General features: G+C 45.3%; 1 pseudogene; it reads left to right on the forward strand.

Annotated features, from left to right (window-relative positions):
• The first annotated feature begins 1,629 nt into the window (after nucleotides 1–1,629).
• On the forward strand, nucleotides 1,630–54,421 carry LOC147416943 (protein ENHANCED DOWNY MILDEW 2-like; annotated as a pseudogene).
• The last annotated feature ends 6,828 nt before the right edge of the window (nucleotides 54,422–61,249 follow it).

The raw sequence follows: 61,249 nt of genomic DNA on the forward strand, positions 1-61,249 counted from the left end.
GGAGGGGGAACATGTCAGAAGGCTATCACTTATGCTGCTTAATAGCCATTGGCTGAGCTTGGCATTGTCCAATAGGGAGCCTGCAAGAGCAAATAGCAAGGGGACTCACCCAAGAGAGAGAGGGGGCTGGTTTTTGCAAGGCATTATCACACACACTCACAGAATCTCATGTGTGAAGAAAGAGAAGACTATCTCTTCCCAAGCTTTAATGGAGAGCTCATCATCTACTCCAAGCTTGTGAGATAGAAGCCTACATCAACACACTCTTGGCATGTGGATGCAAATCCAACCAAGAGCCAAGCTTCAATGCATGCTCATCTCCTCTACCAAGCTAATTACTAAGCTAAAGCTATGCTAATATGAGTGATTATGTGAGGAGATGTACATCTTTCTCGTAAGATACTCCTTCTTCCTCTCAATCTACTTTCATACCGTGTTAGCTCTCACCATCTTCGAAGGTGTGTGAGGTCTTGGGTCTGAGAACGGGGATAATTAAAGTTGTGTTTACTAAGTGTTTTGCTTAGTGCATGAAGCTTTCATCTTCATTGCACTAGCTAGTCTTGAAGGAACACAAAGAATTGTATTGTACAATGTCTCTCTTGATGGGAGAAACCATAATACAAAGCCTTTTGGAGGGGGGACCGGCTCCATGCAAATCCGGTCCTCAACTGTTGTCGATAGCTTAATTTCTCTCTGTTTTGAAAGTATTGTTCATGCTATCTAACTAGGTGTTATGCTTTTTGTTGCTTCTCTCCACCCAAGCACTCTTGTAATTCTCATTAGGAATCTATTCTAATGAAATGCCCACTATGTTCATGCTAATTTCCGCTACACATAAGTTTTTAGACCATTAAATGTTACAACTGTCCAGATTTCTGATGTGTCTCTAAGTGAAAGACAATGTCTCTATCTCTGAAGCTATCCTCAGAGGCACCCACATCCAGCTTATATGATCCATTACAATTCCATGCCGCCATCCGGAGTGTGGTCCCATATGTCCATCCATGTGAGGCCGAAGTCGGCCTATGAGACAAACCAAGTATACATGTGTGTATGTCCTCCATCTATTGGAAAAGACAAAACAATCCAAACTGGTATAAAATAAAGAGAAAACCTTGGTGAGAGCTTTGTTATGGCATCCAATTTGTTATTACGGAGCACTTCTCTGGGGTGCCTTAGCCTCACTACAGTCTGCTCAATGAGAGGAATGGAGCCTGTGTCCCAGCCTTGAGATTGCATCAACAGAAGAGCTGAATAAAGGAGGCGAGTAGGCAGGAGAGTTGTCAAGTTTGGCTGCTATAAAAATTCTCAAGAAGGTAAGTACGAATAGGATGCATTGGATGGAGGGGCAGGTGTGGGACAGCAAGGAATGAATGCAAGGGAAAATGAGATGTGTGGGGTAATGAAGAACCCAAGTGGGGTGGCATGGTGCAGACGATGCGGAATATTTTTGGTGTGTGTGTGTGTGTGGGGGGGGGGGAAGGGGGGGGGGGGCATGCAAAAGTTGCACCATGGGAGCTGCCCCATGCATGCAAAGATACATTGATGTTGGTTTGTTGCATTTACATGTGGCCAGTAAGGCGATTAATTTGATGCAGCATGCTTTTTTTCCCCACAAAAAATTACCAGGTCAACAGGCTGGACAAAGGACCTTATGAGGATCACTATGATGCCAGCAAATCTTGTTTAATGGCAGTTTCTCATCACCTTGAGAGAAACCAGCACAAAGAGAAGAATTTTGACTTCAGAGAGGAGCTTGATCCATACGAGGATGAAGAAGATTATGTTGAGGTTGATGACCCTTCTGAGACAGTTTGCTGCATTTGTGATAATGGTTGAGATGTCATTTGGTAATTTCAACTCTCTTTCAATTTTCAGTTGTTAATACTTTCAATGAAGTAGTTTCTCCAACTTTTTGCAACCTAGGAGCCATTGCTGTAATCTAAATTCATGAATTGATCTGATTAAATTATGCTAAACCCTGTGAGGTCATGGAGCTTTTGGTTATTAGTACAAATTTCGAACACTTTTAGAGTTTGAAATGGATGTTTTATCTCCCGTTGTTTTGTTTTTGGTAACGTCTGTATGTGCTTATCTGATGGTCCTATTGGCCCTTAGAATGTGACGTATATGCTTGATATTGCCACTGTGTGCTTGGTGATGCCACTATTGATGGCTATATGACCTTGTAATAGCACTTTGTTCTGTTGGTAGTTTTTAAAAACTAATTAGGAATTGCTTCTTGAGAACATGTTACTGATAGCAAGTACCTGCTCTAACTCCTGAAGAACAAACAAGCCATGCCAAATCTGGTGTTTAGGGCCCCATATTTTTGTTGTAACAGCTTCAATTATTTGCTTTGGGCAACCTTTCCCTTTGATCTATGTACATTTTGTGAATCACGAGATGAAAGCATGGAGGAATGTTTGCCTGTGTAGGGTACTTCCTTAACAATCAGAGCCGGCAGATGTTTTATGTATTTGGAATGGCAACAAGGCCGAGTGGAATGTAGAAAGGCCCACAGTGAGAAACAGGGGGCTTAATAACAAATGCGGTGCAGACATGGATCCACATTTGAAACCTTGAGAAACGCCACAGAAAACGGTCCACAACAGGAATGGGCAGCGTTTTGAGCGGAGATAGGAGAAGCCTAACAGGATTTGTTAACAAAACCTTGAATTGAGCATTTTAAGAGTCAAAGGGTTTTTTTTGTATTGCCTAAAGTCTTAATACATCTCGTGATTGAAGTACACACGATCAAAGATAATGATGAAGCATTTTTTTGCCACTAGTAGGTTTTTGTCTTAAGAGTCTAATCTAACTTTTGTGTTGATCAAATAGCTGTGATGGCCCTTGCATGCGTTCCTTTCATGCCAATAAGGATGCGAGTGGTGCTAGTGATTGCAATTGCTCTACATTAACCTCAACAAAGGGGAAGCCGAGGTGAATTAGTGCTGCAACGTGTGAAACTAATGTATCTCCTCCTTTTACTGAGCTAATGTACTTATGAAGCCTGTTGTTTTTAGGGGCTAGACTTGTTTTTTTGCCCTAATTGCAAGTATAAAAAACACCAATGCTATATATGCAAGAAGCTTGGATGCTCTGATGAGGCTGCTGGAGCTGAACAGGAGGTACACCTTTGTTAGTTTATCCTAAACCTTTTGTACGGCATTTCTTGCAACCTGATCCTAGAGTAGATTTGAAGCTCGTGAAGACTACTTGCATAGTTCCTAAACTTTTGTGTTGATGTATATCTGTAATCTTACAATTTCTCTCCTTTTTCTTTACACCCCGAGGCAAAAGGAGGCGAGGTTTATGTGAAGAGGCTATAAACACAAATCTTGATGTTTGATTTTGAGTTTGCAGGTTTTCTTGTGTGATTCAGCCATGTGCGGGCATTTTTACCACCGGATTGTGTTGCACAAATGCTTTTAAAGGATGCTGAGGAGGGTAAAGTAAATAGCCTAGCAGACTCAATCAAGAGAGGAAATGGTTTTGTTTGTCCGATGCATAAATGCTGGCTTTGCAAGAAAGGAGAGAATAAAAGTAGCGTGGAGTCCCAATTTGGTGTATGTCGACGTTGTCCAAGAGTCTGGCATCGCAAATGCTTTCCAAAGTGGGTTTGTCTGCATCTTTTTACATTCACTTTGAGATTGTTTTACTATTCAGGCATGAGTCAAAGATTTTATGCTTCGATTGTCAGGTCTCTTCGGTTTGAAAAGGACGATGATAAGCCACAAAGAGCTTGGGAAGGCCTTTTATCAGATAGAATCCTCATCTACTGCATGTAAGGAATTGCATTTTCAAGTATATCATATGTATCATTTGATGCGTCGATGCTCTCAGTAGAATTGGTACCATTACCAGAGAGCATAAGATTGTTCGGAAATTGTCTACTCCTGCAAGAACACAAGTAGAGTTTCCAGAGATACCGAGACTGGTTGAGAAGAGCAAGTTGGATGATGGAAAGAAACGAAGGCGGTTAGTCAAGCTAGCATCAAAAGAATTATCTTTTGTAGGTTTGGTAACCACTAAGAAGACAGTTGCTGGAGTAAAATCTATCAAAGAACATCCGGAGTCTGCCTTCAGAAAACGCAAGCAAGCTGTTGCTTGTGAGTCTTCAAGGAAACGTCTTGGTACTGGGTTTGCTACAAACAATCAAAAGAAAAACCAAGGTGATGCGAGGCTAGCAGGCATATCCAAAGAATCCATATCACATAAGAGCTTAAATAGTTCTCAAGGCAAACAAATTTCTGTAAGTTCGTTAGGAGAAAATAACATGGAGAGACATATCAAGTCCATTGTCAGTGAATGTAATCAGTCTGTTCTTCGCAAGTCTTCAAAGGTAGACCTTTCCAGGGTTGGATCAGATTTACAAACTCAAAATTTCAAACAAGCTGCCATTGATAAAAGCAAGCAGGTTGGAGGACTTGATTTGATGTATGGGCAATTTCTGTCGCATGCTGAAACAGTGAGGCCCCAAGATACTGCAAGTGTAAGCAAAAGCGTGGAAAACATCTGTTGGGGAAAACAAGAGTCGAGCAGCACAGTTGATCCCTATTCAGGGAGGATTCCAGCTTTACCACCACCATATGAAGGAAATAAGCCATTTTTTATTAAGCCTGTAGTCCTGGATGCCATGACAAGGAGCATGTAAGCTATTGCAATTTCTTGTTTGGTTTGCCTGTGTTGCTCTCTTGAAGTTTCTGTCACATAAGAATTGTTCTTTGAGTATTCAACAGAATTCAAGAACTCGTCTCAAAGACAAAGTGCTCTGTGACGCTCCAAAGCATACGTGAAAAACACGATACACCCCTTTGCTATCAACACAACTTAAAGAATCTTGATAAAAAATATTCGAGGGCAAAAATCGAATCAATTATGAAGGTAGCACTCTCTATGCATCTTCACTTAGTGTGTAGAATGAAAATCAATGAAAGGATAATTGTGCAGCCAGCTCATTTATGCCAGTGGTTCGTAACCCAGTGGTTAAGGTGGATGTGTGCGTGCGTAAAGACCCAGGTTCAATACCCAACCGCATCTTTAAAATCTTCAATGGACCTCAAAAAGACCAGCTCATTTATCATTTTCTCACAAAAGGACTGATTTGTTTACAAGTTATTTCTAGCATTGTAGCTCTGAAGATATGGAAGGTGAGAAACTATGAGTCAATGCGTCAGATTCATGCTGCATTGCATGACAGAGAAGAGGAGATGATGAGTACTTCCTGCAAAGAGTTAAATTATGGCTTAGCTTGTGTAAAGTAGATGCTTTGACCTTTCACCAGCTACGAGTTGCACGCTTGGGCATGTCAGGGTTTCTATGGGTGTATGAAAAGACGAAGTTGATTAAATGAAAAGGTCTGCGATAAAAGTGGCTTGCAGTCAACTTACTGTCAACATAGCCAGCCTTTTCCGTTTTAAAACATGCCTTTAGAGGGCTCTTTTACAGCAGGCGTATTGACAAACATTGGTAGCTTTTCTTGCAAAATGTAGTACTGTATTTATTTGTCTACAATTGAAGTGTACCCATCCTCAAGTTATTTATGTCTGTATAAACTGGATCAGGAATCCTACTGCAAATTTTCATATGTTTTATATCAATCTCTAGACAACGACAGGGAATTCAAAAAGCAGTTACAACTTTGGAGAGTGGTGGAAATATTGAAGATGCAGAAGCTCAGTGCGCACCCAGTTGTTTGAAATTCTTAGAAGGATGCAAGGTTCTGAACAACTGTATTCTCTGGTAACATTTCCTATTTCAGTTTTGATCTCAATTTCACTGTTCACTGTTTAAACCTGTTTTACACAGGTTGAACTTAGGGTTTTCCTTGCCCCCTTTTTACATGGCGAAAGATACACTCCTTTTGGGCGGCACTTTACTAAGCCAGAAAAGCTTCAACAGGTATTCTTGTGTTCAACACTGTCATGGCCATGCTCAGTTTTCTGAGATTTGGATTGAATTAGCTTTCAAGAAACTACTTGTAGACTCAAAGCTTGAAAAGATTTTCTAGATATATATTCACTATTTCAACTTATTTCTCGCCAATATCTCAGGGTCTACCATTCTCGTGGATATTAGCAGCTTTCTACCAATTGTTTTAAAGCAGGTCTTAAAACAAGGTGTGCTAGTGAAGAGAGATAATATTACATAGCAGCCTAAGATATTTGATGACTCAAGTGTCTTTGAAATACTTTTTCCTTTGTCCTCCTGCCGTTAGAGATTGTGGCTTAACAATCTGTGGACTATTTGTTCACCGAATTGCACGTAATGTCTAGTTTCTGTTCTGGTCTAAAGTCACCAGGAACTTCCATCTTTTGGGCTTTGGAAACTCTTTTCCCCTTTCAGGCTTCCTTATGTTTTCATGGCCTTTTCTTGTTTTCTAGCTAAATTTGTGACAAGCCTCAAAATCATCTCTCCATTACAAAAACGTCACTATTTTCAATGTTAAAGTTATAACATCTCAAGTGAATAGCACAATTTGAATCCAATATTTATTTCGTCTTTAGGTATTTATTTCCTTATTTGTCAAAGTGTCGGTATGGCAATTTGCTAACATGAGTATATAAGCACCACCTTGGCCCCATTTGTAAATTATCAATTCATTGCCAAGGTTGGTTGGTTCAACAGTTTCTCTCTCTCTCTCTCTCTCTCTCTCTCTCTCACAGGCCCGGGAGAATCTTCAAAAGGGAGAGCTCTCATACTACTCTTCCCCTCCTTGGAAGAGAAGGAATTCTTGAGAAAGAGGCCTACTCTCAAGAAGACATGTATTTTCCTCGGTGATGATCTCACTCTCTCACAGCTTGTGCATATGAGAGAGGTAATGCCAGAGATTACGGCGGCAAGGGAGAAGGGAAAGATGGCCTTTTACAGAGATGGTCGGGTGGTGATTGTAGAGTGGCGCTCTACATGACTATGTGAGACCTATGGAACCACACTAAAGATGGCTACTTGGAATTGTAATAGATCTATGAGGTTGAATGTTGGTGCCTTTGAGGACAGTTTGAGAGACAGGGACATTGTTTTCTTCTCAGAGACTCATCAGGCCCGTGGACAGCTTATGCCACATGTGGTGAGATACAGATGGGAGGCAGCCCACAGGACAGTCGCGAGATCTGAGCATGGGAGTAGAGGTTGAGGAGGTGTAGCAGTGCTATTTAGGGAGGAGTTACAGCCACTACTCGCCTTTCTCTATACTAGATGATGATATATGGGAGTTTTCTAGGGATGGTGATATCATCCTCCTAGGGGACTTCAATGCCCGAACGGACAACTCTCAGACAGTCTTCTACGGCACTCCAGATGAGATGCTTAGAGAGCTGGATGTAGGTGACTTGGGGCTTGACATATGCTCATATGATAGAGAGCAAACGGAGTATGGGAGATACCTCACGGAGATGATGACTGTACATGGGTTAGCCATACTTAATGGCTTAGAGCGATTTCTTGAAGTAGCCGGTTTCACATGCTTTCCACACAGACATGGGGCCAGTACAGTGGACTACGTTATGGTACAACCGAGCTTTATTCCTTGTATTCAGGATTTCATAGTGGAAGCCATACGAGTGGGCGTAGCAGTGGATCATGCACTTTTGACATTGTTTGTTTCATTTCAGTATAGTACAACCTAGACATCAGGAGGCAAGTCACATACCCGTTATACATTTACACTAGAGATTGACTCGGTTTATACAGAGGAGATCTATAGCCGTCTATGCTTAGCTGGTCCTGGCCTCTTAGTGGAGGAGTGCACCACTTTACTGATTGAGACATTGCATGGTGCACCATCAGAGGCATACCCACACACTCAACCGGGTCGGAGGCGATATTCTGGGAGCATGCCCCAGAATAGTTGGTATGATGAGGAGTGCAGAGAGATGAGAGCCCAACTTCAGAGGGATTTTCTTTTAGGAGTCATCACTTACAGACAATCTCGGATTGCGCTTCCTGGCGCCTTGTGCGATGGAAGAAACGAGCTTACTTGGTCCAGATGGAGCGAGATTTTTTCATGAGCATCCCCTCCCCCACTAGTGATTACTTCTCTTGATGTGTGGGGCTAGTATGCCTGATCGTTATATACATTTCCTGGACAGGACCCCCTTCCAGATCCTACAGAGCCATGTCCACCTACCAACACCTTCTTTACCACTGAGATGGTAAAGAGAGCCATTTACAGGATGAGGACCAGCAAGGCATATGATCATGATGGTCTAGTAGCAGAGCACTTTACACATGCTAGAGATATGCTGGTAGAGGTTCTTGCAGTGTTGTTCAATTGTGCCATGTGTGAGGGGTTACCGGAGACTTGGAGGTTGTCTACTATTGTGCCTATCTTCAAAGCAGGTGATCTGTCACCAGAGGTGTATTTTTCATGTTGCCTTCTCTAAATATGTACTACATATTTTTATTTATTTTTATTTATACTTGTTTTCCTCGGAACCCTTGAAAAGCTGCAATGGCTAGTGTGAAACGGCGGCTGCCAAACAGGTTTCTCACATCGGTATTCTAGGTCGGTCGGTCTAGGACTGGTCGGGCCAGTTAGCACTGAATTCTGATGAATATGCAAGCCTGTGTGTGCCAAATGAAGTCTGGACCACTCAGAAAGTCACTTACAACTTTACAAGTGAGTGGGAACTAGGGAATTAACTCAATGGGGCAAACTGGACACTTGGCAGAAGGAGAGCCATCTGCAGGACACCTCAGCAAGAGGGGGCGCCCATTTTGAGGCTGGGGCTGATTTTTGGTTCATTAAGTGACCTATAGTGTGTGTGTGAGTAGTGGGTGCAGGTTGGCAGCTTTAATGGAAAGCTTGCCTTCTCCTCTGTCTCATGTAGCACGATGATTTGCTCTCGTGCATCTCTCTCTCCCCTTTGGCACATATGGTAATGCCCCACTAGTCGGGCTACTCAGATGAAATTGTACAGTTCTGGGGTTTATGCACGTTTTCCAAGGCAAGAGCCTTCTGAACAGGAACCGGATTAGCTAACTGCTAATCCCCCACAGGTACGCACAGTTCCTCTTCCGCAAGTTTGGAGAGTTTTCGCGCGTGAACTCGTCCAATTCACAGGGGAACTGTCCCATTGTGTGCGGGAGCCCTTGGGACATGCGTAGGTATGTTTGCTCCGCTAAAAGAGATCCGAAACAGAGAATTACAGCCTGTTGTGTTTTTCTGCATGTTTAGGGTTTTGCACCTAAACTGCAAGGGAACACCAGGGGAGCTCCGTGAGAGCCTTGGGATGCGTGTATAGGGTTTTGGGCACCCGACAGCAGATAAACAGAGAATTACAGCACGCTGAAATTCTGTTACAGCTCACCAAAAAGGTCCCAAATTGCGAGGGAATTTGTCCTAGACAGGTGTTTTTGACCTACAGGGGTTTTTGCGCCGTTGTTCTACCGAAATCAGGTCAGAAACCTGTGTTTCAGCCCTTGCCAGGTTTGGACAGCTTTGTGAGAGTTTGGTCTAAGTGTACGGATTGTCAACGGTTAATTGATTAAAGAAATACCGAAAGGGGCGCCAACTTTTGGGGCCTATAGGGTGTTGGTCTCGTGTGCACAATGACGTTCTAGTCGCTGGACGCATCTGTGTTCTCTTTCCTTCTCAGTGCTTTGTGTAAAGTTAACAGGTAATTGAAATAGTACCGCCCTCTACTTTGTACAGGACGGTTATATGGTTCCATCGACGGGATAGTCACTTTTTCTTCAAAAAGTGCAGCGTGGATTGTTGTGGGTGAAAGCAACACAAAGCTTGTCGTTATGGCAGAGAAGAGAGACCAAGTACCTAAAGAGGGGTCTTCCTCACATGGAACAGAGAAAGTACCTTCAACAGAGGTTGTTTAGAGCTCAACTGCGTTGCTACATGGACTTGTTTCAGTAGTTGGCTAGCAACCCAAGGATGTAGGAGTTCTTACTGGCTCCAACACAAGGTTTTCAGCCTCCTATAGAGGGCATGACTAAGCCGTTGCAGGAAAAGGAGATTTCCAATGCGTAGAGGACTCATGATGCTCGAGGGAAAGCCCATGTGGTTGACCAACCAGCGGTGTCCAATGATCCAAAGCAACTTGCTTTAGCTGGACCAGAACCGTTTGTGAATGGTCAAGGGAGTAATGAACAGGCTATGCGTCATACCCTTCCATTACCTATTACTTATCCTGGTTATTTTGGAGGTGGTTCAGTGTTTTAAGCTATGGCTGCACCTTCCACAGGTTATATACCAGGGAGTGTGTTCGGGACAATGCAAATAGGCATGGGTAACCCTATGTACGTGAACATGGGTGTCCAACTAGGATTTCAGAGTCCCTATGGTCAATTTAGAGTGCCTGGAACACAATTTGGTATGGCTGGTTTTTCGCAGCCATACCCCCAAAATGTAGATATGACAGGTAAAATAGGTGATGCGAGTGCTGGAATGGACAATCATGGAGCATCACTTTTGTAGGCACCTGTTTATGATAATGTGGCTCCTTTGAGTCAGCCAAAGGATTACAAGGAAGGTGGGATTGTTTAATCGTCCAACGCTACATTTCCGGAAGCATGTATATCTTGGATTCCCATCATAGAATATATGTGGTATCAAGAGATATCCGCATGTATTTTGGCATGCAAGCGAGGTCGCTTGCAGTATTCAAGGGTGGGGTGTATCACGAGGAGGTGTATTTTTCCTGTTGCCTTCTCTAAATATGTACTACATATTTTTATTTATTTTTACTTTTACTTGTTTTTCCCGGAACCATTGAAAAGGTGCAAGTGGACATCGCATGGCTAGTGTGAAACGGCTGCGGCCGAACAGGTTTCTCACATCGGGAGTCTAGGTCAATCGGTTTGGGACTGGTCGGGCGCCAAATGAAGTCTAGGCCACTCGGAAAGTCACAACTTTATAAGTGAGTGGGAACTAGGGAATTAACTCAAAGGGGCAAACTGGACACTTGGCAAAAGGAGAGCCATCTGCAGGACACCTCAGTAAGAGGGGGCGCCCATTTTGAGGCTAGGGCTGATTTTTGGTTCATTAAGTGACCTACAGTGTGTGTGTGAGTGTTCACCATGGACAGGCTGCCCCCTTTCTAATACTCTCTTCAGGCACCCTCGATGTCTCTTACATGGGTGGAGATTACTAGACTCATTCGTCAGGACCTGACCCAGTTGGATACCAAGAGGACATGGATAGAGCCGCCACAGGAGTTGGGCGCGAAGATGGCTTTCTATAAAGAACATCTTCTCCACCTCAGAGGAGATGGGTTTGTGATTCGACCCAGCTACATGGCAGATACGCACATCCTCACATCAGCTGGAGATTGAGACTGGTAGATTCAGGTGGATACCAGCAGACAGCAAGATATGCAGCTTATGCCAGCTAGAGCCAGAGACAGAGCTACATTACATATGTCATTGCATAGTGTACTATAAGATATGGGCCCGTTTCCACTTCTTATTTAGAGAGGGTTTCGGTCCTTTCTCTAGGGTCATGAGTTATGAGGATTAGAGATGTCTTGGGCTATATCTACTTGAGTTACACAAATATAGAGACACTTTACTGGGGAGAGATAGAGAGAGACAGTCCCAGAGATAGATACAGATTACAGATTTCTTTTCACTAGATATGGGACAGCCAGAGGAGCAGCCATCACTGCAGAGCTCGGCCCACTCATTCGACCCCACTCTCGACACTCTTATCGACCGAGCACTGGAGCTACAGAGATCCAGACGGCCACAATTGAGGAGAGGGGCTAAACAACATCGACGGAGACTACAGCAAAGGATTTGAGCCATACTCTCTCAACGTTCAAAGTGCAGATGAGGATGCATTCTAGTAGTAGTATCTTTGTTCTAGTTCTTTTGTACCCCGACATGGTATTAGATTCACCATTTTGTAACATATTGGTCTCATAGGTCATTTTGGCCTTTTGAAGACGTTAATATAACATTTCATTTCATTTCATTTCTCTCTCTCTCTCTCTCTCTCTCTCTCTCTCTCTCTCTCTCTCGCGCGCGCGCGCGTATTCTCCCCATTGCTCTACACTTCCGCCTTGTCGACTTTTACATGGTATCAAGGCCCTTGGCTCAATGATCGTGAGGGAGGAGATTGCTGCACAGAAAAGAGCTAGGTGAAGAGGAAATCGGCGTTTTAAAACGCAAGCAATACCGGTGTCGTACTTGGCTGCGTTTATGAAGCTACCTTGGCAGGCTAAGGCTCTGGCAGTGAGCCTGTCGAAACGCTCACTACATACTTGGCCACGGTCCCCCTCTACCTGCAAGGGTGTTTTGATACGCTCCTGGGAGTGAAGTTTGGTGGCGACGTGGACCTTTTGCTGCGTTTTGATATGCTTCTGTTTGCGGCCAAGTCTGGGAGCTACCCTACCCAACGGAGGAGCTAATCGGCACCTCCTTGGCAGAGCATTTTGAAACGCTAGGGCAAAGAAGGCCAGTGGCCACGAGACCTTGGAAATGTTATGCCTTGCGTTTTGATATGCTTGGTGATAGCAACGGGCAGAGGGAGAGGCCTCTTGCGACTACAACACCCATGAAGACCCAACATTTGGCTATGGATAGTTCTTTGGCTAGCACCCAGTTAACAGCCTATGCTCGACCAAAGTTCTCAAGGAAGCCGTCATTTCGTTTGGCTCGTGATTGTGAAGCCAGAGGCAAATGCACGAGTTCGCGACAGTGGCAAGGGCAAGCTTGACGAGGACGGCAGTACTAGTGCTCAATTAGCTGCCTCACTACCCTCGATGTCCGCAATCCGTTGTTATAAATGCGAGAAGGTACTTTGTTTGACTCAGGAATGCGAAGCCAAAGGCAAAAGCAGGGACTCACAAGAGGGCAAAGACAAAGGCAAGCTAGACAGAGATAATGATGATAAAGATTTGAGAGATCGACATGGCACACGTGGTGGTGGCCACAATGCCGGATTTCGAGCCATGTGGTAGTTGCCGCAACTAGCTTTAGCCAGAAAGAGGCTTGTGAGCGGCAGAGAGGGGCTAAAGAAGCTCTCTACAAATAATTTGGACCCCCATGTGTTGGATTTATCGGTGTTTGAACCCGTGGGTCAGACTTCAAGGCACATGCATCTGGCAAGGAACCAAGACGTATCTAAAACACTATGGATGAGTGCACTAATTTATTGTTGTTGGTAGGATTATGGACAAGATGTGTTTCAAAGTTCATTTTCTAGGAACGTTTGGACGTGATTACTCTCATGCTTCACACATGCGACAAGATATATGATTGGGTGTCAAAGTCGACGATGCGGAAGCGTAGAGCAATGGGGAGAATACGAGAGAGAGAGAGAGAGAGAGAGAGAGAGAGAGAGAGAGAGAGAGAGAGAGAGAGAGAGAGAGAGAGAGAGAGAGAGAGAGAGAGAGAGAGAGAGAGAGCGCTGAACCAACCAACCTTAGCAATGAATTGATGATTTACAATGGGGCAAGGTGGTGCTTATATACTCACCTTAGCAAATGCCCTGCCCAGACTTAGACAAATAAGTAAAATAAATACCTAAAGCCAAAATTAATATTGGGTTCAAATTGGTCTATTCACTTGAGATGCCATAATTGTAACACCCTCTTTGCAGCTCATAGTGAACATATGTAGGAAGACCAAGTCGGTGAAGAAGCTACCATGGACACCCCAATAGAGGTACCTTCCCAATGGTTACACCACATTTATGCAACCTCCAACTTTTTACCTTAGAAGAATGCCATCTTGAGCACCGTTTGAGAATGCAGCCACTACTTGAGCATCATGCATGCAGCCACTGTGAGTTTGAGAATGCAGCCACTACTTGAGCGTCATGCATGAGACTCAGATGGGCTTTGCTAAGGAGCGCGGTATCCTTGACAACATCTTCACTTTCTAGGAGGCGACTGTCCTTGCTTGCCTGCGAGGAGAGGATGTTGTGGTGCTCCTTCTCGACTTTGTGAAGGCCTATGGCAGAGCTGAATGGGACTTCTTAGGGCACTATGCGTAGGATGGTTTTTTCAAATGTATGGATCGTAGGGGTGTCTTCTCTCTATAGATGTGCTCACAGTCAGGTGTTGCTAGCAGGAGGTCAAGGGGAGCGATTCATGCCTAGGCGCTTAGTACGGCAGGGTGTCCTCTTGCCCCCTTCCTGTTTCTTTTCTACGCAGAGGTGATGAGCAAATTTCTGGCCTCAAAAGAGGTTGGTTTGCATGGCCTATAGTTACCCATTGTGGGAGAGGAGCTTTTGGATGCTTAGTTTGCTGAAGGCTCGAGCATATTTTTGGAGGGCTATGAGGCCAATTTGCATAGGTATGAGCAGTCACTAAAGGTGTTTGGCTTTGTGTCAAGAGCATTGATAAACTTGCAAAAGATAGTGGTTTTGTCACGTGCACATCCAACCCTATGTGTAAGTGGACAAGCTACTTCATGACAGGGTTCAATTCAGTTAGCTTAGAAAGTGTTTTGGCACTTTTGTGAGTCTGTTCGCAGATCGTGCATGTCCAGGCACTTAGAGTAGATGCATATCCTCTGGTTGCACACAGCATGATCAACATTACCATCAGAATCCATCAGGAGCATTTTACAGTGCACAGAACCTATTTTCCCTATTTTAGCCATTTTCACTAATTATTATTAAGTGACTTTGTTGGGAAACTGGGTAGGGCAAAGTTGCTAAGCTAATATAAAAGAAAACTGGCAGTCACTCAATAGAGCAGAAGAAGCAAAGAGAGCACAGGCAGTCCTCTTGCAGCAGGCCCTCTAGCTACCCTTCTCAAGCAAGAACCCCTCAACAAACTCTAGCGTTTTCAGCCTGATCTACCAGCATTTTTCAGCCTGATCTGCTATCGTTTTCAGCCGGATCTGACAGCGTTTTCAGCCCTGATTTGCTGGCGTTTTCAGCCCTGCTGTCCACAGATAGAAGCAGCATTTTCCAGCCAAGACCCCTTGCAGCCCTAGCGTTTGTGGAATCAGCCCAAATGCCAGTGTTTGCAGATTTTCAGCATTGCGAGCTTGTGTTGTTACAGCGAAAACCCGCCGCATCGACACCACCGCGACAAGAACCCAGAATCAGCCCTAGCGTTTTTGTATTTGAGCAGATTTGCTAGCGTTTTCAGAATTCAGCCATTATGACAGCCATTCATTTTCAGATTTAGACCTCAGATCAGCTAGCGTTTTTGCATGCAAGAGTCACCTTGGCGACGGCAGCAGATCGGCCCCGTCTTGATGCAATAGTTACCGATTCGCAGCATTCAGTTTTCAGCCTTAGTATCGTCATCGTCGTCCTCTCCGTCGACATCGACATAGCATCATCTAGGAGTCACAGCATTCGCACCTTGTATCAGATTTGTGCAATCAATAGTAGACTGCTCTCGCCATAGAGAGTGGGGCCTTCGAAGGAGGGTTTGACAACTTTTCTGGTGGCGTATTCTTCTCTATCTCTCAGTCTCAGCACTTTCATTCACAGTGTTTACCACTTTGTTTGTGATCATTTGCACTCTCTCACTAAAGGAATGGAAGGCTCTCCCTTCCGTAAGTAAAAGGAACCCTTGAGCACAGTTCGGAGCACTCATCTTGAGCAAAGTTCAACATTCACTTCCGCTCCACCTTACATTGGTATCAGAGCTTTGGTAGTGTTCTGTATCACTCAAGGAAAGAACCACATAATTTCTTTTTTGCTTGTTGTGGTCGCACGTAACCCAAGTCCATTGGGCGTGTCGATTCCTAATCGTGTTTTTGAAGAGTGATAGGAAACCCAAGAAAGAAGGGCTTGTCCAGCCTCCCCTTGTTTCTCTTTTTACTCATTGAGAGCGGACCGTGCACTTAGCGGCTAGCTAATCGACGTGAGGTGGGAAAAAGCAACCTTGGTGTGAGCGCAAGGCCGCCAAGGGGTGCGCCCGCGGGAAAGAGAAGAGCTTCTCTAACACAGATTGCAAGCGAAAGAAGAACCTCAAGAACGTCAAGACTCAAGATCCTTAAGAACTTCAAGAACCAAGAACCACAAGAACTCAAGTTCCTCGTGAACTTAAGAACCCAAGACTTCAGTGCATGGTCATCACCCGAAGCGGAATGGATACTTTGCATGGAGGTGATGAGCATGAAGACGGTGAAGAAGAATTTTCCCCACCAGGAGGTTTTTTCGACCCTCCCCCTTCCCCATCTACGCCACGGTTTGCACCAAATTTGATGGAGGCTTTGGTCAAGTCAATGATGGATATGATGTTACAACAACACCAAGCGCGCTTGGCGGCCGACGAAAGAAGGGTAGCCATGGAGCATGAGCGTGAGCAAGCGTGCATGGCGGCCGAAGAAAGACGTGAGGTGCAGAGAGACCAACGCATGCAAGAGTTTGTCTTACAGGTTCTCACCTCGAAGTCCGAGCCACTCAAGGATGTGGGCGAATCATCAGGTAGTCCTGAAGCGGATCCTAACAACCCAGTCATGGAGAAGTTGACATTCAGTAAGTTAGACGGTAAGATGGATGCTAATGTTATTTATTCTTGGTTGCATCAATTTAATGCTTATTTTGCGACAACTAAGAAGACAGGGAATAGCAAAGTTTTGACGGCAGCCATGTATCTTGCCGGTGATGCCATTAATTGGTATCAAGCGTGGCAAAAGGAGCAATTGGCCGCGCACCTAGAGGAAGCCAAGGTTGGCGTGCCCCTTTCTTTCAATTGGGCCGACTTCCAAGACAAGCTCAAGACGCGGTTCTTGCCCCCTCAGTACCTAGAGCGGATAAAGAAAGATTGATGCAATCTCAAGGAAAATGGTACTCCAGTCATGTCTTTTTTTAATCGTGTTTTGCAGCTTGGCACTCAATTGCGCAAATCTGATGCGAAGTGCAAAGAGGCTTTCATTTTCGGATTAGACGACTATATCAGATTTGATGTGGAAGTCTTCGATCCCGTGGGTCTCAACAAGGCGGTAGTGATTGCTCTCGCACAGGAGATGAAGCACAACAAGGGAAAGCAGAAGGAGAACAAGACTTCTCAAAGTACCTCTCAGATTTCTGAGAACCCTCAAAACAGTAAGAATGGTAACTCTTCTAACCAATCTTCCTCTAGTCTCTCAGAAAAGAACTCTCCAAATGAATTTAAGGGTAAAGCTAACACACTTGCTAAACCTGAGCTCACTCCAGATGGAAAGACAAAAAAAAGAATTTTAGGAGGATACATCACGTCGGAAGAACAAAGCATTTATTCTAAGGAAGGTCGATGTTATCATTGTCACATCAAGGTTCACATAAAAAGAACATGTCCTAAGCTTGACTCTAATGAATTTGAAGAACCCACAGAATCCACTTCCTCTGTCAATGCAATAATGAGAACACGAGTGTGACCCAAGTTTCTCATGATCCTCCCATTGATGAGTCTCTTATTAAGTGTTATGGTCATGTGAAGGGTCAGGGTTTTGTCATATTGTTTGACTCAGGCAGTATGCATGATGTGATTAGTGACTCTCTTGTCGAAAGAGCCCGCTTGGAGGTTAGCAAGACATCTCCTTTCGAGGTGTCAGGCTTCGCTCTCTGAATGGACTCTCTCATCACGCAAGAGTGCCTTGATGTTTTGTTCACTGTTCAACAAGCGGTCTTCTGCTGAAAATTTGTAGTCTCTCCTCTCTCAGAATGTGATATGCTTTTAGGCATTCGATGGTTTCGTGAGCATAACCCTCTCATTGATTGGGCGGAAAATACTTTCACTTTCAATGCCCAAAGTGACTCTCCCATTGTCATTGTGGGGTGCAAGTTGTTCATTTTTTATCTCTCATTTCTAATATGCAAGCGAAGATTGAAAAGTATCAGGAGAAGGAGACTCTCTCAATCTTGTCTTCTCCACACATTATTTGCATGATAAAGATGTGATTATTTACAATGATGATGATTTGCAAGATAAAGACATGATTGTTCACAAGGATGATGGTTTAGTTGATGCTTTTTCTAGTGAACCGAATCTCATTGCAGATTCGATCTATCACGAAGAACTGATCTTGGCTCTCGAGTCGAGGTCCCAAGAACCCCCACATGAAGTATTAAGTGTGCGCATGATTAGTCAGCACGCTGTCGAGAAATTTGCGGTCTTGCCAGGAAAGCACCGGGCTTATGGCTGTGAGAGTTTGTGAGAGAACTCGACAAAAACTATATGAAGGAGTTAAACCATAGATGCCATGAAGACTAGAGTTTGGAAAGAAGTACAATCAAAGAAGCCCACCCATTCTCTCTTGCACTCACACGCACAAAGAAAGAACACAAAAGAAAATGTCAAAATAACACAAAGATGAAAACATCAAGGCTATGGTCATATCGTATCATGGGTAATATGAAAGGGTTAACAGATGAGTTAATGGCATTCAATCTTGGCTGGCCAAATAGGCTACGAATTGTTCTTTGGAATTGTAGTTTTGTGCTTACCATAATATATATATTTTGTCTAGTGATTGTGATTAATTATGTGTACAAATCCTCTTGGTTCATAGCAAGATAACTACGCTTACGTCAAAAGAAAAGTTATAGTCTATGAGAGGTAGTATGATGGGATGCGGTGATAGAAGTATTTCATTGAGCCTTTCTGGGCCAAAGAGAAACACTATACGTTGTTGAAAGTGTATTTTACGGCTAATCCATACGTTAATTCTAATAGATTGTACAGAGTGAAAGCGATAGAAATGATCATCATGTGGGTTATTCATCTAGGATATTATGCGAGAAATGTAGATATGAGAGAAGTGAAGAGATGAGAATTTTCCCTCCCAAGCCCTATTCTTGCCCGTAGACAATAAGGTTACTGCGGGGAGAGATGTACCTGTAGCAAAGAGAACCTAAAATTTGTAGAGAGGATGAATTACTAAGAGTGAGAGAGATAGATTTGGTTAAGGAGATGAGATTAGATACATATATATATATATATGTCGGATTAGAGATGAAAAAAAAAAACAATAAGAAATCAAGAAAACATCAATGTAGAACACATCTTACTTGACAAACCCTTCGGCACCATTATTGATGGAGAGAGAAGAAGAGGGGAGCACTCCACTTTGATTGATACGCCAAGTACAACACCTTCTTTGATTAGAGTTCATCTTCCAAGGATAGCGTACAAGAATGGCTAGTGTTCCTCTAGGAGAAAGTGTAGGCTTGGGCTTATGTTAATGGGGCTAAGTACAATTAGGCATTACTACTCACTCCCTCAAGAATTCCTCTCATCAATGGCTTGAATGCTTGAGTTCCTTTCAAGGAAGAAGAGGTCCCCTTTTATAGGTGAAGGGAACCCCCAAGGGTTTACACAAGAAGAGAGGAGCCAGTGTGAACAGGAATTGGAAAAGTTGGAAATGAGCTGCCCCTGCATGATGTGGGCAGACTGGGGGTCCAGTATTTTGATCATATCTCCTCAACCGTGGTTCCAAAAAAAAAAGTAAAAATATGGGCAAAAACTTCAGCTCATTAGCTACGATTTTCATTTTAAAATCGTTTTCCAATTCGGATTGGAACCTTGTGTAAAAAATTCATCAAAATAGGGTCCATTTATGGCAGCAAAAGTCTTCATGTGGTCTCCTTAGCCTAGACTTTCATTTAATTCCAAAGGACATCTCATGCCATATAAAAGCATGACATTGCTCCTTGACAAAGTTTTGTAATCATGCTTGCAATAATGCATTAAAATAAGTGTATCTTTGAAATCATGCCACCTAGTGTCCCACTAGGATTTGATTCTCTCCTAGTAGCTATTTAAAAAGAAATAAGAAAAGTATAAAAAATACATAGAATATATATATATTGGAGTTTACCCTAGATATAGGATCTAGCTAGGGTGTGAGATGATAATGAAATAGTAGAAATAAAGAATCAATGCTTTTTGCCCCAAGTTAAAGAGGCGGAGCTATTGATGCTTTTCCTATAATATTTTCTGATGGTAAAGTAAGGATATGTTACCCTTGAGAAAAATAATAGGATGAGATAGAAGGCTTATTATTATACTTAAATATGCATATGTACACTATAGGAAATATAATTATGTATCTAAAAAAAATACAAGATAGATCTTGTAGCATGCGTTCCCACTATGTACGTGTCACAGCACGACAACGCATTGTTCGAGTGTTTCATTCGTGATGGTTTCCTGTATTTTAGTCGCCGTCCTTATGTGATCCCTTTTCATAGGCATGCCATATGGTACAATGAACACGATTCACTCATGAATAAGCACGGATGTATGCGGATTACTCATGAAAAGAAGAAATGTTTACATTCAAGGAATTCACATTCCATGTCTCTTCCACAGTTTCCGAAAGAGCACAAGAAGGATTGAGCATCAAGCATCGGCATTTCCATTGTGAATTGCCACAGTTGATAGATTTAGATTAGAAAGATGAGTTTCGATTCCATTGTTTGCGTGTGTTTGATGAACGGTTTAGCACGCCGTCTATATGTTCATCTACATTGCATGCACAGTCTTTAAAGAAGACTAGAATTTTTCCAGTCACTTTACATGGAATGGGTATGTTCATGTTTTTGTGTTGGAAGTGGTTTCATGAATTTTCTTCCTCGGAGATTCTTGAAGAAGGTGGCCTTACGTCCATAGAAGAAGTTGAAGCATTGAAGGAGCCACAGATGACTCTGTCGCTTTCGGCGCGGCCCAAAGAAGCAAGCGTTGCATACCTTTATGAAGTTCAAGTATCGCATGACCCACGCATCAGAGTGGGCCGGCTAACAGTCCTTTCCAGGATTCCAGATGCTATTGGCCATCTCCCTCGATGCCATACCGTTCGGTACCAGTACCTCACTTTGAAAAGGAGGGGATGTCACATGCACATCTAACCCTATGTGTACGTGGACACGCTACTTCATGACAGGGGTTCACTTCAGTTAGCTTAGGAAGTGTTCGGCACTTTTGTGAGTCTGTTCGTAGACCGTGCATGTCCAGGCACTTAGAGTAGATGCATATCCTCTGGTTGCACACAACATGATCATCAGCATTACCGTTAGAATCCATCAGGAGCATTTTACAGTGCACAGAACCTATTTTCCCTATTTTAGCCATTTTTCACTTATTATTATTAAGTGACTTTGTTGGGAAACTGGGTAGGGCAAAGTTGCTAAGTTAATATAAAAGAAAACTGGCAGTCACTCAGTAGAGCAGAAGAAGCAAAGAGAGCACATACAATCCTCTTGCTGTAGGGCCTCTAGCTACCTTTCTCAAGCAAGAACCCCTCAACAAACTCTAGCGTTTTCAGCCTGATCTACCAGCGTTTTTCAGCCTGATCTGCTAGCGTTTTTGAGCATTGCGAGCTTGTGTTGTTGCAGCAGAAACCCACCGCATCGACACCACCGCGACAAGAACCCAGAATCAGCCCTAGCTTTTTTGCATCTGAGCAGATCTGCTAACGTTTTCAGAATTCAGCCATTATGACAGCCATTCATTTTCAGATTTAGACCTCAGATCAGCTAGGGTTTTTGCATGCAAGAGTCACCTTGGCGACGGCAGAAGATCAGCCCCGTCTCGATGCAACAGTTAGCGATTCGCAGCGTTCAGTTTTCAGCCTTAGCATTGTCATCGTCCTCCTCTCCGTCGACATCGACATAGCATCATCTAGGACTCACAGCATCCGCACCTTGTATCAGATTTGTGCAATCAATAGTAGAGCTCTCTCGCCATAGAGAGTGGGGCCTTCAGAGGAGGGTTTGACAACTTTTCTAGTTTTCGTATTCTTCTCTCTATCTCTCAGTCTCAACACCTTCGTTCACAGTGTTTAGGATCATTTGCACTCTCTCACTAAAGGAAAGGAAGGCTCTCCCTTCTGCAAGTAAAAGGAACCCTTGAGCACAGTTCGGAGCACTCATCTTGAGCAAAGCTCAACATTCACTTCCGCTGCACCTTACAGGTTTTTGGGTTGGTGATGCTCCCATGCTTGTTGACTGGCGGCCTGGTGAGTGTTTTCGTTGGATTCCTCTAAGGATGCCAGTTCGCTACTTGGGTTGCTAGGTTGGCTTGGACTTGCCACCAGAGTATGAGACCGCTCCCCTTCTCCTAGCCATTAGGAGGAAGCTATTGCATTAGAGCTTGGCACGGTTATCTCTTGCTAGCATGCTGTTATGGCCAACCAAGTGTTCTTGGCCCCCATGTGGTACTTCACTTCCTGTTGGATTTTCTCGAGTTCTGGCATCAGGGAGCTAGAGACAGATTAGGAACTTTCTATATATAGGGAGACACGTTGTTGGCTTGGGCCAAAGTCTCCTGGTAGGCCATCACTCTACCTTGCTCTTAGGGAGGGCTGTGTATCATCGATCCAGCACGGCAGAGTAGAACCTTCAGGAAGCTTATTGGCAGAGGTCTTCTTCTAGGTGAGGAGGAGCCCTAGAAGGAGCTTTTGCTGCACCAGATTAGAGGCCGAGTTCCAAGGATGGGTGGCCCTTGGCGCCCATCTGCTTGTTGGATTTTCACGGAGATGCGCAGAGTGGGCCTGAGCAGGAGATGGGAGGACCGTTTTGCGTTGAGCTTGCTTCGATCTTGGGAGCAGTTGAGGGGGGGACTTGAGTAGCACATGTCACAAAGTGATGACATGGTTGCCCGCTATGCGGAAAACCCTAACCCTAAAATCAAAAAACTTAAACTTTTAAATCTTAACCCTAAAATTAGAAAACTTAAACTTTGAAACCCTAACCCTAAAATCAAAAACCCTAATTTTGTTGAAACCCTAACCTTGAAATGCTGATTGGTTGGCTGCAGCGTAAAACGCGGAAGGGCTGCCACGTGGAAGGTTGTACGGACCTCCGTGATTTGCGGCAGCAGCTAGACTTGCTTTTTCTACGCAAGTTGGGAGAGAGAGAGAGAGCTTTTTTTGCTTTATTTTTAAAAGCTAAATATGGACATCTTTTTGGCACTTGCTTTATTTTTATAAGCAAGAGAGAGAAAGAGCCTTTGCTCTATGGGAAAGCTTTTGATTTTCAGCTTTTGGGGCTTTGCTTTTGGCATCCCTTGTAACTTTAAATATGTGAGCAGGCCTCTCACAACTCAAAGCATTTGGACGCAAAGTCTGAGTGTGAGCGCCTGCCTGCACTCTTGTACTTTGAACTCAGATGAATACAAAAAGAAATACCGAAAGGGGCGCTAGTCTCTGGGGCCAATATCTCTAGGCTCGGAACTCCGTCGGGCCAGTGTCGAATAATTTGTGAACTGTGAACTGTTTTGAAGTGGTTATTTGGTGCTGTCGCGGTGGATTCTTGACTTAGAGTGTCCAAGTCTGTTACAGTGGGGTCAGAGCACGACCGATTTCTCTTCTATAGGAAATCCGATCCCTAAATTTTTTTTCCGCGGCACCCATGGCTGCAGGCAAAGATCAGTCGACGCCCTCTTCATCCGGAGATGCGGGAAGGGATCACAACGAAGATCCTGGCAGGGAGTATGGCCCGCCTCGGCTTACTCAGGCGGAGCGTCGAGAGATGGAGCATTGTCAATTGATCGGTGATACAACAAAGATGATGCTCAATTTTGCGAAGGACCCAAGATTTGGAAAATATATGAGCCAGACTTCTTTCCAGGAAGTGCACGCACAGTGGCAGAAAACCACTACACCACCCCAAAACCCGCTCTCAAGAAACCTTCTGCTCACAAGAAGTATTCAAAGAAGGAATTAGAAGAGGTGGTTGATGCACGGATTGCTCAGCTTTTTGACGCGCAAAACAAAGCTAAAAAGCACGGCAAAAAGCAGAAGAAAGGCACTGACTTCCCGGGTTATTTGGGTCGTCAGTCGACATTTCAAAAGGCAAAGAAACAGAAGAAGCGTGTTCGATTTGAAGGAGTACCCAATTCTTCCTCTTCTTCTTCTTCTGATAGTTCTTCTAGCTCATCTAATTCGAGCGAAGAAGACCGGAAAGGCAAAAAGCGAAGCAAGAAACGACGCTTCGGAAAGGGCAAGAAAAAGGCAAAGAAGTCTAAATCTCGCCCAATGAGTGACGGTTTTACAGAGCACTCGTCTACAGACAGTTCAGACTCTGATGACAACAAGTTTTATGCAAAGAAGAATAATTTTTACAAAGTCAACCAGTATGACTTTCTGGAAGACAAAAGCAAGAAAGTCTGAGAGTTTAAAGAAGGTGGATAGTCAATTAAATTTGACACGTTTTCAGGATATAGAGATGCTTCGAAGGCTTTGTCTTTTGTACAACAGTTTGACATCACTTTCGCAAGAGGACGTTACTCAGAGCACTCTAAGATTCGGAGAGCTGCCTCTTACTTTAAGGGGAATGCTCGAACTTGGTGGTCCATGCTTCTATAGCAAGACTGCGCCAGTTAAATGGTTGAAATTCAAGAGGCTTTTTATTTCTTCTTGGTTGACTCGCGAGTATGAGTGTGATAAACGAACTGTTGGGAACCGTCTTCGGATGACCAAGAAAGATATAGTGGACGCTTATTGCGATAGATTCTGGAGCTCTTTTCTTCTCGCCTCTTCATTTAAGAAGATCGCATTCAAGGAACAGATTGAGCGGTTTACCTTGGGTCTACCTACAGAGATCCGAGATCACTGCTTGGAACAGAAGTCAGCTTCTATTCAGGAGTTGATGAGTCATGCTAAACAGGGTTTTGCCATTCACTTTGGCAGTTTGACCTACCCCACCGATGAGATCATGACACAAAGAGCCGAACAGTCTTCGACAAATGAAAGTATAAAGAGGAAGAGTAACCCAGAAAAGAAAGATGCACGACCCAAACTCACTCCACAGGAGAGAGCTCGCTACATCAGGGAAGGGAAGTGCGGGGAAACTGGACATATCTCCGCGAAGTGCCCTAAAAAGGCACATAAAGAATAGAACGACAAGGACGACGAAAGGCCTGAGTTTGAGAGCAGCTGAGGAACGTGGCAGAAAGGCAGATAAAAAGCAGTACTGGTACCACATTGCGTGGGGCCTGAACCGAATCAAATGGATGAAAGTACAAACTTTGCGGCTTTTGGGGCAAAGTGAATGATCAGGAAGCTCTTTTGAAGGAGCCAAGGCCAACTTCTTTTCACTTGGAATTGGCGGCTCGAATTGGAATTACGTCCGATAGGTTGAGGCCACAGGCGGATGTAGCTCGAGTGACACCTGGACGGGATGTTGCCATTACACCGAGCATTGGAAAACTTTGTTTGCAATGACAGGGGTGTTTAGGGCACGAGGAGTTTTATGTATTTGCCTTGGAAGGTTGTGACGTTCTACTCGAAATCCCTTGGTACCACAACAACAACGCCGTGGTTGACTATCGGGCCGAGAAAGCGATTTTGACAAATGAAGGGCTCAGAGATTGTACTTGATGAACTTCAGTTTCTTTACTCACTTTTTTTTTGGGAGAGCTTTGAACAATGGATGAAGGTCGAATATGTTTTGAACTAACAAAAGAACGCCAAGATTTTCTCCACACTCATGTCGATTGCTTTTCAGAGGGCCTGTCAGGCGAGTTACCACCCGCTCATCCTGAAGATTATACTGTTGATCTGATACCTGGAAGCACACCACCGAACCGGCCACCTTACCGTGTGAGCCGAGCACAGAACGAAGAGATTATGAACCAAGTGAAAGACCTCTTGGAAAAAGGGTCTTGTCCAGCCTAGTACTTCACCGTATTGCTCTCCAGTGTTGTTGGTTTTGAGGAAAGACGGATCTTGTAGAATGTGCATCGATTATAGAGCTCTCAACAAAACCACTATCAAGAACAGGTTTCCGATTCCTAGAATCGATGATATACTTGACCGACTTCAGGGATCCTCGTGCTTTAGCAGGATCGACCTGAAAAGTGGATATCATCAGATCCGAATCGCGCCGGGAGATGTCTACAAGACAGCCTTTCGGATGACTTTTGGGTTATTTGAGTTTTTAGTGATGCCTTTTATCTTAACCAATGCTCCTGCGACATTTAACCAGATGATGGACAGGATTTTTCGAGAGTACAGGCTATTTGTTGGCACTTTCTTTGACGATATCATTGTTTTCTCCGAGAATGAGGCAGAACATAGAGATCATCTGCTTCAGGTCTTTCAGGCATTACGAGATTACAAGTTAGTGATTAATGCGAAGAAAAGTGATTTTTTTCTACTAGAGATACACTTTTTGGGACAGCAGAAGGAGTGCAAATGGATCCGGCCAAGATAGAGACTATCGTGATTGGCCCGATTTGAAGAATGTCCATGAAGTTAGAAGCTTCTTGGGATTGTGTTTGTACTACATCCGGTTCATTAGAAAGTTTGTAGAGGTTGCTTCCCCTTTGCATATCTTGACACAGAAAGGAGTCCCTTTCTCGTGGGGATCCACATAGGTGATTGCCTTTCAGACTTTGAAAGAGAAATTGACTACAGGACCAGTTTTGACTTTGCCGGACTTGCAGAAGTCGTTTGAAGTATATTGTGATACTTGTGGTCGTAGTCTGGATACGGTCTTAATGCAAGAAGGCCAATGTCTTTGCCTACGAGAGTCGATTGTTCTCAAGGCCAAAATTGATAGGATAGATTTGTGAGAAAGAGCTTTTGACGGTTATCCATGCTCTTATTTAATGGCGACATTACCTACTCGGAGCCGATTTTACGGTTTTCTCAGATGATGGGAGTTTACGCTACTTCTTGTCACAGAAGCAGCTATCGGAAAAAGCAGATGCGGTGGGAAAACTTCTTGTCACGGTTTACTTCCGGATTGTCCATGTGCAGGGACAAAAGAAATTGGTTACAAATACTTGTCCCGAAAGCCATTGGTTCTAGCTATTTCCGCGATACATCATAGGAACTTCGAGGATATGGTCAGTCAGTACGCCCCAGAACAGATTTTGCAGATGTATTCAGTCGAATACAGAAAGGAGAGATATTAGCGGATTATTCCATTCGGGATGGCTACTTGATGAAGAAAACCATGTTGTGCGTTACATAGCCGTTGAGGGAAAAGGTTTTAACCGAATTCCACTGTTCACCTTCTACGGGTCACCGCGGCATTGCTACCACCTTGAAAGGGATAGAGAGATACTTCTTTTGGCCGAGACTCAAGAAGGATTGGACGAGTTTGTGCGCAGTTGCTTGGTATGCCAGAAGGTCAAGTTTGACAGGCATAAAGCACAGGGATTGTTACAGCCTTTGCCCGTACCCACCCACCCCTGGGAAAGTATTGCAATGGATTTCATTTTTTAACTCCCGTGAACACAGCGTGGGCACGATTGTTTATTGCCCAGATCTTTAGATTACATGGCATGCCTGAGACGATTGTCTCCGACAGGACCCCAAGTTCATGAGTTTGTTTTGGATGGCTATTTGGGGAACATAGGCACACGATTGCAGTTCTCGTTCCACCCGCAGACTGACAGGGCAATCAGAGATTGCTAATTCAGTGAAACACGTTTGACTCTTTAATGGGGAAGATGCCATTTGAGATTTTGAATTTGCTACGAAAGTTCTACCCTTCCTTAGCGCGAAAGATAAGATTTTTCTTTGAAGGCGACCACTTCACGAGGGACTTGGTCCGGAAGGCTTTGCAGAAATTTCAGGAAAGATAGAAAAAGGCAACAGATCGCCGTTGTCGTGATTTGAAATTGAAGGAGAAGAATTGGGTGCTCTTACATTATGGGAAGGCACGACCGAGAAAGAAAACAAAAGGGAAAGGAGCGGCTTCTTTGTAAGCTTAGCATGACAGTGTGGACCTTTCCAGGTTTTCGAGAAAGATAAATGATATCTCCTTTGGACTGAAGCTGCCAGAATACTTGGGAGGATTCACAATGTTTTTCATGTGATTCTCTTGAAGCCTTTTGAAGGCGATGTGTCTAATGATGAACAACTCGAATTGGACGAAAACGAGCAGATACTCGTTCCAGAACAGAAATTGGCACAGAAAGAAAGAAAGAAGGTAAAGCGAATTGACGGTTCTTAGTTAAATTCAAGACCTACTTCGCATTGGATGCGAAGCGAATGGAGGAGGAAGACCTAGCAGACATTCCTTGGAATGTGAATCTTTACCTTGAAATTTTGGTTTAGCATAGTCTACTCCAAATGGAACCCAGAATTCAGCTTGGTTGAAGATTTGGTGCAGTGGGTTTGCACAAGAGGGGAGTTACTCCGCTCCTTTGTCAACAGGTGCCTCGATTTTTGAATACTAGAGTCACTGATGTCTCTTTGAGCTTCAGGGATACTGAAAGCTAACAGTATTCTGCTGGATGACTTTATGAAATGGAATTCCTAAATATGAAATTGATTTGTTCTTGACTTGTTTTTAAGTGCAGGAACTGATAGACGAAATGACTGCAACATTTTGGTCTAATTGATCTCGAATAGACATGGTTGCAATAGGGGTTAGTCAATCGGACATTGATGAGGTCCCAACTAGATCTATATGCGATTGCTAGCTACATTGCCGATAAATCATGGTCTAAGATCCGAATGAATGTTGAATCTTGAATGTCATGTGATGTCCTGTGATGTCGTGTGATGTGACTGTCGATGGTACATGTGCTAGATGTGTGTTCCTAGTATGTAGGTACTAACAGTCAGTGTCTGCTAAGACGGTTTATGGCCTCTGTCTGTTTTGTAGGCGTAAGCGAGGGCGATTACAATGTTTGCAAGAGGGAGGTATGTCACAAAGTGATGACGTGGCTGTCCGCTCTGCGGGAAACCCTAACCCTAAAATCAAAAACCCTAATTTTGCTGAAACCCAACATAAAAATCAGAAAACCTAATTCTGTTGAAACCCTAACCCTAAAATCAGAAACCCTAATTTTGCAAAAACCCTAATCCTAAAATCAAAAACCCTAATTTTGTTGAAACCCTAACCCTAAAATCAAAAACCCTAATTCTGTTGAAACCCTAATCCTAAAATGATGACTGGCTGGCTGCAGCGTAAAACGCGGAAGGGCTGCCACGTGGAAGGCTGTACGGACGTCCATGATTTGCGGCAGCAGCCGGACTTCCTTTTCCACGCAAGTTGGGAGAAAGAGAGAGAGAGAGAGCTTTTTCTGCTTTATTTTTAAAAGCTAAATATGGATAGCTTTTTGGCACTTGCTTTATTTTTATAGGCAAGAGAGAGAAAGAGCCTTTGCTTTATGGGAAAGCTTTTGATTTTCAGCTTTTGGGGCTCTGCTTTTGGCATCCTTGTGTCATAATAATCAATATCTAATTCTCCTAAATGATTTTCTCATATTAAATTGATCATTTAATGTGGGGAAGTGCCAGGGGAGAAAAAGCTAGAATATTGGTTAAGCTAGCAGACCGGCCACAGTAGGGATCCAAAGGAGGGAAAATAGGGATCCAAAGGGGGGGCCATCTGCAAAAGAGCCATGTGCAACAATGGGCTAAAAAGACCCTAAGGTTCAGCCCATTAAGACTTCCAAAATGCTAAGGTTCCACAATTCAAAGGTTGTGTCCAAAGGTCAACCCTAGGGGAAATTGGATGCTTTGTGTGTAACTAAAGTCTTTGCATATCCCTACATGGGAGGGGGCGAGCCCTTCTTCTAAGGGATGAGAGAGAAAGTTACACACACACACACAGGCTCCCTTTACACAAAGGGAATTAGGGACACATGTCAGCTCCCTAGCCCAGATGCCCACAAGGTGTGCCCAATTCCTATTGGATGGCCTTGGAGGTGGACCAATGAGAATTAGGTTAGAGTAAATCTAGTTTAATTAATTTAAAAACACTTAATAAAAGAACCAATGAGAATTAAGTCTCCTAGAGGACTATTGGACAGCAGTCTCCCAAGGGGTCCAATGAGCATTCAGAAGCCCAATGGCTTGCCTGATTCCTATTGGCCAGGAGGCAAAGGGGTCCAATGAGAGTTTAGTTTAATTATTAAATTACCTAAAGCTCTCACAAAAGGGGAAAGGGGGACACGTGTCAGAAGGCTATCACTTATGCTGCTTAATAGCCATTGGCTTGACTTGGGGAGGTCCAATGGGGAGCTTGCAAGAGCAATTAGCAAGAGGGCTCGCCCAAGAGAGAGAGGGGGCTGATTTTTGCAAGGCATTATTACACACACTACACAACCTCATGTGTGAAGAAAGAGAAGACTATCTCTTTCCAAGCTTTAATGGAGAGCTCATCACCTACTCCAAGCTTGTGAGATAGAAGCCTACATCGACACACTCTTGGCTTGTGGATGCAAATCCAACCAAGAGCCAAGATTCAATGCATGCTCATCTCCTCTACCAAGTTAATTACTAAGCTAAAGCTATGCTAATATGAGTGATTATGTGAGGAGATGTAAATCTTTCTCGTAAGATACTCCTTCCTCTCAATCTACTCTCATAACTTGCTAGCTCTCACCATCTTTGAAGGTGTGTGAGGTCTTGGGTCTGAGAACGGGGATAATTAAAGTTGTGTTTACTAAATGTTTTGCTTAGTGCATGAAGCTTTCATCTTCATTGCACTAGCTATTATTGAAGGAACACAAAGAATTGTATTGTACAATGTCTCTCTTGATGGGAGAAACCATAATGCAAAGCCTTTTGGAGGGGGGACCGGCTCCATGCAAATCCGGTCCTCAACTGTTGTCAATAGCTTAATTTCTCCCTCTTTTGAAAGTATTGTTGATGCTATCTAACTAGGTGTTATGCTTTTTGTTGCTCTCTCCACCCAAGCACTCTTGTAATTCTCATTAGGAATCTTTTCTAATGAAATGCCCACTATGTTCATGCTAATTTCCGCTACACATAAGTTTTTAGACCATTAAATGTTACATTGGTATCAGAGCACAAGGTTTCTCTTTTCTTGCTCAAGAAGGGAGGTCCTCAAGCTAGCTATAAATGGTTGGTATTATTAATTGCCTGTGAGTAAGTAAAATAGGGATTTTTCAGGCTTGCAGTGCGCCTGCCTTTGTGCAGTTAACGGGGCATCACCGTCGAGAGCTATGGTCTTAATAGTGGAGTCCTACGGGGCTTGCCTACGGCTTAACCACTATTGAGCTATTAGAAGCTTGACAGGAGCCGGTGCTGTTTTGGTGTCGAAAGACCCTCTCTTCTATTCCTTGCAATTAATGGTATTCGAGCCGCGGGTACAGTAGCTTGAGTGCTTTTTCTAAAGGGGTAAGAGGAGTAGCAACTAGGGCTTGAAGTGCCAAAGTACACCTAAAAAGTTTACACCTAAAAGTTGTTAGAATGGCTGACAATAGTAAAGAGAGTGAAATTAATGTTGATAACTTTGATTTTGCTCATGAGCAAGCTACTAATGATGCTTCAATGCTTGTTAACTATCTTGTTTCTAGGCTTCAACAAGCCATGGGCAATCCATCTCTCCAAAGTGAAGTGCAACGGCAGCTCCGTGCTCACGGGATTCTCCAAGCTCATCACCATGACGAGAGAACACCTAGGAAGCCTCCTTGTGAGACTCCAAAAGAGGTCTCTCTCCGATTCGGGAAGAAGAATCCATACGAAGGGCTCAAGAATTTACTTCTTGATGATGCATCTCCTTCCCAAAGGAGAACTCAAGAGCCTCCATCGAAGGAACGAGAAAGAAGTCAGTCTCCCGCCACCTCGGCGGAGATGGCTCCACGAAGACGGCGGGCTAAACGCTCTCCATCACCACCAAAGCGGAGAAGACCATCACACTCTTCTCCACGCCATAATTCAAAAAGGGATGATAAAAAGCAAGAGAAGAAAAAGGCGAGAAAGAGGACACCCTCTTCTCCATCTTCTTCATCCTCTTCCTCTTATGAAAGTGATGGTGAAGACGACGAAGATCAAGACAAGAAAAAGGCGAGAAAGAGGTCACCCTCTTCTCCACCTTCTTCAAATTCTTCACCTTCTGAAGAAAGTGATGGTGCAACCTTTGAACCATCAAAAAGAAGAGGCCATAGGAAATCCTATGCCGCATGGAAGAGGTCATCCAAGCTGAAGAAATTCAAAGAGGGAGGGAAGAGCATCTCTTTCCTTACCTATGATGGTACCTTTGGTGCTACGGACAAAGTCTTGGTCTTTATCTAGCAATTTGATGCGGCGTTTAGAGATGAGGGATTCACGGAGTCCTCTAAGCTACGCCATGTAGCTATGCACTTTCAAAAGTCCGCCAGACAATGGTGGTCTAGCCTACGAGCCAACGGTGAAGCTCCACAAACATGGAAAGCTTTAAGAGCTTCCATTATGAAGCAGTTTTTGGCCACCGATGCCAAAAACAAAGTACTCACCGAATGGAGAATCTTAAAGCTCTCTCCCAATGAATCCATCCACAAATATATAGACAAGTTTTGGGACCTACAACTCAAAGCCACTGTCTTTAAAAACTTGGATTTTGGAGAGCAAAAGCAACAATTTTGTGCGGGCTTAACCGAAGAAATGGCGGAGTATGTCAACTCCCAAAGGCCACGTACCATATCGGCGGTAATACACCATACTATGGTGGCCTCATGAATCAATTTCCAAACGGGGGCTAAAAGAAATAATAAGCTCCCGGAAAACAAGGGTTCCAATGAGCCTAAGGGGAAGGACAATGTCCAAAAGTCTCCTAAGGGCAACTCCAACAAAGCTAAAGAGAAGGGAGTTTACAAAGGTAAGAACAAACTCTCTCCTGAAGAGCTTGAGCGTTATCGCAAGGATAACCGGTGTTTCAAGTGCGGCGAACAAGGGCATGCGTACCGCGCTTGTCCCCAAAAGAACAACCGCCAAGATCCTCCTAGAGCTTGCTTGGTTGAAATCCAAGAGAGGAGGAGACTCACCAAACTCATCACAAAGGATCTCCTCTATGCCATGCTTGGGGAAAGGTAAGAGAACATGATGCTTTTATTCTCTTTGATCCTGGTTCTCACAATTTTATATCTATAGAGTTGGCCACCAAGCTAGGCATACAATCCTACGAGATGGGAGATGTCCTACCCGCAGACAGTGCCTTCAAGGGGCAAGAAGCTTTAGTCACTCCCTTAATCGGGAAATTGAGGCTTCATGTCCAAGGCTATGTGGACAAAGAAAACTTCTTTATCTCTCCTCTCAAGCATGAGGATGTAATCCTTGAGGCACCATGGTTTGACCGCCTGGCTGCTGATGTTAAATTTCCTGAAAGGAGAATCTCCTTTAAGTTCAGGGAAAAAGACATGTATATAGATGCTAAGGAAATGGATAACACTATCCCCATTGTACATACACCAGCTTTCAACAACTCAATAAAGAGCTCTATTTCCGTGTACATGATTTTTGTTAAAGATTCTCAAAATGAATCTAATGCTTTAACAAAAGAAAATAAAAGCAACCAAAAGGAATTAGAGTTATCCAATTTTCTCAAGGAATTTCAAGATGTTTTTATTGACGACATCCCTTGTGAGCTACCTCCTAAACGAGGTAATGATGACCATGCAATTGAACTTCTTCTAGGAAGTTCACCGCCTAACAAACCTCCTTATAGAGTTTCTCAAGCTCAACAAGAGGAGATTATGCGGAAAGTGCATGAGTTAGTTGAGAAGGGCATGGTTAGGCCTAGCTCATCTCCATTTTGCTCACCTGTGCTATTAGTGCAAAAGAAAGACGGCACATATCGTATGTGTGTCGACTATAGAGCACTAAATAGGATCACTATCAAGAATAGGTTTCCCGTTCCACGGGTAGAAGACCTATTTGATAAGCTACAAGGATCGACCTACTTCAGTAGGATTGACCTAAAAAGTGGCTATCATCAAATAAGGATAGTTGATCAAGACATTGTAAAGACCGCATTTCGCACCACATTTGGTCTTTACGAATACATTGTCATGCCTTTTGGCTTGACCAATGCACCAGCCACATTCAACCGCTTGATGGAGAAGCTGTTCAGGCCTCATCGAACCTTCACTGGAGTGTTCTTTGATGATATTATCATCTACTCTAATTCACTAGACGAACACAAGCAACACCTCCAGGTAATATTTCAAGTTTTGAGAGAGAATAAACTTTATGTTAATCGAAAGAAAAGTGAACTTTTCTTGCAATAGATTCAGTATTTAGGTCACATTATCTCTCAAGATGGCATCCAAATGGATCCATCAAAGTTAGAGGTAATAAAAGGATGGCCTAAACCAAGGAATCTTCATGAACTAAGAAGCTTTATAGGTATGTGTGCATACTATAGACGCTTCATAGAAAAGTTCTCACAAATTGCGGGACCATTACATGACCTAACAAAGAAAAGCGTTAGGTACACATGGTCTGCTAAGGAGAACAATGCTTTCGAAAAGCTTATTTCTCAACCTGTGCTTACACTACCGGATCTCTCAAAAGCATTTGAGGTTCAATGTGATGCTTGTGGTGATTGCCTTGGAGCTGTTTTACTCCAAGAAGGGCACGCCATAGGCTATGAGAGTCGAAGGCTCGACCCTGTTGAGCAAGCTCTAGGCATATATGAAAAGGAACTCCTTGCAGTTCTACATGCCTTAGACTCATGGAAGCACTATTTATTGGGGACTCCTTTCATTCTGCGAACGGATCACCAAAGTCTTAAGTACTTCATGACGCAGACCAAGCTCTCCGACAAATAAATGAGGTGGGCAAATTTCCTTTCGCAATTTCATTTTCATATTGCTCACATTGCTGGCAAGCATAATCAAGTAGCTGATGCACTCTCAAGACGGCCGAGAGTGAATGCGGTTTCCATAGCAACTCACAATGATCTATCTTCAATGATAGTGAGTACGCTATTGATCCCGATTTTAGAGATGTGATTTCAGCCCTTGCATTAGGGAAGAAAGAAGAACCATTTACTTTACAAGATGGTTATCTTCTCTATGGCAATAGACTATGCGTTACTAACTCACTACGTGAGAAAGTAATGTATGAATCTCATGCTCCACCGTATGCAGGGCATAGAGGGATTCAGTCTATCCTTAAAGGGAATTGAAATATATTTCTATTGGCTTACCATGAAAGTGAATATACAAGAGTATGTTTCTAAATGTGTGGTATGCCAAATACAAAATTTGATAGAGGGAAGCAACTTGGATTGCTTCAACCCTTGCCAATCCCTAATTCACCATGGGAGAGCATATCCATGGATTTTATCTTTGGATTGCCTAAGTCTATCCATGGGAATACGGGAATATGGACGATAGTAGACAGGTTCAGTAAACAAGCTCATTTTATACCTGTCAAAAAGACTATCAAAGCCCATCAAATGGCAACCCTCTTCATTTCACAAATTTTCAAGTACCATGGCTTGCCAATGTCTATAGTGTCGGATAGAGATCCTAGAATGCCCAGTAATTTTTGGAAGGGTCTCTTTGAGAATTTAGGAACAAGGTTAAACTTCGCTTCGGCCTATCATCCACAAACGGATGGCCAAAGTGAGATAGCTAACCTAACAATTCTCGATCTACTAAAAGCCTATGTAACGGAAGTAGATCAAAGATCCCAATGAGAGAAGTACTTACCCTTAGTGGAGTATGCTTACAATAACACTGTACATACTTCCACGGGAAAAGCACCTTTCGAGGTAATTGAGGGAATATAAAAAAGCCCCTTGCTACTTAAAGTACATGAGAATATCTTCGCTGCAGATGAGTATAGCCGAGACCTACAAGAATCTTTTCAAAAGATTAAGGATGCTATCTCTATCTCATAGCAAAGGCAAAAGACTGCTGCTGACAAGCACAGAAGAGCCCAAGCCTTTTAAAGAAAACGATTGGGTCTTGTTAAAGTTTCCCAAGGATCGATTAAGACACACGACGGGCAAGAATCCTACAGGCCACCAAAAGTACTATGCTAAACTAGCAAAAAGGTACCATGGTCCCTTCCAGATTCTTAGTCCAATCAATGAGATGGCCTATCAACTCAAGTTGCCCAATCATTGGCTCATACACAATGCTTTTCATGTGAGCCTATTAAAGCCTTACAAAGGAGAGCCACTTCAAGAACCAACTATTGAAGACCCACCGGAGATCGAGGACCAAGAGGAGGTGCTGCAGTCCGAGTCCATTCTCCGAGATGAAAACAAGGTATTAAGAGGCTGTAAGACTATCCGACGATATCTTATTAAGATGGATGCAAGGCATACAATTAAAGGATAACCTAAACCTTGTCAATGCTTACAATGCTTCCCAAGAGTAAGCAAATGTACAAAATGTTAAAAATGAACAAAGTTTTTTTGTCTTATAAGACTCTCTTTTTCTTTATTGTGCACAAAATGAAGTAGTATGCATGCTTAGATCAAGTTTGCGGAGACGACGTCTCCCAAACACCAAGTAGAGCTTGTCACTCTACTATGGAAGACTGATAGGACTAATGTGCAGACATGCTTGCGGCAGCCTCAGGCTCTCAAGCGCCAAATGGACTAGTCATCCGTTGTGGAATGATGTCGTAGGGTAGTCATCCGTTGTGGAATGATGTCGTAGGGTAACATAGGGATCCTCTATCCGCTAAGAAAAGGACTCATGAATATGCTTTATCTTCTCTACACCATAGTCGAGGACGACTATGATTTCAAGAGAGAGGTAATGTCATAATAATCAATATCTAATTCTCGTAAATGATTTTCTCATATTAAACTGATGATTTAATGTGGGGAAGTGCCAGGGGAGAAAAAGCTAGAATATTGGTTAAGCTAGCAGACCGGCCACAGTAGGGATCTAAAGGAGGGAAAATAGGGATCCAAAGGGGGGGCCATCTGCAAAAGAGCCATGTGCAACAATGGGCTAAAAAGACCCTAAGGTTCAGCCCATTAAGACTTCCAAAATGCTAAGGTTTCAAAATTCAAAGGTTGTGTCCAAAGGTCAACCCTAGGGGAAATTGGATGCTTTGTGTGTAACTAAAAAGTCTTTGCATATCCCTACATGGGAGGGGGCGAGCCCTTCTTCTAGGGGATGAGAGAGAAAGTCACACACACACACAGGCTTCCTTTACACAAAGGGAATTAGGGACACATATCAGCTCCCTAGCCCAGATGCCCACAAGGTGTGCCCAATTTCTATTGGATGGCCTTGGAGGTGGACCAATGAGAATTAGGCTAGAGTAAATCTAGTTTAATTAATTTAAAAACACTTAATAAAAGAACCAATGAGAATTAAGTTTCCTAGAAGACTATTGGACAGTTTCCCAAGGGGTCCATTGAGCATCAGGAGCCCAATGGCTTGCCTGATTCCTATTGGCCAGGAGGCAAAGTGGTCCAATGAGAGTTTAGTTTAATTATTAAATTACCTAAAGCTCTCACAAAAGGGGAAAGGGGGACACGTGTCAGAAGGCTATCACTTATGCTGCTTAATAGCCATTGGCTTGACTTGGGGAGGTCCAATGGGGAGCTTGCAAGAGCAATTAGCAAGAGGGCTCGCCCAAGAGAGAGAGAGGGGGCTGATTTTTTCAAGGCATTATCACACACACACTCACACAATCTCATGTGTGAAGAAAGAGAAGACTATCTCTTTCCAAGCTTTAATGGAGAGCTCATCACCTACTCCAAGCTTGTGAGATAGAAGCCTACATCGACACACTCTTGGCTTGTGGATGCAAATCCAACCAAGAGCCAAGCTTCAATGCATGCTCATCTCCTCTACCAAGCTAATTACTAAGCTAAAGCTATGCTAATATGAGTGATTATGTGAGGAGATGTACATCTTTCTCGTAAGATACTCCTTCTTCCTCTCAATATACTCTCATAACTTGCTAGCTCTCACCATCTTCGAAGGTGTGTGAGGTCTTGGGTCTGAGAACGGGGATAATTAAAGTTGTGTTTACTAAGTGTTTTGCTTAGTGCATGAAGCTTTCATCTTCATTGCACTAGCTAGTCTTGAAGGAACACAAAGAATTGTATTGTACAATGTCTCTCTTGATGGGAGAAACCATAATACAAAGCCTTTTGGAGGGGGGACCGGCTCCATGCAAATCCGGTCCTCAACTGTTGTCAATAGTCTAATTTCTCTCTCTTTTGAAAGTATTGTTGATGCTATCTAACTAGGTGTTATGCTTTTTGTTGCTCTCTCCACCCAAGCACTCTTGTAATTCTCATTAGGAATCTATTCTAATGAAATGCCCACTATGTTCATGTTAATTTCCGCTACACATAAGTTTTTAGACCATTAAATGTTACGCCTTGTAACTTTAAATATGTGAGCAGGCCTCTGACAACATAGAGCTTCTGGACGCAGAGTCTGAGTGTGAGCACCTGCGTGCATTCTTGTACTTTGAATTCAGATTAATACACCGAAGGGGGCGCCAGTCTTTGGGGCCAATATCTCTAGGTACGAAACTCCGTCGGGCCAGTGTCAAATAAATTGTGAACTGTGAACCGTTTTGAATTGGTTATTTGGTGCTGTCGCGGTGGATTCTTGACTTGGAGTGTCCAAGTCTGTTACAGCACTCGTCCACATGCACTTAGGAGCGCTTGAGTGAGCCTCTTACGTGGACCGCTTCAATCAGTACACAGCGAGGTCCCATGGATGACAATAGACCCTATGTCTCATGGGGTCCCATGGTAGAGGGTCAAGCCTGCACCCTGGGAGACGGTTGCATTTTACAACACTTCTTGAGGAGATTCAGAGCAGCCAATTGTGCAGCATGGGGTCCCATGGTAGAGGGTCCAGCCTGCACCCTGGGAGATTGGTTGCATTTTACAACACTTCCCGAGGAGATTGAGAGCACCCAGTTGCGCGGCATGAGGGGGATACAGAGCATGTCTTGGACATCGTCGAGGCTCTACCAGCAGAGTGGCGCACACCTACTGAGCAAGCGGTTGCCAGTTAAATGGGGGCTTTCACTCGCCTTGAGGTCCTCATTGCAGGGTACCAGAGGTGGCAGAGCGCTGTTTCCTGTGGATTCGAGGTGCGCATCAAAGGGAGGACTTGTGTGCTTGAGCCTGACCCATCAGATCTTGAGACTGGACATTGGATGCTCTGGGCTTGGGAGAGGAGTCGCCTTCTGTCGCGAGTGTAGTGGGATCGTGGGGAATGGTTTTGGTGCGGTCCTTTTGCTTCAGCCGATCACCTAGGGATCCCTTTCTTCTAGTACATAGCACGACTGGGGCGTCACATTGTAGTACTCGGAGAGAGGCCCGCTCTCCTGTAGGTCACTGGCAGAAGGAGAGCCTCACAGATGAGTTCCTGACAGACTTTTGGAAGCGCTTGTGGGACAACAAATTGCCGACGAGAGTCACTGTAACCGACTTGGACACTCCAAGTCAAGAATCTACTACAACATACGTGAGACGACTGAAAGGACTGAACAAAACTGAGAGAGAGACGACACAGCATGACGAAGTTCTGCGCTCAGAGAGATTGGCCCCAAAGATTGGCGCCCCGTTCGGTATTTCTTTATTATTAATGCTGCACAAGTACAATTTCCGAGGGTCCTCGTCTCAGCAGTGCTCCCAAGCTAATCTGCCTGAGACTGAGGCCTTGGCAATTTATTTATAGGCCCTTAGCCTTCCCAAAAGCAGTGTACATGAAAAGCTTCAAGTCTAAAATCATCTGGGTCCCAGAAGCTAGCCAATGCAAATTGTGGAAATTCTGTACAGGTGCCTCGTCAGCAGTGCGATTCGTGGAAATCCCTACGACAACCACGTCAGCAATGCAAATCGCGAAGGTCTGTTCCAACTGCCACATCATCAGTCCTTTGCGCCAGTTTTTATGGTCTTTGTCCCTTTTGGGCCCCATCGGACTATACCCCATAAGTCGGTAATTCTTATGAAATTGGGTGTCCTTTCACATTTGGCCTCTTAGATTGGTTCTGCAAGTTTTCACAACTTCTTCTGCATCATTCAACGGGGCTCTGACCTCTTTCTATCTGGAGTCTGTCCTTTAGGCATGTAATTGCCCTCGATTACGCTTGCAAAACCAACATAAGCCAACAACTAGTTTAGTAGACATTGACTCTAAGTACCGATACACTAGAAAACACATATCCGGTACTTGTATAAAGACGACAATCAATGAACATTCACTTGACATTCACATCACTATCCCGGTTGAGATCTTTGATGAGAATCATGGTCATCGTAACGTATTTAGCAATCAGATCCAAATCTCATGGATCTTTAGCGAATGTTGAGATTGACTAAATCTTGTTACTATCATATCCACATCACCCCTCAGGTGAATCAAGACCGAATGCTACAATCATTTCGTCTTTTAGTCATGCACTCAAACAACACACACATAAGAGAGCACATATATCAAAATCATTAAATGGGGCATATCCACATCACCCCTCAGGTGAATCAAGACCGAATGCTACAATCATTTCGTCTTTTAGTCATGCACTCAAACAACACACACATAAGAGAGCACATATATCAAAATCATTAAATGGGGCATACGTAGGCTGTAACCCAAAGGCCTCAAGGTAAAGTTGCAATACAATTGGTGACTAACAGTTCATGCTCTTCCATCCTTTGGATCCATAGGCGGATAGTCCTTGAACTTCACCAAATAGCGTCTTGCAACCTGTCCCTTAACTTTCCTTTCCTTATGTGCCAAAATCTGCTCAGGTACCAAGATCTCATCAAGTTCATCGGCTTCTGGTTGATCCTCCTGTGGCACATCACCCACAAAGGGTCTTAGAAGACTCACGTGAAACGCATTATGAACCTTCCAAGTGTCAGGCAATTTCAGCCTATAAGCAACATCGCTGATCTTATCAAGCACTTGAAAAGGCCCATATAACGCATGCTGAGCTTTGGAAACAACCTTTCCTTGCACTTCATCTTCTTTAACCTTGCCTTTTCAAACCGTAAAAGTACCCAATCACCAGGTGAAAGCAGTAATTCACGACGGTGACGATTAGCAGCCCTTTTTTGCTTTGCCCGAGTCTTCTCCAAGGCAACTTTGATTTTCTTATACATTTCATCCATGTTCTCAACATATCGATCTGCCTCAAAGATATTGTTCTTTGTATGCAAAATGGGAGGAACCTTTTTGCCACCTTCAACAATCTCAAAAGGTGCCTTGCCTATGGATGAATGCACCGTATTGTTGTTTGCATACTCAAGCATAGGCAAATACTGTTTCCACTTGCCCTTATTATCTGACACATAGCATTTTAGTAGATCCAAGACAGTAGAATTAGCCTCTTTTGACTATCCATCGTTTGTGGATGAAACAAAAACGAGAACTTGAGCGTAGTGCCCATGTTCTCAAACAATCCTCTCCAAAACAAACTTGTCAAGCGAGGATCACGAGCATTGACAATCGATTGTGGCATACCATGGTACTTAAATACATTGTACATGAACAACCGTGCCATCTGATCAGATTTTATCTTCTTCCTGACAGGAATAAAATGGGCCTGCTTACTGAACATGTAAATAATGGTCCATATATCATCATTCTGTGTCGGCGTTCTTGGAAGATCAAAGATAAAATCCATAGCAATACTTTCCCATGGCTTATCTGGAATTGGCGGTGGCTGTAATAACCCTGGTGCCTTTTGCCTGTCAAACTTTACCTTTTGGCAAATCACGCATGCTCGCACAAAGGCATCCACATCTCTCCTCAAAGTAGGCCAATAAAATAATGTCTCTACCACTTTCACTGTCGCATCAATTCCACGATGCCCTGCATAAGGTGGGACATGACTTTCTACCATGACCTTATGTCGGAATGGCCTAGTAACACAAAGGCTGCCATGCATCATCATAAAACCGTCTCTAAGGAGGTAGTGCTCATGACGTTGCCCATCTTGCAACTGTTCAAAGATCCTTGCAAAATCTTCATTAGTAGCATACTGTTCCTTCATGTCATCAAGCGGAATTGACACAGCTGAAATTTGTGGCTTCCTTGATAACGCATCAGCCACAACATTCTTCTTGCCTTCCACATGCATAATTTGGAAGTGGAACATAACATAGAAAGAAAGTTTGCCCATCACATATGCTTTTTGGATAAATTTGACTGTGTCAAGAAGTATAGCAAGGTCTAATGATCTGTCTGGACAACAGAATAAGCACCTAACAGGTAGTGCTTCCAGCGAGAGAGCGCATGAATGACGGCCAGTAGCTCTTTCTCATAAATTTGCATAGTTTTTTTTGGCCCTTGCAAGATTCTGCTCTCGTAAGCTACTACCCATCCATCTTGCATTAGCACTGCTCCCATCCTATTGCCACAAATGACTTCCTAAGATCTGGTAAAACAACCGCGGGATTTGAAGTCAACTTTTCCATTAAGAGATTGAAAGCTGAAATCTCCTTTTGGGTCCATCTGAAAGTGACCTCTTTCTTTTGCAAAGCGTGAAGAGGTGAAGCTATCTTTGCAAAATTCCTGATAAACCTTCTATAGTGTGGGCACAATCCCAAGAAGCTTCGAACATCATGCATAGTCTTTAAGTCTGGCCATGTCTTAATAGCTTCAACCTTTGCGGGATCTATTCGGACACCATCCTTTGGCACACTGTGGCCAAGAAAGTGGATCTCCTTTAAGAAGAATTCACTTTTCTTAGGATTGACAAGTAACTTGTGGTTGTGCAGCTCTTCGAACACAATGGTCAAGTGACGCCTATGCTCCTCTTCATGCTTCGAATAGACTATCATGTCATCAAAGAATATGCCAACAAACTTTTGATGCGAGCGGAAAATCCGGTCCATCGTCTTATTGAACGTAGCAAGAGCATTTGTAAGACCAAGTGGCATCACTAAAAACTCATAGAGAGCAAATGTCTTCCTAAACGCAGTCTTGTGCACATCCTCTGGCCTTATACGAATCTGATGGTACCCACTCTAAGGTCTATCCTGCTCAAAATTGCAACACCCTCTAATCTGATGGTACCCACTCTTAAGGTCTATTCTGCTCAAAATTGCAGCACCCTCTAAACGATCAAGAATATCATCAATACTTGGGATAGGAAACCTGCTCTTGATGGTATTCTTATTCAACGCACGGTAGTCAATACACATGCGCCAGAAGCCATCCTTCTTCTGCACTAAAAGCATTGGGGAGCAAAAAGGTGAAGAACTAGGCTGAAGCAGCCCCTTCTCTAAAAGCTTCTCAACCTGGCCCATAATCTCTTTCTGCTGAGCAGCACTAACCCTGTAGGGAGGTCTATTCGGTGGGCTACACCTTGGCACCAAATCTATCATATGGTCCTCATGCCTCTTCGACGGCAATTGTGACGGTAATGAATAAAAAAAACAATCATTAAACTCTCGCAAAAATGCTAACCTTTCTTTATCTAACACAAATAAATTTGACCAACAATTATCTGAAACATTTTGTGCAAAAATCAAGTACACAGAAAGATGATTTTTTAATTCCAGAAGTGGTAATCGAAGCAGATACAATAGGGACAGACTCCCCTTTGAGCTTTACATCCCAAATATGAGTTTTGCTCCTAAGGTGAAGGGTGATCGTTTTGTCGAAGACATCCAACACACCATCTAGTCAGATCATTGCAGTTTTCCAATAATGGGAGTAACATATTCTGAGTAGCCAGGACATGCCAACCTTGCCTCTGCCGTGTACCCATCTCTTCAGCTCTGATGCTCAGCTTCATAGCTAACTCTTGTGAGATAAAGTTTGCTTTGGCCCTTGGATCAAAGAAGATGAGTGCCGTCTGATCTTTGACTTTACCCCGTGCTCTGTATAACTCGTTGGCATCTGTACTTGGTCAGTCACCCACCATATCTGGCACCAAACCTGCCGTGGGCTTAGGCTTCTTTCCTTTTTTGTCCTCTTTATCATCTGAGTCAGCTGGTCTTTTCCTTTGTGGAAAATCTACAACAAAGTGACCAGGCTGTTCGCATATAAAGCATTTATTCTCAGCCATCAAGACCTTTTCCTCAAGCGACTTACGTACAATAGACTTCCTTTTCTACTTTTTTGCCTGCTTTCCAGAAGTCTCGGCTGAGTCCTTGTCCGTGTTGACCTTTTCTGACCCCTGTGACGCTTCAGGAGCCCTTTTTACAAAGGGCTTCTTTGCTGAATTTTTTGTTTGCTGCCCCCTTTCACGTTGCCCAGAAACCCATTGTCCTCTCCCTTCAACAAGGCAAGACCATTGTTGGCAACTTCCATAAGCTGAGTGAGGGTTGCCACTCTGTTCTTTGTACAATAATCTCAAAGCCCTTAGGCAACCCACAACAATACTTCTCAATCTGCCGTGTTAGTGGCACAAACCTGTAGGAGGTTACTGAGAGCAATGCTTTACAAATTGTACTCCTGTAGGCTCTTGCAAGTAGCCGCAGAGAGTTGGTGCCAATCCGTCATGACATCATCTTCAAATTCATTTGACAGCCACACAAATACAAACATTTGCTTGAAGTATACCCATGTGGCGGGTGCCTATCCTTGCATCAACAATGTTGTCCACCATGTAAGCGCATTGCCTTTCAAGAAAGTGGTAGCTTTCCTGCCCTTAGAGGCGCCTCTCTAAAATTCCCCCTACATAAGCTGTATCAAACTTCTCGAGGAAAGCAAGAGCCTTTGCCTTATCCGCAAAGCCGTTGAAAGTGCCAAGCTTTACAGTTGCACCACCTTCTTTGTAGGCTTTTGGCTTTTCCAATGCCCCCAAATTGTCATAGGGAATTGTCTGCAACATGGGCACTGTAGTAGGGATCATCGGCATTCCTTGGCCATTGACATTTTGCATCATAAGTGCCATATCTGGCTGCTGTCCAGAAAAACCAGCCATGCCAAAATTGCCCTGTGGCACCCAAAACTGGCCCTGATTGCTCTGAAAGCCTTATTGCATGTCGATATTACCATACATGGGGTTTGACATCATGCCTTGCATACCCCCAAATACTGTTCTTGGTTTCCAGGCGCATAACCAGCCATACTTTGGAATATAGATCCACCCTTGAAATACCGAGGATGTACCGTGGGTAGTGAAAAAACCTGATGCACTGCTTGGAAACTAGTTCCCTGTCCATTTAATGCAACATGTGGACTCTGAAAGGTGGTGGGCCGAACTGGCAAAACCTGTGGAATTGGTGTTCTAACCACCTGTTCATGGATGAAAGGAACCTGTCTAGGAGCCCTTGACTTAGCAAAGTGCGAGTGCTCCCTATCCTGCTGGGACGCATGAAGTACCTGGGCTTGAGTCTCATCAGGTTCTACTGGCTGTGTGAGTTGCCTTGTCTGCTGTGGCATTGGTGTCACTTGCAAAAGCTCCATAAACCTTGGGTTCTGTACCAGTCGAGAAAACACACTCACAATGGCAACAAACTGAGCCCTAAACGCATCATCTTCAAGTTGCCCAGTCATAAAGTCCTGCATTAGTGGAGCATTCACATCAACAAGAGGTACAAACAGACGTGGCCGTGAACTCTCGCCAACCTCAAACACTGTAGGAATTGCCTGTCTCTTCTGTGAAGAGGAACCCTCTTCCATGATGCCTTTCCCTTTGTTGGCCATAGTGTAATCCTACGTTCCTGTACTTTGTGTCTTCGCCACAAACCAATTGTGGCTCACTTCTTGAGGAAAAAGTGATTCTATCCCAGCAACGGAACCATGAAACCGGCTCGTAGGGCGGTAGACGTAGGCTTTCACCCGAAACTTTACTTTAGACTTTAGGACACAGAGAAACTTTGCAAATAAAAACATGTAATGGGAATTGACACTTCAAACATACACGGCTTGGAAGCTAGAGCGCTACCAAGTAGACGCCGACACCGGTTGGCCCCGAAGACTGGCGCCCCCTTTCGGTATTTCTTTATTCTTATTGCGAATAGATGACCCGAACACTTTCATCTATCTCTCACCAAGCTGTCCAAACCTATCCATGGATGTAATTGCAGGTTTTTGACCGAATTTCGCCAGCATAACGGTGCAAAACCCTTTGTAGGTCAAAATTACCCGTCAAGAACACTTTCCCTTGCGGTTAGGAAGCTTTCCAGTGAGCTGCAGGTCAAATTTTTGTTTTCCCCCCAGAAAAAGATCCTTCTATTAGTTAATGAAACTGCACATAGGGCTACAACCACCTCTTCAAGAGAGGGCTACAACAACCATGAAGGGGAGACTCTCCCAATGAAAAAACAACATATCTACAATGAGGCTAAATCAAGAGATGGGAGGAGGGAAAAGCCACACAGGTGGTCGGTAGTGCCATCGGAGTACGCCCTGGACCATGGTGTAGAAAGGCCGAGGACGCCGTAGTCGTAGGAAAGCCTCTTTGCGCTCACGCATGCAGTCGGAGCTGCCTTGTAGTCTCTCGAGCTGTCCTCTGAGAGTGTGGATCAGCTCAAGACAAAGATCGCGAACAGTCTCTGTTGGTGGCATAGGGCGAGCCTCATAGATGTGGAAGCAACGGGCCCGCCAGATGAACCAGAGTGTCTGGCCACTGATGAGCTCCCAACACTCCTCTCTCTCACTGCACCACTCCTGTGGAGTAAGCTCTGTGGTGGCAGGCTGGGGTGTAGGTCGCCCCCTTTTGCATCACTATCATCCTGTTGGTGGAAGATAGCTCAAACTGAAGTGCTGGGCCTGTGAGGCTGGACCAAGCCGCTGCTCCCCAAGTGTACTGTCGAGCCGTGGAAAGAGCAGGCATCAGTCGAAGAACACGAAGCCACACCTGTTGTGCCAAAGGACAGTCCCAAAGATAGTGACACTGACTCTCCACAAGATGGTCACAAGCTGCACATGCGGCCGATAGACCACTATGCACTAGCCAACTCCCTACTGCTGTAGCTCTGTGTGCGACCAGCCACTGAAACAAGGTGACTCCCGTCGGCTGTCTGGAGTCCCACAACCTCTCCCAAAAGGCTGCCAAGAACTCAGCTTCTGTGAGACCCTCCTCCTGCCAATGAGGTGCTGCAGTGGGACGGGTCTCTCTCTGTGCTGCTAGTATGTGACGTCCCAAATGAACAGTGTACTAAAGAATGGGACACTTGGGTGGTCTGCAGAAGAGAAAGGGTCCCTCCAAAGCCACTCACCAGCATCCCATTGTACTCGTGCCAGAGGACAGCACACCCAAGCCCACAGTCTCCAGTGTCTAGTCTCAAGATCTGCTGGGTCAGGATCGATGACACAAGTCCTCCCACAGATGTCCACCACTCGGATCCTCTGAAAACAGCACTCTGCCACTTGTGGGGCCTCTACTGTAACTCGCTGTAAGCGTCCCTCCCCCTGTAACTCGAAAAAAAGGGATGAACGAGTCTCAAAGCAGGCCCGGACTGAGATGAGAACCTCCAGTCGTGTGAAGGCTCCCATCCACCTGGGTGCTACTGGCTCGAGAGGTGTGAGCCACTCAGCTGGAGCTGCCTCTGAGATGTCCTGGCACATGCTATGCACCCTCTCATGCCCTGTAGTAGCTGGAAGCCCTGCAACTCCTCTGACAAGCCTGAAAACTCTAACCAGTCACCTAGAGAGCGCGCTGGACCCGCTGCCATGGGATCCCAGGAAACGTGAGGCCGACTACCAACCAAGTGGCCTCTCTGAGTGCTAACCATGGGGTTCCAAACAAGGGGCTGTCGTAGACGCTCCTCCGTGCAAGTAGGCTGTCGCTGCTCCAGGCCTTGCTGTAGGTGCTTCCAAGATCGAAGCAAACTCACAGCGAAGCGGTCCTCTAGTCTCCTGCTCAAACCAACTCTGTGCATCTCTGTGAAGATCCATCTGGTCGAAGGTCGCTAGGGGCCTCCAGCCTGACGCACCCTAGCACAAAGCCGCTGTAGCAAGAACTCCTTCCAGGGCTCCTCACCTGGAAGGAGTCCTTTGACTATGAACTTCCCAAGAAGGGCTCTGCTCTGCTGTGCTGGATCAATGATCCCAAGCCCTCCCTATGAACAAGGAAGAGTGATGACCTGCCAAGCCACTTTGGCTCGGGCTATCTGAGTGTCACGTCCTGACCAAAGGAAGTTCCTGATTAGTCTCTCTACCTGGCTGATACACAAACTCGAGAAGATCCAGCAAGAAGTGATGTACCACATAGTCGCCAACAACACCCGGTTGGCCACTATTACTCTGCCAGCCAAAGAAAGTCGTGCTGAGCTCCATTGTAACAACTTACTCTTAATAGACAGGAGGAGGGGAGCAATCTGCTGCTCAGGAGACAATTCCAGACCAACCTGACAGCCCAAGTACCGAACAGCAGTCCCTGGGGGAATCCACCTAAAACTCTCTCATGGCATCCAATCAGGTACAGGAGCACTACAAACCAAGAAAGCAACTGTCTTTCTCCAGTTGATCAGTGCGCAAGGTGCACAACAGAAAGTGTGAAGAGCCTGCTCACACCTGTGAAGGTTGGCCTCTTGGCCATCCAAGTACAAGGCCGAGTCGTCAGCAAACTCAGCGTCCAAAAGCTCATCTCCCCGAATAGGAAGTGCTAAGCCCCGCAAACCAACCTGCTGCGACACCAAGAACCTGCTCATCGCCTCAGCATAGAACAGAAAGAGGAAGGGGGCAAGAGGGCAGTCCTCTTTGACCGAATGTGTGAGCATGAAACGATCGCCTCTACCTCCTGAAAAAAGTACCTGACTGTGTGCTCGTCTGTACAAAGCTCACCATCCAAGCATTTGAGAAACCCATCCTGCGTAGAGTGCCCTCCAGAAAGTCCCAGTCAACTCTTTCGTAGGCCTTCTTAAAATCGAGAAGAAGAATCACCAGATCCTCACCACGAAGCCTCGCTAAGGTAGAAGCCTCCCAAAAAGTAAAGATGTTGTCAAGGATACTACGCTCCTTGACAAAACCAGCTTGGGTCCCATGTATAAGGCTCTTTAGAAGTGGCTGAATCCTCAAACTCAGAGCCTTGGCAAGAAATTTTGTAGGCTGAGTTGAGGATGGTGATGGGGCGCCACTATCGAATCTCATCCAAGGAGCCACCCTCCTTGGGAATGAGGTATCTCAAACCCTCACTCATGCTGTCAGGCATCTCTCCTGTCTGCAAGATGTACTGGAAGGCACTACAGAGATCAGGGCCAAGCAAGTCTCAGTACTCCAAGAAAAAACTGGGAGTCAAGCCATCCTTGCCTGGACAACTACCACGGAGGAGTGCACTAAGAGCCGTGTGCAACTCCTCAAGCTGAAGTGGAAGCTCAAGTCTCTGGCGCATCTCCGCAGTCACAAGGTAAGGTGTCTGCGCCCACACCTGCTCCCTGCATGCATCGTGACTCTCTGACTGAGGCTCCGCAGATAGTAACTCACAGTAGAAGTCAGTAACAACTGCACGCATGTCCTCTGGCTCAAAAGTAACTGACCTGTCGGGCCTCCTCAACTGACTGACCTTGGCATGCGTGTGCTGAGGTCCCACTACCTCGAAGAAAGCACCAATCACTTTGTCACCCACCTGCGTCCACTGAGATGCCTGTTGGAGAAAAGCAAACTCATGGCGCCGCTCCTCTATGCTACCAAGCTCTTGACGAGCCTGCTGTAACTGCTCCTCCAACCAAGGACTGTCTGGATGCTGCTCCTGCATCCTCTGCAAGGAGGCAACGCCCCGTCTGAGACGCTGCTCCTCTTCTCTCGCTGCAGTCAGGCGAGTCAAGGATTCCTGGAGAAAGAAACGACTAAGCTGAGCTAGTCCTGAGGCTACTCTGTTAGCAGGAGAATCCTGCATGTCTAAGCTCTCTGTCCAAAGAGCCTCTACTGGCTCTCTGAGTGCAGAGTCCAACAAAACCCTCTCAAGAGATGCGTAGCATCGTGCTCCCCTGCCTTTGCCTATCTGTCACTGTGAGGATCACAGGTGCATGGTCCGAGAAGGAAGTCCCTGCCTGGATGCCAACTATCCCACCCGAGTCACTGAAAAGGTTACTAGTGTAGAAGCGATCTATCCGCGATAGATTCACTCCTCCCACTTTGCAGAGAGAAGGCCAGGCTGTCTGGTGGTCTCACAAAGCTAGCGTGCTGCCACACATCCGAAACCCTCAGAGTCAGACAAAACCTCTCCCAAGCTGCCAGCTCAACTCCCTGCATAGTAGCGTGGCTACCACCAATCCTGTCAGAAGGGTCCTCCAACATGTTGAAGTCACCCCCAATGCACCACTGCTCTGCTTGCGGCAGAGACTCAACAATCTGTGACCAAAACTCTGGTCGTGCACTCGCCACATTGGGCGCATATATGTTCAGGTAGCCCACAAGGCAACCCTGAACCTGCATAGTGATCCACTGAGCCCTGCCTAGCACAATAATCCCTCTGCCCACAATGGCCTGCTGTAGAGACTCCGCAATAGTCATACATACCCCACCCTGGATGCCTCCAGGTCCAAACGCAGCTGACCAAAAAGTCTCATAGCGACCACGCAAAATTTGACCACAACGCCGAATGCGGCTCTCACAAAGATGATGCTCCTGCAGCATAAGAATGTCAATCTCACCACCCACAAGGCATCTCTGTAGCTCTTGAGGTAGCCGACCCCTCTGTCGCTGAAACTGGGGCCCTCCTAATCCCTACACATTCCATGAGATGATCCTCATGGAGTCAGTGAGGGAAAACAGATGCTGCAACAACAACCAACCTCGCTATCTTTGAGGCCTGTTTGGATGGGGAGTAATCCGCATCCGAACGATCTCTAGACAAGCGTGCAAGAAGTGACTGGCCGACACATGCCACTTGCCATTTAGTTGCTCATAAGGGGTGGTTGAGCGATTACAAGCCACTCTGTCACCCCCTCGAGATTCGATTTGGCATTAATAGCACTCAAAAAGTTGAAGGCATTGGTATCGTTTGTCTAGAATTACCTGATGGAAAAGAAATCAGTATTACACATATTTATTATGTTCCTTATATTGCAAAAAATCTTGTTTCTATGAGTAAATTGACCCAGCAAGGCACTTCCATTGAAATTTTCCATGACCATTGTGTTATCAAGCATGTACTACCTAATGGCATGCGCTATGTTGTCACTTGCCCAAAATCTGGTTGTCTTTACATTCTTGGTCGTACCACACCTGTTGAGGAAGCCTATCACTCCTCATATCAAGAAATTCATTATCCAAATTTCTTATGGCATTATAGATTGCGTCATATCAATACTACTACTATACGCAGACTCTGTGGTATCCCTATCACACAACGGAAAGGAGAAACCCACCGCTGTGTCTAGGGCCTCATTGCCTCTAGTTGCAAGAAAGAGGACGTGGACTCGAAAGCTGGCCTCCTCCAAGTCGGAAGAGGAATCACCCAGACGGGGGGGGGGGGGGGGGAGGCAGGGCGGCAGCGGCGGAGGGAGGAGGAGGCGGTGGTGGAGGAACAAAAGTGGAAGGGGCCTCCTCAGGCAGGCCCTACTGAAGGGGGTTGAAACGGTTATTCTGTCGGAACCCAATGCTGCTGAGCTGCAGTAAGTCGGCCACCAGGAGTAGCAGTGGGGTGAGCTCTCCCGTAACGGCGGCAGCCAGGCACCTGTTGCCAACCATCAGTTGGCTGCCCACTAGTCTCTGTCGAAGTACCAGCCTGTGTATCCTGTGTACCTGGCTGCTTGGCATGCTCAGCCTTGGGTGGCTGCGCATGCGTTGTGGGTCGAGGTCTCCTGCGAGAACAGGCCTTTGCCATATGACCCATCTGTCTGCAAATGAAACACTAGTTCGGGAGACCCCCCGAATACTCCACACTCTGTCTAATCCATCCCCCACTCACCCTAGGCAGCAGTACCACCTTGGGGAGGGAGTGTGTGTCACGGACAAGAACCCGCATAGTAGGTAGACCTGCGGCCTTGGCCACAACGGAAGCTGCTGTACGTGGAGACTCCAAAACTGTCCCGAACATGGAACCAATCCTGGGTAGGAGGGGGTGGTACTCTTGCCTCAGGCGTGGAAAGCAAAGCGAAATCGGCAAGTCTGCCTCCTCCTTGAGCACATCTGTAGTAGGGTCGAAACCATGATGCCAATGTCGAAAGTAAGCTCGAGCTGCTCTGATGCTGAGCGGGCTCATCGAAATCACTTTGGTCGCCATGTCTGCAGACTCGAACTCGACCTGGTAGTAACCTCTCCCAAGGATCTGGACATCTGTAATCTTGCCCACATCGGAGAGAAGACGGGCCTGCAATAATTACCGAACTTCGCCCCCACTGGGCCGAGTGCCAATGACTTTACAGATAACCGAAGTGGCCTGCAGGCGCTCCACTTCGGCCATCAAGCTCGCTTGCTCTTCTGGCGAAAGAGCAAGTCGAAGGGTTGGCTTCGCGGTGTCGGGCGAGTGGGCTTCTTTGGAGTCCCTTTGAGGTGGAGCAGAGGCCGCCATTCTGTGTCTGCTGTCTGCTGAGAGGATAAGGTCATTGGAGGCGTGGTGAATGCCCGCAAGCTGAAAAAACAGCCTATAGGCTCGAATAAGGGGAAAAAAGGAGCGGAAAGAAGGGGGCGGGGGGTGTGAGAGAACTGAGGCCAGGGGGTGGGAGGCTGAAGCGGCAGCAAAAGGGGGGCGAGGGGGCTGGCTGAAACTGCACAACAGCGCGCTAGGGGCCAGCGGCGGGCAGGGCAGCGGACAGGGCAGGGCAGGGCAGCAGCGAGGGAGCTGCGTGCGCAGAAGGGGGGGGGAGGTGAGCAGCAGCGAGCGTTGGGGTTCTCAGCTGGAGGTCAATTTCAGCGTGCTGTAATTCCCTGTTTTGTCACTGGCAGGTGCTCAAAGCCCTGTTACGCATCCCAAGGCTTTCCCGAGGCTCCCCTGGCATTGTCCAGCAGTTTAGGTGCGAAACCTAAACCTGCAGAAAACACAGCAGGCTGTAGTTCTCTGTTTTGGATCGTTTTGGGCGGAGCGAGCACGCCTATGCGTGTTTCAGGTGCTCCAGCACGCAATGGGACAGTTCCCCTTTGAAACTGACAAGTTTTCACGCGAGAAAACTCTCCGTTTTCGCAATCCTTTGCGATTGAAATGTGCGTACTTGTGGGGGATTATTAATTAGCTAATCCGGTTCCTGTACAAAAATCTCTTGCCTTAGCAAACGCGCATAGAACCCCCAAAACTGTACATGGTCTTCTGAGAAGCCCAACTAGTGGGGCATTACCATATAGGCAAAGGAGAGAGAGAGAGATGCACGAGAGCAAGTCATCGCGCTACATAGAGCAAGGGAGAAGGCAAGATTTCCATTAAAGCTTCATCACCTGCACCAACTACTCACAGACACTCTGTCTCACTTAATGAGCCAAAATCAGCCTCCCCTCTTGAAATGGGCGCCCCATCTTGCCGATGCTTTTGGCAAATTGTTGCAGAGCCGCCATGTGTCCAATTTGCCTCTTTAGAGTTAATTCCTAGTACCCACCGACTTATAAGTGTAGCGAGGGGGCCTAAATGACTTTGAACTGAGCGTAGACACCCTTTTACTGCTCGGATTCCAGTCGGCCCGACCAACTCGTGGCGACAAGGCCTTCTCGTCTACGGGTGAAACTCTCAGCCATCGGCCGTTTCACACTGGCCACACAATGTCCGGCCATTTGCAACTTCAAAAAGAGGGCCCCAAAAATCAAATAAAAGTCATTGGAAAGAAACCAACAACTAAGGTTAGCAGTTGCCACGTCCTCGTGACAACCAGCCCATCTTCCGGTCCCAAATATTGTGTCGATCTTCTCCCTCATCTCTTTTGAGCTCTTATGAGTTGAAAGTTTATTCATTTTCAGCTTGTTGATTATTCATGTGCGCTCCTGTTTGTGACACGAGCCACCGCAGTTGGTTGGTCTACAGTGTCCATCCGGCAGGCTATGCCGCTTGTGACCACCCGCCTGAATCACAGTGGCATTGTCTATGGGACTACCCCATGGCACAACTGCCAATAGGTTTGGCTTAGAATTCTACGGCTGATGCCAGCCTTGTCATCAGCTAGGTAGTACACTTGGGGTGCTGTTCCCTGGTCCACCCTCACGGGCCCAACACTTTGTTTTGAGCTGTCTTTAGCTAGCAGGATGTCGGCCTACACCCCAGTCTGCCACAGAGCTTACGCCTCAGGAGTGGTGCAGTGATAGAGAGCTTGGTTGGGAGCTTATCTGCAACCTGACTCTTTGGTTCATATGGAGAGCCCGTTGCTTCCGCATCTTCAAGGCTCGCCCCATTCCACTGGTGGAGATTGTACGAGATATTTGGCTGGACTGATCCATACACTTTAAGGACACTTAGAGATTCTTCATGGCAGCTCCAACCGTAGGCGGGAGCGCCACGAGGCACTCCTACGACTTTGGTGTCGAGGGCCTTTCTATACCATGGCCCATAGGGCTCCTAGATGGCACTACTGGCCACCTGTGTGGTTGTTTCCTCCTCACATGTCCTGATTTAGCCGTCATTGTACGTATCTGATTTTTTCATTGGGGAGTTTCCCCTCATGCTGATGTAGCCCCCTCTTGTCGGGGCAGTTTGTAGCCCGTTGGGCAGTTTTATTAACTAATAGAAGGATCTTATTCTTGGAAAAGAAAATATTTTGCAATTACACCAACTCTTTAACATGACCATCAAAAGTCCAGGTTAAAACTTAATTGGATTGGAGATAGCCTGTGGTTGGAGATTGCCACTGTGAAATGCTAGGTATTAGCAAATGACCTAGATCTTGGAAGGGAACTAGCTATGTTCTGACAAGGGGGAAATTGTGCTACAGCAATGAGCAATGTAGACTTTATAAGGTATTTGACTGCAAATGGTTGTATTACCCACCACTACGCACCAAAACACCTACATATGAATTGATTTCATGAATAACCTTTTGATTCTTTTATTTTTCTGGCTACAGATTGTTGATAGACTGCATTGGTACGTTCATAGTGGAGATACGGTGAGTGTTGGTTGCTATCACCTTGAATGCTTTGTGAACCTCTTTTGCTGCTCATGAAATACATAGTACGCTGCAAAAGTTTTGTTGTGTGCCACCAGACTTAAGGCTACGTCTTATTTTTGAGCAAGAGGAAAACAGCTACAAAAATATACAGAAATGAAGTTATCTGCATTACAAAATTTGCCAAGTCTGCAACCAATTAAGATGCACGAATTAGTTCCCCTGTGATTGGAATATCAAAGATGGGTTCAACCTGAGAGTCTTTCTATCTTTCCTTGTGAATTCTGTAAAGTATTGTGGCCTCACTTTTGAATGCACTGTTGTGTGCAATCTGTAACATTTTAAGTTTCACTGGGCATCTTCTAGCATAGCTTGTGTATTTGAAAATTCACCACCCCTATAGAACTCTACTATTTTCTGCTTATATATCCACATGCAATTTTTTCTGCACCATTTCCCATTGTCACTAGTACACTTACTGTCATAAGTTGTTTGACTGATCAGCTATGTAGAATAGGAGCCAAGAATCCTCAGTGGAATTCTACCTCACGTTGTAAACTTACGATGTGTTACTTGTGTCCTTTTGGATAGAGAGTTATTTGCACACATAACAGCAAGAATCAAGGAATTTTAGGGGCATGTTTTAAGACTTGACTCAGCTAGACACTAGGAGGACATGGATACAGCCAGCACAGGAGCTGGGCACGAAGATGGCTTTCTACAGAGAGCATCTCCTCCAGCTTACGGTTGATGGCTTTGTGACGAGGCCGAGATACATGGACACCCACTCGTCTCATGGGATACGATGTGCTATCGGCCAGATACGTACATCTTCACACCAGCTACGGATCGAGACTGGGAGATACAACGGAGTACCAGCAGAGGCCAGGACATGCCCCCTGTGTGACATCGAGCCTGAGACAGAGTTGCACTACACATGCCACTGCCCCGTCTACTACGAGATACGAGGCCGCTTCCATTGCTTGTTCAGAGAGGGCTTTGGACCATTCTCCAGAGTCATGCAGTACGAGGATCAGAGATGCTTGGGTTTGTTTTTGCTCGAGCTACGCAGACACAGAGAGAGCCTGATGAGAGGAGAGGCTAGCCAGTCCCAGAGACAGATCACAGATTTCTTTAGAGCTGCCACCACTGGACACCCGGAGGAGTTACTACCACAGCAGAGCTCGTCATCTCACACCAGAGGCACACTGATCGACCGAGCGACTGAGCTTGGAAGATCCAGATGCCCACGACTGTGAAGGACTACACAGCATCGGCGGAGGCTGCATCAGAGGATTCGGATCACTTTGGCTCGACATGCACGACGCCCGGTCAGACTACTGACCATGTAGGAGATTGATGAGATCCGCCAGCGACGATTGCTGGATCTCTTGTGATCTAGCTATCCCAGCTAGCTGCTGTTCACACCTAGTAGTTTAGGATTCCATAGTATTTTATTTTGACATTTGTCATTTCATTTTTGTCATTGTTGTCATCTTGTTACTTTGAGTCTGACTTTGTATCAGATCCACCACATTGTAACTTTCTGGTCTCATAGGTCACTTTGGCCTTTTGAAGACGTTAATATAACATTTCATTTCATTTCATTTCTTTCTCTCTCTCTCTCTCTCTCTGTATATATATATATATATATATATATATATATATATATATATATATATATATATATATATATATATATATATAGCAATAGCATTCTACCCCAAGAGATGTAGAGTAGAGCCTCGAGTGTTGTATCGTGTTGAAGCAATATAAAGAAATACCAAAAGGGGCACCACAGCTTGGGGCCAATGCACTCTGGGGTTGGAACTATGCCACTGCGTGTCTCGTGTGAAGTGTCTATCTTTCATTTCAGTTGTTTTGAAGCGTCCAAATTCTCTTCAGTCTGTTATTTTCCGTTGGCACGTGGTGCCGTCGCGTAACAGCCACTGCACCGCTATCTCCATTACCATCAAAACAAACTATTAGATGATGCTTTTACTCCTCCAACTTCCAAGCTGTCTCTTGGATCTCTTGGTAACTAGATTTGGCAATCCCACAGGCAAATGATACCTCTTTAAACTTTAGGAACAACAGTCTTCATACAAGCTTAATGATTCCACAAGGAATTGTCATTTTGCAGCTCTTAGTAATACAATCAGACTACTGCTCCATGATTTTGAAGTTTAAAATTCTGAGTTTTATCTCAAATTTATCAACCAATATATTGCATGTGGCCTACGATAAGCAATCATATTCCACTAGTACTGAAGTAACATCACACGGTATCCTAACACCTTACAGTTTCCTAGACTTCCATTTCACATTGGACCCAGCTTTTGACTCAGATAGCAGTATGATTCAGGATCCCATCTCACAAATTCATGCCTGAGAAACCATAGACAAGGAGACAAATTTATGAAAAGGGAATAGCAGTATGTGAAAACAATGTTAGAGATCACAATAGCGTTCCATGCCAGGCAATCAACAAGAGAGGCAGGTTGACTGGTGCCAACAGTGCAATGTAAACGCTCTTATTTCCAGATAAGGTTTGTAAACGCGTAAATCTCACTCAAGAGAAACAACCTCAAGCTAGCCCACAAGAAAAGCCACATAATAAACGAGAAAGGGCTGGTAAGTCCTGGCGGATGAGCCTCGTGATCTCGGACTGTGTAAGAGTCAGAGAGGGTGCATCCAGTGAGTATTGGAAGGGAGGCAATCTGTCTATGCTGAACCCATGCGCCTGAAACCATGATGTCATCTCCCCATACCAGCATGTTGTATCTCCCTGCATGGCTAACTGTCGAGAGGACTCAAGTGCAAGGCGGGCATATCTGTCTCTGGGAAGTTACCACATGCGATGTATGAAGGAGACCGATTTGGTGAGCGCCTCAACCACTAGTGGGGAGGCAGCTAGCTCTGCTCGAACAATAGCACGAGGTACTGAGGCCTTGGCTCTAATGAGCCGCGAGATCATAGAGACCAGAGGCTTCTCCATGTCCCCCCATCCATCACTGCGGCCTGTCCTCCCGTGATGATCTAATGAAGGTCCCCAGATCTCAGCTCCATAAAGTAATGCAGAAGCCACCAGAGTGTCAGAGAGCCAGAGCTTCGTCCTAGGCTCCTGAAACTAAACCTGTGAACACATCCTTTCCAATCTACCCAATGCTGCATGGGCTCTGGTCAGTCTAGTCTTTGCTGCCCTCCTCAATGAAAATGCTGGCCCACTAAAAACCTCTCCGAGGTAAGTGTACGCATCTGTATACTCCACAGTCTCCTGGCCGTATGTGAATGCTGGTGCTGACCTCATGATCCACTGTGGGGTGGTATTAAATACCATGACCTTGGTTTTACCAAGGTTGACGGACAAACCACTTTCCTTAGCAAACCTATTCAAAGCATCCACGTGACGTTGCATCCATAGTTACCCGGAACGGGAACGGTAGGGTGCGGAACGGGACGGGAACGGGAGGGAGGAGAGGGGCCAGAACGGGAACGGGGCCGGAATGGTAGAGCAAAGAAACTATATATATTATATATATTATAGGCTCATACGTTAGTGAAAAACTATAAGCTAAGCTTTTGAATTCGACCATCCTAATTAGAGCCATATTTACACATGTTTTACGATGACGGAGCTTGAGACAAGGATGGAGTTTGACTCTTTTGAGAGAGAGAGAGAGAGAGAGAGAGAGAGAGAGAGAGAGAGAGAGAGAGAGAGAGAGAGAGGAATGGAGCTTGAGAAAGAGAGGTAGAAGCCACATTTGTTCTTTGAGGGTGTTGTGCTTTCCGCCAAAAAGGAACAGGAAGAAGCCAGAGCTCCATGTCGAAGCTTAAAGCTTTAGCAAGGAGAGTAGCTCAGTAGAGATGTTGAGAGCTTGAGGAGGAGGTGAGATGAGCCTCCAGAGTCCAAACAGCCCCAAATCATCCCTCTAAATAGCCCCCAAACAGCCCCAAATCAGCCCTCCAAATAGCCCCAAATCTGACCCCAAATAGCCCCAAACATGCCCCCAAATAGCTAGTGAAAAAAGTTGACTTTTTGGTTTGACCGTTCCGGATTCCCGTTCCGTCGTTCCGGGTGCCGTTCCGCCCCGTTCCCCCCCCGTTCCGGGTCGCCGTTCCGGTTACACCCCGTTCCGGAACGGTGTTCCGTTCCCGACTCCGTTTCGAGAGCTAGACCCGTTCGGAACGCCGTTTCGGAACATTTAGGGTCCGTTCCGCCCGTTCCCTGTTACTATGGTTGCATCCCCTCCGGAGAGTCGGAGATCAACACAATATCATCAGCATATAACAATAATGGAATCCATGTCCTCGCCAGCTGTGCACCTCTATCACCATCTCTCTCAATGTAGTCAGAAACCTCATCCACATACATACCAAATAGAGTAGGAGAGAGCGGGCAGCCCTGCTTCACCCAATAGTGGAGTGAATCGGTGTGGATAGATCCTCTGAGGTGCGTACCTGCCCCACTACTGACTTGTATAATGCCATGACCCCCCAAATGAGCTCTGTGGGTACTCCCATCTGCTGTAATCTGCGCATCAATCTAGCTCTAGGCATTGTGTCAAATGCGTTGCGGAAATCCACAAAGCTACAATAGATCCGTCTCACACGCGATCCACCCTCCTCAATGATGGCTCTGAGTGTCAAGATATGGTCAAGAGTAGAAAAACCCCTCTTGAACCCTGCCTGCCGGGCTTCGCGTATCCCCTCCCTCTCTGCCCATCTACTCAGCTGCTGCTCAAGAATAGATGCGTACAACCGTGCCAATGTGTGTCCAATCATGATAGTGCGATAATTCCCACGCTCCATAGGGTCTGCCGACTTGAAGATAGGTACAATAGTAGATAGGCTCCCAGTATCAGGCAAGCCCTCACACATGGCACGGTTAAACATCACTGCTAGAAGCTCTGCTAGTAGATCTCTGGCATGTGTGAAATGCTCAGCCACTAAACCATCATGATCGTAAGCTCTCCCAGTCCTCATCCTGTCAATGGCCTTCCTCACCATCTCCGCGGTGAAAAAAGCACATGTGTGTGGGCATGGATCGGGAGGGTCGGAAGGGGGGGCTGCTCAAGAACTGTGTACAGAGATGATGCGTACTGGCCCCAGTCCTCTCTAGAAGTGATGGGGGGGGGGGGGGAGAGTGCTCCTGAAAGAGCCGCCATGCCTCACGTGAGTCCCGACTCAAGAACAGCTGATATAGATCCTGCTCTATCCGAGCTAAAAATGCCCTCTTCTTCCGCCGCAATAGGCGTCGGAAGTCAATCTGTGACTGTCTATTAGTGATATCCCCCAAAAGCACCTCCCTCTGAAGTCTAGCTCTAGTGTCCCGGCATTCCTCTTCATACCAACTGTTCTGGGGCATGCTCCCTGAACGGCGTCTCTTCTCAGGCTGGGTATGTGGGTATGCCTCTGTTGCTGCATCATGTAGTGTCTGTGTCAATATAGTAGTAAGCTCCTCGAGAGGTCGCCCTGGCTCCTCTGTGCATAGGCGTCTGTAGATCCCATCTATGTATACAGAGTCTGTCTCCCGCGTGAAGGTGTAGCGAGTAGGGGCTGCTGTCTGTAGCCTGTGTGCTACACTAAACTGAAAAGAGATGGTCATTGACACAAGAGCATGATCCACTGCCACACCAACAGGTCTGGGTCCAATCGTGAGATCCTGGATACTAGAGATGAGGCTCGGCTCATAGTCCACTGTGCTGGCTCCATGTCTGTGTGGAAAGCATGTAAAATCCCATGGGGCAGGAAATCTCTGTAGGCCATTCAAGATGGCCAATCCATGTGCAGTCCCCATGTCTATCAAGTGTCGTCCATACTCAGTGTGTTCTCCATCTTGTGATAGTCTGGATAGGCCTGTCTCTGCAGCATCCAGCTCTCTCAGCATCTCCTCTTAAGTATCATAAAATACTGTCTGATGATGGGCAGTCCTAGCATTGAAATCCCCTAGAATGATGATGTCACCATCTCTAGAGAACTCCCATATGTCATCATCCAAAATAGAGAAAGGGGACTATCCTCTGGGTGGTGCATACACACTGACGTGCTCGGGGGAAAGTAGCAAATAGCAATGTAAAGATATCTGTCTGTCTCTGCTCTCAGCCTCACTACTACATGTACCTAGCTTGCTCATCTCTGCGGGCTATATGTATCAATGGCTGCAACTCCTCCCTGAATAACACTACCACTCCTCCTGATCCCCGCCCTCTGCGCTCTGATCGTGTCTCCTGTCTATAGGCAGTCTCCCATCTATATCCACTGATGTGAGGCATAGACTGCCCATGGGCCTAATGTGTCTCAGAGTAGAAGACGATGTCTCTTCCCCTGAAACTATCCTCAAAAGCGCCCACATCAAGTCGCATTGATCCATTACAATTCCACGTGACAACTTTGTGGGTGGTCCCACGGGTCTCGCACCGTCATGTGGAGCGCCGCTCTACACAATCACAACCCGGCCATCTCTGTAGAAGGCCGTCTTTCCCTTCTCCCTTGCCGCTTGAATCTTTGGCATTACCTCTCTCATATGCGCAAGCTGTGTGAGAGTGAGGTCATCTCCAAGGAATATGCCCGTTTTCTTTAGTGTAGGACGCTTCTTCAAGAAGTCCTTCTTTGTCTCCATGGATGGGAAACGGATGATTAGAGCTCTCCCTTTGGAAGTCTCCCCATTGCCTGTCTTCTTCCCCACCCTTGCCTTTGTATGAGTAGCCTCACTACCCATCATGCGGAGAAGTTCTTCAACTTCCCCTTCCATCATCTCGGATCTTTTAGGTTGACTTCTCTTGCCTCCTTCCCTCTTGTGCCTTATGAGGATCGATTACACTGTGC

This window comes from Adiantum capillus-veneris, unplaced genomic scaffold (genome assembly GCF_014529385.1).
Source record: "Adiantum capillus-veneris isolate H3 unplaced genomic scaffold, ASM1452938v2 Hic_scaffold_336, whole genome shotgun sequence".
NCBI classification, from domain to species: Eukaryota; Viridiplantae; Streptophyta; class Polypodiopsida; order Polypodiales; family Pteridaceae; genus Adiantum; species Adiantum capillus-veneris.